At 43.4% G+C, this 72089-nt stretch overlaps 2 protein-coding genes across 3 annotated transcripts; one reads left to right on the forward strand and one right to left on the reverse strand.

Annotated features, from left to right (window-relative positions):
• Positions 1–1491: 1491 nt before the first annotated feature.
• Positions 1492–29878, reverse strand: mettl13 (methyltransferase 13, eEF1A lysine and N-terminal methyltransferase). 2 transcript variants are annotated; one of them, XM_078218077.1, is made up of 9 exons: positions 29540–29878; positions 28093–28250; positions 26310–27060; positions 22644–22843; positions 17653–17842; positions 14795–14974; positions 12176–12388; positions 6782–6913; positions 1492–2606 (listed from the first exon to the last, which is right to left on the reverse strand). In XM_078218077.1, the coding sequence occupies exons 2-9, from the start codon at positions 28240–28242 to the stop codon at positions 2332–2334; spliced, it is 2091 nt and encodes a 696-aa protein (XP_078074203.1). In that variant the 5' UTR covers positions 28243–28250; positions 29540–29878; the 3' UTR covers positions 1492–2331. The 2 variants fall into 2 exon arrangements, with proteins under 2 accessions (XP_078074203.1, XP_078074202.1); XM_078218076.1 differs by having other exon boundaries at positions 17644–17842; positions 29540–29868.
• Positions 29879–30012: 134 nt separating this feature from the next.
• itpa (inosine triphosphatase (nucleoside triphosphate pyrophosphatase)) lies at positions 30013–58679 on the forward strand. The gene is made up of 8 exons (XM_078219331.1): positions 30013–30119; positions 35368–35425; positions 35519–35583; positions 37561–37634; positions 48547–48578; positions 55290–55405; positions 58268–58344; positions 58467–58679. Exons 1-8 carry the CDS (start codon positions 30057–30059, stop codon positions 58597–58599), a joined length of 618 nt encoding a protein of 205 aa, XP_078075457.1. The 5' UTR covers positions 30013–30056; the 3' UTR covers positions 58600–58679.
• Positions 58680–72089: the final 13410 nt, after the last annotated feature.

Raw genomic sequence — 72089 nt, forward strand, 5'->3', positions numbered from 1 at the left:
CGTGATTGATGACATTATAATTAAGTAAACGTGCCCAAATTGTAATTGGAAACTATCCTCATATGTTATACATGATGTCATCCTGATTATTAGCTGTGAATGGACATGGATAATTTTTAAAGAAATGCACATTTTTGATTGGTATATGTTAATTGCATGCCGTTGAGCCTGAAGGTATAATTGTCACCGTATTTCTTTGTTGGGGAAGTCTGTGAGCCCTTAGTGATCAGCAGGCTTGCTTGCTATAGCTTGAATAAAAGATTTTGAACTGTGAGTGTCACCTGGTCAGTTACAATAAGCGAAGTACACTGTTGTCAAATAGTTGTGAAACACCTGCAGCACTGACAGTGAAGTACTTTGAAGAATATGTTGGCAACATTTTTTTTTTAAAAAGAACCATCTGCCCTATTAATCCAAAATCAAGAGTCAGCACTTTACTTCCAATGTTTTCTAGGAAAGCAGTAAGAGTTTTAACAACACCAGGTTAAAGTCCAACAGGTTTATTTGGTAGCAAATACCATTAGCTTTCGGAGCGCTGCTCCTTCGTCAGATGGAGTGGAAATGTGCTCTCAAACAGGGCACAGGAAAGCACCAGGAGGTCTGCCATATTGGCATCCCTAGCTGGGAGTGACATGCAACCGCCAGCTCTCACTGGTAACATTCCTGCCCGCTAATTGCCTGCAGTCTTAGCCAGAGGTAGTTGCCACTCATGCAAGACAAGTTTTACATTCCCCACCTGACAGCATCTGAATGCAGTGTAGGAAGAGGCCAAACCAATCCACTTCAGAATGAGGTTACTTTTTTTAAATGACTCGATTATGATCGTGTATTGGAGAATCCATGAAGACTTCGGAGGGCAAACAATTTTAAGATCAAAGATGAAGAGCTTTGAGGAGAGTCATGTGAAACTAGTCATGAGAGACTATAATTTGATGATTAACATAGAACACAGTATGACTTTGTATGCTCAAAACATAGAAAAGAAACAGAGCATTACATCAGCAACAGTAGGCACCACTGCTCGTCTATCTTATGCCAGCTGACAGTGTAAATAAATCCCTTTCCTTGGGTACTCTACCCTCCAGCTTCCCAAACTATCTCCAAATCCCTGTCCTTGCAAACAACTACATCTCCAGTATCCCTATAACATCCTCACCACTTACAAGGGGCCATTTTTGCACATCTAAATGAGTTCACAATTACACTTGATATGGTCACCCATAACGAAAGTATGCTTTGTATGTGCAATATCTGGAGGAGTGGGTTGTAACTAATTTATTACTAATTGTCAGAAAATAAGACCTTTTATTTTAATAATAAAGAAGTAAAGAAATTCAAATGGGAAAATCTACAATACATCAAACCAGGAAACTTTTGAGAAGTACCTTGCTGCTAAAATGGACCCATGGATTGGATAGAATGAGGATGCCTGGAAGATTAAATTGCAAACATGAATTGATAATCCAATGTTGAGCCCCTGAAAACTGTAAAAAAGTTTTAATATTTTGAAAAATTTTATTTCAAGGGATTGGCATTTCTTATTTGAATATTTTTGATGCTATTTCAAATGATTGGTTTAAATCTAATCATTTTAAAGAATCCAATTTTATTCATGCTCTTTTACTCAAGTGCAATGCATTTCTCACTAAATATTTTCTAGCACTGGTTAGATCTGCCTATGACATCAAATGCAGATGCTGCAACTCTGTGAATCAAACAGTTGCTCATATCAATGGTTATTAGTCCTACGTTAAGGACGCCTGCATTTTTGGGAACAATAAAATCTTACATATTTTTAAAAATAAAGTTTTAAAATATAGTTTTGCAGTATTCCTTGAGACATACACAAGAATCAAATACAGCCGCCTTCTTAACCTGGACATTGTGATTTGTAAAGGTGAGGACGCGGCCATCGACGATGTCTCAGCTCGGTTTGAAGTTCACAATGAATTCTTGCAAAATGCATAAATGAAAAGGTGAGAAAATACCAGCATTTAATGATACGGAGGACTGAGACTTCATGTTCAGACTGTCTCAGTATATATGTAGCACCATGAACAGCCATAAAATCATCAGGTAAGCTATATCATCACACACCAGATTATGAAAATAAATTTTGGAGGAAATGTTTTGCTCTTAAACAGAATTGGAGACAGTACTTCATAGATACTACAGCAATAGGTTAAGGCACACCCACTTTGTTTGGCTGAGAATATGGTGAATATTGAAAACATAAATATCCATGTTCTCAGCAAATGGCAACAAAAGTCACTGCAAGAAATAAACAGAAATTATACCATGAACACATCTAGTCCAGCAGTGTAGGGATCTTCACACAATTGTAACAGTCTTCAACATTTCTGCAAGATTATAGGTTTCGTCCCAATAACTGCTCTGTTTCTTCAGAGTATTTTCCAGTATGTGACCTGCTTCAAGAAGGTCCTTTGATCTAGCTTTAAGTTCCACGGTCAACTGGCAGTACAAAATTTCATTTACCTCACCCTCAATCTTGTGGAGGTAAATAAGAGGGAATATCCCTTTGATCACTCCCATAACCTTCTCTTTCAGTGTACTGTCTCTGCAGACCAGGTTCAGAATGAAGAGTCCTGAAACATTGAAAATGAATGTGCATTAATATGCATATGTGCATTCTCTCTCTTTGACAAAAACATCCCGTGGTTTTATTTTAATTTCTCAAATTCATCATGGTGACAAACTAGGTTCATGCTGGTAGGGAGACACTATTCAAAGTCTAGAACAACTTCATACCTAACTTCCCTGAAAGTACATCGCACAGGCCAGATGCAGAATCAATTTCTCTTTGAAAAAGTTGTTAAACCTGGGCCTTGCAACCCTTCCTGTCTCCAGCCCCAAATAAAATATATTTTCTTCACCTCTTTCAAATTCCTTGTGGAAAGCATCACTCCGGTGGGCAAAGAAATTAGCTTTGAGAAGGATCTTGTGTGAGGCGAGGGGCATGGGATGGAATTCGAGAACAAGGGGTCTAGGTTTCTGAAGGCTTTGCTGCCAATAGTGACAAAGGAGAGTTTGGCGGTGGGAGTGAAGGAGGATGGTAGGTGTGTGGTCGATAAGGTGTAGAGCTGTAGTTAGTTAGAGATTGGGAAGGGCGAGTCCATGAAGAGATGAACCTTGGGGTGAATGGGAGCCATTTCCAGGGTGGAAAACAGAATAAGTGGCAAGATTTTAGGGCAGAGGTCGAAGACAGTGGCTTCAGGCTGACCATCATTTATCTGAGAAAAAACGTACATCTCAATGAGAACGAAGCACTGGGCCAGCACATTGCCAATAGAGAAGCAATGCCGAGGTAGTGGAGAGAGTCATCAGTGTACATGTGGAAGCTGATCCCATGTCTACAGATGGAGGCATAGAACAACAAAATCCCTGCAGTGCAGAAGGAGGCCATTCAGCCCATAGAGTCTGCACCAACTCTCCAAAAGAGTGTCTTATCCAGGGCCACCACCCCTGCCCTATCCCTGTAACCTTGCACATTTACCATGGCCATTCAACTTAACTACACATCTTTGGACACGAAGGGGTAATTTAACATGGCCAATCCACCTAACCTGCACATTTTTACTGTGGGACAAAACCGGACCACCCGAAGGAAACCCACAAAAAAACTGGGAGAACGTGCAAACTCCGCACAGTCACCCAAGGTCGGAAGTGAACCCAGGTCCCTGGCGCTGTGATGCAGCAGTGCTAACCACTGTGCCATCGTGCCTCCCAAGATACCATGTAGTTGGGAAAGTGGACGTGGTAGGGGGGCAAATACTGAGGGAGTGCTGCGCCGATTGAGGTGCTGACTTTCAGTTGAGACATTAAATCTAGGTTGATGTATAAGATCCGGTGCCACTATTCAAAGAAAAGCTAGGATGTCCTGGCTAACATATGTCCATTAAACAATATGAAAGAAACATTATTTGGCTATCTATCTCATTGCTATTTGAGGGATCGTCCTCTGTGCTGTTGAATTTGCACAGAGTAGCAGTGATATATTTCAAAAGCACCTCGTTGGTGAAGAATCATTTTGGGAAATCCCGAAGATGTACAAGGTGCTAATCAAAACACAAGTGGGCCCGCTGAGGTAACGGTGCAGAGCTGGTAGAGAAACCAATTCCTGGAGATGCACTGGCTATGATTGAATAAGTAAGAGCAAACTCAAACAAGGGCCACTAGCAGAAAGCAAAGGCATTTCTGAAGGACGATGTCAAAGGCGGTGGAGAGATATAGAAAGCAACCGAGTAAACACCATAGTCTTCCCCACAAATCAAGGCAAAAAATGACAAGTGTGCCAAATGCCTTCTTCACACAGACGGACAGTCACTGTCTGGAGAGGAAGATTGCAGTCACTGGGATACCTTCGTACATCTGCTGGAGACAACTAGTAAGAAGTTTAACAACACCAGGTTAAAGTCCAACAGGTCCAACGCCGGCATCTCCACATCATGGAGACAACTAGGACAGGCTTGAGAGAAGCTGTCCTGTCCTCCTGTACCTCCGTGGTGTATGCATCACAGAAACCAAGAAAAGGCACAATGATATATAAAACGGTTTTATAGAAAGGAAGAAAATATGGGAAAGACCTTGTATTTTTATGTATTCTTTTATGGAATGCAGATGTCACTGACAAGGTCAGCATTTGTTGCCCATCACTAACTGCCCTTAAACGGAGTGGCTTATTGGGCCATTTCAGCGGACAGTTAAGAGTCAATCACAATACTGAGAGTCTGGAGTCACATGTCGGTCAGACCAGGTAAGGATAGCAGAGTTTCTTGCCTAAAGGATATTTGTGAGCCAGGAGGGGTTTTTTTGTGAGGCAAGGGGTTTTTGTCATGACAATCGATGATAGTTTCACCATCACTATTACAGAGACCAGTTTTCAATTCCAGATTTAATGAATTGAATTTAGATTCCACCAGCTGCCACGATGGGATTGGAACATACATCAATGGGGATGAAGTAGAAAGTGTCGAGAGCTTCAGGCTCTTAGGTGTCCAGGTCACCAACAACCTGTCCTGGTCCCCCCCCCCCCCCCCCCCCCATGCCAACACTATAGTTAAGAAAGCCCACCAACGCCTCTACTGTCTCAGAAGACTAAGGAATTTGGCATGTCAGCTACGATTCTCACCAACTTTTACAGATGCATCATAGAAAGCATTCTTTCTGGTTGTATCACAGCTTGGTATGGCTCCTGCTCTGCCCAAGACCGCAAGGAACTACAAAAGTTCGTGAATGTAGGCCAATCCATCACGGAAACCAGCCTCCCATCCATTGACTCTGTCTACACTTCCCGATGCCTCAGCAAAGCAGCCAGCATAATTAAGGATCCCACACACCCCGGACATTCTCTCTTCCACCTTCTTCCTTTGGGAAAAAGATACAAAAGTCTGAGGTCATGTACCAACCAACTCAAGAACAGCTTCTTCCCTGCTGCTGTCAGACTTTTGAATGGACTTACTTTGCATTAAGTTGATCTTTCTCTACACCCTAGCTATGACTATAACACTCCATTCTGCACTCTCTCGTTTCCTTCTCTATGAACGGTATGTTTTGTCTGTATGGTGCACACCAAACAATACTTTTCACTGTATGTTAATACATGTGACAATAATAAATCAAATCAATGTCCCCAGGATATTAACCGAGGCCTCTGGATATCACCATGCCACCCCCCTTGTATTTTGATGAGCGCCTTGCACATCTTTAGGATGCCCCAAAATGAGTCACAGCCAACAGAGTGAAATGTAGTCACTGTTGCTGTGTGTAAAACGCAGCAGCACAGGACAAGATACAACAAATAGCAATGAGATAAATAACCAGATAATCATAGAATCTCTATAGTGCAGAAGGAGGCCATTCGGCCCATCAAGTCTGCACAATCCCAACCAGGCCCTCTCTCTGTAACCCCATGTATTTACCTAGCTAATCCCCCTGACATTAAGGGGCAATTTAACATGGCCAATAAACCTAACCTGCACATCTTTGGACTGTGGGAGGAAACCGGAGCACCCGGAGGAAACCCACGCAGACACGGGAAAAACGCACACACTCCACAGAGACAGCAACCAGAGGCCGGAATTGAACCCGGGTCCCTGGCTCTATGAGGCAGCAGTGCTAACCACTGTGCCACCTGGAAGATTTTGTACTATTAATAGAAATACGTCATCTACGAAAGCTGAAACAAGGCAGCTCAATGTTTAATGTTTCACCCATGTTGCTTAATGGAGATGTGTTTGTCAGGCATCTAGTTTTTTTTCGATTAGCACCACAGTGTCTTATTTATTCAATATCTCAACTGAAAGGCCACACTTTAGTCAGTGCAGCGCTTCCTTGATACTGCACTAAAGTGTCAATCAAGGCTCAAGTGTTCAGATCCCGCTGTGGGGCTTGAACACATGGCCTTGTACCTCAGAAATAAGCGCACTCCCGCTGGGTCAGAGCTGGTTCCAGAAAGCATAAAACATTTTAACTCCAGTGTGTGAAAAGCGGAGATGCATTGAGACATTCCGAACGGTCATCCACGTGAGCAAAACAGCTTAAACTGCACACAGATTGTACTGCTCCTTTAGCACCAAGCAGCAGAACCATGAACTCGGAAAAGGGAGGTCACATATAAAACTTCATAGAAAGAGGTGCAGGCACTGAGGTTTAGTCTGTACCGCATAACCTGTCTTCTGGCAAAAATGCACACAATGTACCTGTCATACAAGCACGATCGCAACATAGTTTATTAAGTATTCAAAAGATATAGGTCACTCACCTTGGGGTGCCAGAAGATTTCGTACTTTTAGTAGAAATACATCATCTACGAAAGCTGGAGGAGGGCAGCTCATTCCCAGGGTGGTGTCTTTGCTATCCACATCAAACATAATAACATCATAGGAACCATTCCCTGCGGCAATGAAATAAGCACATTTTGATTTTAATCACCTTATGAACTTGTTGACAGGTGGCTGCAGGAATCTGATTAGGGGAAATAGGAAGCACCCAATCTTCCATCAGAAACATCGGAACTTTTGGCTTTAATGCTCTAAGCTCCAGAAGTTTCAAATAGAACTTCTAGGTTGGAGGAGAGGGCAGCAACATTTAAACCAAAGAAACGGAGTGCTGCTGCAGATTATTTTGACTGTGAATTTAAGAAGCACATGATCAGCCAAAAATTGCGGGGGTTAAAATTTTAATGCATTCAGCTGGCTTAACCATTTGCAGTTTGGTTTTTAGTGCACATTTAGAACTGAACTGTGAAGCAGAAGAAGGGATAACAATACTAAGCGCGCACCTTTTCCATCAATGGAAACATGATAACACTAAGCCTGGGAGTGTCCGATTTCCGTCCGGGTTTTGCTGATGCAGTAGACAAGGATAAAGTTATACTTGGCGCAGTGTGCCAGCTGAAGATTTGAATGAGAAGACAAATGGAAGGCTTTGCAGCCCAGAGAGGAGCAACGTTTTTCATCCCATCAGTTGGGAAAATGTGACATATAAAAGGATTCATCCATGGGACATGGGCATCACAGACTGGCCAGCATTTATTGCCCATCCCTAATTGGCCTGGAGGGCAGTTTTGAGTCAGCCACATTGCTGTGGGTCGGGAGTCACACTTAGGCCAGACCGGGTAAGGACAGCAGATCTCCTTCCCTAAAGGACGTTAGTGAACCAGGTGGATTTTTCCAACAATTGACAATGGCTTCATGGTCATCAGTAGATTCTTAGCTCCAGATTTTTTTTATTGAATTCAAATTCCACCATCTGCCGTGGCGGGATTTGAACGCAGAACATTAGCTGAGTTTCTCAATTAATAATCTAGTGCTAATGACACTAGACCATCGCCTGCCCTGATTAGTTTGAACAGAAGGACATTTAGTTCACCAGTGGATTTCGCTGCTCACTGGTAAATGAGACAGCCTTCAGGGACAGCAAAGAACAGACTCAGCTGAAATGCAGGTGAAAATATGACCGACTTTGAATGGTAGGCCCTCTACTTTGCAAATATGTCTCTGATCCAGGATAAAATTAACTATAATCTGCGCATGTCTGGAAAGGAAGTCAGCAAAAAGCAGCAGCAGCAATCAGTGTGCTATCTGCCCACTCTCCCCTAATAAGGATCTTCAAACGAAGGTAAGTGGCATGGGACTGTAAGAAAATGCAAACTGAAAGGAACACACTACAGGTGGAGCAGTACTGCAGGTAATAAAATGGAACCAAGCAGGTTAAAAAATTACTCTGCTACCTGAGATACTCTCCTGCACAAGTTCACAAGGAAGACAGTAAATTAAGATGGTTTTGATAAGCATTGTGCAGTTAATTAAAAACTAAGCAGATGTCAAAGACTGATGAAGTCCAAGATTTTAACCCCTGGGCCGAAAGCTGCGGACCAAATCAAGGAGAATAAGCACGTGTTCAGTAAGAAAATTTCAAACCTTACGCAAAAATTCAGAATGAGTCTTCAATTCTGGGAAGGAGTCAGAGAAAGGACAGAGAGCTAGAGACAAATGATGAATGCAAAAGCAAACATCAGTGTGGAGGAACAAGTTAGGCATTGTAGAATACTCAGAAACCATACAAGGGATTCAGCTGATCTCTCCGGCAACTGAGTCATCGCTATAATCTCGGGAATAATAAAATTCCCACAATAAAAACAAACAAAGCAACTCCACTTCATTATCATGTGTGCTCCACCCAAAGGCACATAGCAGTCTTTCCACATTTGTCGAGCCTGTGCCACTCTTTCCATTTGCCGATAACCCCCTTTTTCAAACCATCCAACATTGATATTCTCGTTCTCCTTGAAATCTTCCCTCCATAACTTCTCTTACATGTCGGTTTCCTCTTAAAATGTGCCCCACCCAGTTTCTCTGCCTTTTCCTAACTACATTCATCAAATGTCTTTGTTTGTTCACTCTCCACATTACTTCGCCATCTGTTACTTTTTCTGTCCAGCTGATCTATTCCATACTCCTCCAAACTCACATTTCCAAGCTATTTAGCGAGTTGGTCTTCTTCAAGGTACAACTTTCACACCCATACAAAACAACATTCCAAATCAAGCTCTTTACAAGTCACTTCTTGAATTGCTCATTCAGCTTTCTGTTTAGCAACAATCTCTACCAGATGCAGCCTTTCCCATTGTTATCTTTGGTCTTATTTATTGCAAATTCCATCTGCAGATATCTGCAGGGTAGCACGGTGGCGCAGTGGTTAGCATTGCTGCCTCACAGTGCCAGGGCCCCGGGTTTGATTCCCGGTCTATGTGGAGTCTGCATGTTCTCCCCCTGTCTGCATGGGTTTCCTTCGGGTGCCCTCCCAAAGATGTGCAGGTTAGGTGGATTGGTCATGCTAAATTGACGTCAGTTTCGGGGGGATTAGCAGGGTAAATATGTGGGGTTATAGGGTGGGATTGCTGTTGGTGCAGGCTCGATGGGCCAAATGGCCTCCTTCTGTACTGTAGGGATTCTATGATATTATTCTTCATTAATACTTGAATTCTTTCACTTATTCTAGTTCTCTTCCTCCTGCATTTAGATGAATTTTAAGTTAAGCATCACTTTTGTTTTGCCAATGTTCATTTTCATTCCAAAGTTCATGTCTGCTGTTACTAGTTTATTTGTTCTTGTAATCCTTTGTGTTAGCCACACATATTTTATCATCTGCCAAACTAACTGATATACTCATTCACCTCCCCCCCCCCCAATGTTAAAGCCAGTTTCTTGGTTTTCAAATGCTTCTTTGATCTTCTTCCATGCTTCTACAGATATTGAAGAGGACTGCTGATAAATAGCACTTTTGTTGAACTCTTCTTCCAATTACACATTGTTCTGTCTCCCTGTTGGCTACTCTCATTGTTGCAATTTACCCCATGTACAGATATCTCATGTCGTCTATCTCTCCAGTCTACTCCAATGTTGTTCAGCGCTCTAAAGAGCTTAATCCAGTCAACCCAATCGAAAGCTTTTTCCAAAATGTACAAAACAAAGATACGGGATGGGATTTTCCAGTCACACCCGGGGCAGGAAACATCGGGAGCGGGCTGAGTTTAGAGAGGCAACCAGAAGTCTATTGACTTTCAGTGGGAATTTCCGGTTCCATCCAAACATCCTGGCCACATTTCCTGTGCAAACTCTAAACTGCATTCACTCATTACTCTTACAATTCCGATTGCTTCTCATGTCCCTCTTCCTCCCTGGAATCCAATTTGGTAATCTCCAATGTAGCTCTGTGCCTTCCCACCCACTGTCTTTATTATAATTCTCAACACAGCCTTAAATGCATAGATAATCACACTAATTGTATGCACTTCATAACATGCCTTTGGCTTCTTCCTCAAGGTGATCATTATTGTCTGCATAAAGTCCTCTGGCCATTTTCCTGAATAAATACCATGGATGAATATTAAGCTGTGCAAAGATAAGTTCCTTTTACTAATCCTGTAATCAATTCCATCTGATTAACTAATGTCCTTTAGGGAAGGAGCTCAACTGTCCTTACCTGGTCTGGCCTATATGTGACTCCAGAGCCACAGCAATGTGGTTGACTCTTAAATGCCCTCAGGGATGGACAATAAATGCTGGCCCAGAAGGAAACTGTCCAGCGATGCCCACACCACATGAACAAATATTTAAAAATCAATTCCATCTATTCCAGCCATGTTTCCAGTTTCTATCTCATTCATTAACTCGCTCGACAGTATTTCTGGCCAATTGAAATGAATGTCAACCTTAATCATTTCAGGTTTTTCATTTTTTTTGCACATTGTTCTTCAAAATGCTTCTTCCTTTTTTTTATTTCATCAGGATTCATTAATAAAACACTTCCGTTATGCTCTCTTGCTGTTGTTTTCAGTTCTTCATGCTAATGCTATGCTTCTTCAGCAAGAACCTCCTTTCTTCTTCTTTCCATTTCCCATTCTACAAATTGAGGAGGAACAGTTGATGAGGAACTTATTCACCCAAAGAGTTGTGAATCTATGGAATTCCCTGCCGAGTGAAGCAGTTGAGGCTACCTCTTTGAATGTTTTTAAGACAAAGATAGGTAGAGTTTTGAACAGTAAAGGAATTAAAGGTAATGGTGAGCGGGCGGGTAAGTGGAGCTGAGTCCACGAAAAGATCAGCCATGATCTTATTGAATGGCGGAGCAGGCTCGAGGGGCCAGATGGCCTACTCCTGCTCCTAGTTTTTATGTTCTTATGGTCTGAGTAATACACATCTCCTTTGCTTGTACACACATACAGTCTACCCTTCCTCCTTCCTAGTCAATCCAATTCTTTGAGTAAATCACTCTGCTCTTTTAACTATTGTTCTCGTGCCTGTTCTGTTTCTCCTCTTAACTTATCGCTGGACAGTTTCCATATTTTTCAGGATGCCTTCAATATTGATATTCCTCCATTTTCTCCTTTCTTCCAAGTTTTGCAGTGTTGTTGTCATAACCCCTGGTTTCTTGATCTTTCTCCTCTTAAAAACTCCATACTATTTTGCCCCTCCTTCCTTGGAAGATTCTTTAATCTGTTTCCATGGTTCATTCGTATCATTTCTCGTTGCACTTAGCCACATGATAAAGAATGGCATGCCATGCTAACCTGAGATGATCAGATCGGATAGTGCTGGACTGTGTTAATAACATACAGATTCTTGCTAGTCAGAAGGCCAAGTGTGAATGCATGCTTTTTCATTCTTTCATGGGATGTGGGCATCACTGGCAAGTCCAGAATTTGTTGCCCATCCCTAACTGCACCCTGAACTGAGTGCCTCGTTTTCAGAGTCAACTACATTGATGTGGATCTGGAGTCCACATTGCAGGCCAGACCAGGTAAGGACGCCAGATTTCCTTCCTGAAAGGACATTAGTGAACCAGACGGGTTTTTACAATCGTAAATGGTTTCATGGCCATCATTATATGAATTCCAGATTTTTATTAAATTCAAATTCCACCATCTGTTGTGGTGGGATTTGAACCTGCATCCCCAGAGCATTACCCTGGGCCGAACGACTAGTCCAGTGACAATACCACTATGCCACCGCTTCCCCTCCATGTGCTTGTTTGTTTTTTCAGACTGACTACTAGTCAAGGCTGGAGAATTACACAGACTCGTTAGCAATGAGGAGGAGGAGCAAGAATAATTTGGGGAGGGGGTGCACGTGCACTTACAAATGTTTCTTACCACTGTCCACGGCTGTACGGATGTAGTTCAAGCCATCTGCCAGAATCACCTTCATTCGACTGTCCTGGGAAAACTCAAACCACGCGGTCGCCACCTCCAACATCATGGGGTCAATTTCAATTGCGTCAACAGTCGATTGGGAGAAATAGTCATGAATAAATGATGGAAGGCTGCCGCCACCGAGGCCAACCACTAGCAGAGAAAAGGGGGTGTCTACGGACGATACAAGAAATGCAAAGCTTGTCACCCATTCAGCTAACACATTTAAATCAATGTAACATTTAACTCAAAATGGAAATTGCATTCCTATGCACATTTCACTCTTCAAAATGCACAGTCTGGGGACTCGGGGGGTGGGGGGGGGGGGGGTGGTTAGCTCAGTTGGCTGGACAGTAACAGTTGGCTGGTTGGTGATGCAGAGTGAAGTCAACAGTGCAGTTTGAATTCCAGTACTGACTGCAGGCCCGCCTTCTCAACCTTGTCTGTCCTGAGATGTGGTAATCCTCTGGTTAAATCACCACCAGACAGCTCTCCCCCTCAAAAGGGGGAGCAGCCTATGGTCATCTGGGACTGTGGCGACTTTACCTTGTGCACAATTTGGGCATCAGCAAAACAGCTTGCATTCAGATGACCCAAAAAGGTACTTACTTCACATACATGATACACTGAGCCCAAGTTAGGGCATCCAAGGAGGAAAGAGGAATCGAGAGATTTAGGGCCTACCAAGGAATTTCCTGGGTGATAGCTGGAAGCTTTGCTGCCAAGTGATCAAGCAAAGTGCACAAAAAGGTCGGAGAACAGAACTGTGGCAGGAGGTGATACAGAACTGGATGAAATGACCAAGAGAGAATGGGACAAGACAAGACAATGGAGGGAGTTAAAGTAGTTTAAAACTTTCGATTCCAGCAAGGTCAGGTGTGGCTGCCAAGTGCCACTTATTACAGTTCAGGGTGCATCCAGTATTGCCTTGGACAAGGCTTATGGAGTATTACGGATGGAAGGTTAACAGCAGTATGTACTCATGTCAACTCAAGAAATTCAACACCGTCCAGATCATAGCAATTTGCTTGATGGGTGACCCATGCCACTAAACTCAATATCCATCACCATAGCCACTGGTGCACTGTAGCTGCACATCATATATACTGCTGCAACTCACCAGGAATACTTCAGCAGTACCTTGTTTCTCTGTGATTGCCACAACTGAAAAGGCCAAAGGCAGCAACATTGTGGGAACATCATCACTTTCGAGTTTTCCTCCAAGTTACACATCATTGCCACTTCTGACACAAGCATCATCACAGGCATCCCGTCATTGATACTTCAAAGGTTCAAGATAGCTTAGCACTGTTACCACCTTCTCAGGGCAACTAGGGATGAATGTTAATCATAGCCTTGGCAGCATCACCAAAATCTGGGAACAAAGCTCTTCCCATATCAATGTCTCAAGATCTCAACTGTTAATGCTTCCAGACATCATTAATTCAGGCCTTTGGATTACTAGTCCCGTCACATAATTACCAGGTCACTGAACACTGGGGGAAAGAGGGGATGTTTCTTTCTGAAAAAGGTGAAAGAATGCTTCATCCAAGCTATAATCCATATCACTGCAGCAGTTCAGCAGCAAATAATATTAAGCAATGCCGTCATAAGCTTTGTCTCCCTCTTCTGATAAAGCCAAATATTCTCTCACTCTTTGCTTCTCTGCAATTTAATGGCAACCTCTCTAAGTCAACGTGTTTCTGAACATCACTTCCCCAAGTGCATAAAAGATAATATTCCAATAAAGAGACCATTTTGTAAAACGAACAACTTAGGCTTGTACTCAATAGAATATTGACATATTAAAGTAACACTCAGCTCCCATCCTCAATATGATGGAAAACATGCATTTCATTTCTTTGACTAACTTTTGTTTTCCCACCTGCCTCCCTCGGTGAAAAATGTGTGAATTAACCAGTTTTCAGATTTATAACTTAGCTGTAAATGGTCAAGATAAAATGTCAGTCTCGCCTCCATTTACTCCCATGCAGTTAGCCTTCACACCTGCGCTCACTGACCACAGTGACTCCCAATCAACTAAATCCTCAATTCTAAAATTCTCATTCTTGTGTTAAAAACTCTCTAGTGTCCTCCTCTCTTCCTATCTCCAAACACCTCCAGCCCTACAACTACCTCAGATCTTTGCACTCTTTGAACTCTAGCCTTTTCCCCTGCCCCACAACCCAGCCAACACATCCACCATGCTCCCTCTCCCTTCACCATTAGCAGCCACTACTTCAAACATATAGGTCCTAATCTCTGGAATTCCCTCCAACCCGAACAGGCGCTGGAGTGTGGCGACTAGTGTATACTCACGGTAAGTTCATTGCAGTGTTAATGTAAGCTCACTTGTGACTAATAAATAAACTTTACTTTACTTAAACTCTGTACTTTTCTCCCGCCTCTTTTAAGGCCATTCTTATCAGTTGTTCTCAATGTCTCCTTGACTCAGTGTCATATTTTTGTGGTCACATTCCTGCAAAGCACCGTGGGTTGATTTACTATCTTTAATAGTGCTTCATAAACGAAAGCTGGTCTCGATTCTACTTTAACCTTGTTCCTTTTATTGCTCCTTACCTGCAACTAAAGCACCCTTTTCACTCAGGAGAGCCAGGCCAGCTACCATGGCTCGATGGTGATCACAGCACAGGTAGCTTTTGTCAACAGCCTGACCAGGTTTGGGATTCGAAGTCTTCTCCGTTTGTGAGCATGACTGTCCCCTCCTCTTATCTTTCTTTTTCCTTTTTTGCGATGTAACTATTTTGGGGAAAGAAAAACAAAATGGTAACACAGTGGTTAGCACTGCTGCCTCACATCTCCAGGGACCCAGTTCAATGCCAGCCTTGGGTGACTGTGTGTGTGGAGTTTGCACATTCTCCCCGTGTCTGTGTGGGTTTCCTCCGAGCGCTCTGGTTTCCTCCCACAGGCCAAAGATCATCATAGAAACCCTACAGTACAGAAAGAGGCCTTTTGGCCCATCGAGTCTGCACCGACCACAATCCCACCCAGGCCCTACCCCCATAATCCCTACATATTTTACCTGCTAATCCCTCTAATCTACACATCTTTGGACTGTGTGAGGAAACCGGAGCACCCGGAGGAAACCCACGCAGACACGAGGAGAATGTGCAAACTCCACACAGACAGTGACCCAAACCGGGAATCGAACCCAGGCCCCTGGCGCTGTGAAGGTTAGGTGGATTGGCCAGGCTAAATTGCCCCTTAGTGTCCAAAGATGTGTAGGTTAGATGGTAAATGTGTGGGGTTCCAGGGATAGAGACTGGGTGAGGTATTCTATCAGAGAGTCGGTGCAGACTCAATGGGCCAAATGGTCTCTTCTGCACTGTAGGGATTCTATGATGAGGAAAAACATTTGTGCTCTGAAAATTAAACTGAAGAGTGAGTGTGAGTGTGAGAGAATACCCCACCTCCATCTCACCACCACACCCAACCCTGGCAGGCAACATTCTCTTCACTTGGACCAATATTCTAGCATTCCTCTACAAACTGGGAGGAGGAAAGAAGAGTTGAAAATTAGGCCGCTCCACCCTGACAATTATTTTAACAGTTTTAGGTATCATTTATAACATTTCTGATCCATCTTCTGCATTACACGTGAAGAATAATCAGCTATTTGGTTATCAGCAGTCAATTGCATTGTATTGCCACGGCAACATTTTTTAAAAAAATCAAATGAGGGAAGTGATTTAATTTCATAACATACCATAAATCTGTCGTGCAATACATACAATATTTACCCAAAAAGCGTAAAGTGGTTTCGCTGGAGGGTGGGGGAAAGGGGGGCTTTAAAATGGCACATATTAATCAGATATTAATGGCTTCTCTTTTCCCATGTTAAATGGGTTAACATAATGTTGGTTGGTCACCGACTTATCAACCATTAGTTTTCCATTTGGCAGGCTGTTTTACAGCCAGATACCCTCTGCCACTAACCTGCCCCATTTACCCAGTATCAGCACAATACAGCTGGCTTGCCTCTTTCGTAGCCACAAATTTTGGAGTGGGACTTAAAACCGAGACGTTCTGGCTCCAAGCCAGGAGAGCTATCCACTGAGCCAGTCCAGCTTCTATTAAACAAATATTAATATTGATCTAAAAATATTTTCATCCTCGCTGCAAGTCACACCTCTGTGTGGGTGAAAGTACCCACTGTCCAAGTACAGATCTCTTCCTGAATGCTGTGGAAGACTGTACATCTTCAAGTTTTTCAGTGTCCAGATCACCAACAACCTGTCCTGGTCCCCCCGCACCAACACTATAGTTAAGAAAGCCCACCAACGCCTCTACTTTCTCAGAAGACTAAGGAAATTTGGCATATCAGCTACGACTCTCACCAGTTTTTACAGATGCACCATAGAAAGCATTCTTTCTGGTTATATCACAGCTTGGTATGGCTCCTGCTCTGCCCAAGACCGCAAGAAACTATAAAAGGTCGTGAATGTAGCCCAATCCATCACACAAACCAGCCTCCCATCCATGACTCTGTCTACGCTTCCCGCTGCCTCGGCAAAGCAGCCAGCATAATTAAGGACCCCACACATCCCAGACATTCCTTCCACCTTCTTCCTTCGGGAAAAAGATAGAAAAGTCTGAGGTCACATACCAACCGACTCAAGAACAGCTTCTTCCCTGCTGCCATCAGACTTTTGAATGGACCTACCTCGCATTAAGTTGATCTTTCTCTACACCCTAGCTATGACTGTAACACTACATTTTGCACTCTCTCCTTTCCTTCTCTATGAACGGTATGTTCTGTCTGTATAGTGCACAAGAAACAATACTTTTCGCTGTATGTTAATACATGTGACAATAATAAATCAAATCAAATCAAAATCTAACTAGCATTTTGACAAATTCAGTTTAAGTTTATGCAATGGGGTCGATCCTAGTGCCCTCCTTAACCCAACAACATGTCTTTCTTTAGTTGCAAGCACTTGAGAAAGTGTTTGGATTTCTTCCTCCACTTCGAGCAAAAAATAAACTTAATTCCTTTTGCATTTACTATATCTGCACATAGAAACTCCTCATAAACCTGAAGTCAAGTTAAGATTACAGAGCAATTAATGGACAGCAGCATCACAAACATAATATCCATCATGTGTTCCATTTGTGGACACAGCAGACCATGTACGTGCAAGTACAATTTTTAAACCCAAATAACTCAAAGTGGACAGTGGTTATTGGCGCACAGCTAGGCCTAGCTCTACTCTCCGGCAATTGAAACACTAAACATAAGAACTCTTTCAGCAAGAGGCTATGAAAATCCCTCAGTTAGGTTCCATCTTTTGATCACTATTTGCTTTCCGTTATTCCATGTTCGAGTACAATTATCAGTTTTTCCAATTGCAGAAGCACTGCACTAGGTTTTTTTAATCTCAAGCTACGGCTAAATGTCCAAACAATACCTGACTGACCTGAGATGGTGTGCAATAGCTTAGCCTCCGACTGCACCACATTGACATTATTGAGGAATACAAGGTGCCGGAAATAGTTGCCATCTTCTCCCTTGACATCTTCAATGACATACTCCCCACTCATATCGCTCGTACCACGACACTGGACGGTGCGAACACCGATATCTCCACCAACTGATAGAAACGGAACCTGCACAATAATAGAATCATTACTGGTCAAGGGAAACATTGACGGTTCAAGCTGTCTATTTACAAAAGGCAAAATGCAGAGACAAAGAAACCTCATGGTTATGCTCAAGGAACCTTTGCTTTGTCAAATATAAACGGTGAAGCAAAGAGCGAGTGTAATCTATCGCTTTGTTAAATTGCACTCAGTAATCATTTCTGACAAGTCAAAAGGACGATTAGAGACAAATTATCTAGAAAGCTCCCAAACCTCCAAACAACAGCAGACTGTAAAAGGAAAGATAGTTCCAGGGATGAGGAACTTCAGTTGCATAGATTGGAGAAGTTGGGACTGTTTTCCTTGAAGAGATGAGATTCATAGAATAGAATCCCTACAGCGCAGAAGGGGGCCATTCAGCCCATCGAGTCCGCACTGACCACAATCCCACCTGTAACGCCACGTATTTACCCTGCTAATCCTCCTGACACTAGGGTCAATTTAGCATGGCCAACCAACCTTACCCACACATCTTTGGAATGTGGGAGGAAATCGGAGCACCTGGAGGAAACCCACGCAGACAGTGACCCGAGGCTGGAACTGAACCTGGGTCCCTGGCGCTGTGAGGCAGCAGTGCTAACCACTGTGCCGCAATCAAAATTATCAGGGATCTGGACAGAATAACCAGAAAAAAACTCTTCCCACTGGTGGAAGCATCAAGAATAAGATTTGATTTGATTTATTATTGTCACATGTATTAACATACAGTGAAAAGTATTGTTTCTTGCGCGCTATACAGCCAAAACATACTGTTCACAGGGAAGGAAACAAGAGAGTGCAGAATGTAGTGTTACAGTCATAGCTAGGGTGTAGAGAAAGATCAACTTAATGCAAGGTAAGTCCATTCAAAAGTCTCACAGCAGCAGGGAAGAAGCCGTTTTTGAGTCGGTTGGTACGTGACCTCAGACTTTTGTATTTTTTTCCCGACGGAAGAAGGTGGAAGAGAGAATGTCTAGGCTGCGTGGGGTCCTTAATTATGCTGGCTGCTTTGCCAAGGCAGCGGGAAGTGTAAACAGAGTCAATGGATGGGAGGCTGGTTTGTGAGATGGATTGGGCTACATTCACGACCTTTTGTAGTTCCTCGGGGTCTTGGACAGAGCAGGGGCCATACCAAGCTGTGATACAACCAGAAAGAATGCTTTCTATGGTGCATCTGTAAAAGTTGGTGAGTCGTAGCTGACATGCCAAATTTCCTTAGTCTTCTGAGAAAGTAGAGGCGTTGGTGGGCTTTCTTAACTATAATGTCAGCATGGGGGGACCAGACCAGGACAGAGGACACTTGATGGATGGTACTTGGCAAAAAAAGCAAAGAAGACTTTTCACACAGTGAATGGTTAGGATCTGCAATGCGATGCCCGAGAGTGTGGGAGAAGCATTCAAGAGGGAACTGGATTATTTTCTGAGAAAGGGAAGAAAGTATTAGGCTACAGGAAGAAGGCACGGGCGTGTTGCCGGGTAAACTGCTCCTTCAGGGAGCCAGCACACGCATGACAGGCCGAGTGGCCTCCTTTGTGCAGTAACAATTCTGTAACTCTGATTACACAATTTAGGGCTCCAGCAGCGTATATTTATATTGCACCTTTAATATAAGGAACTATCCCAAGACATTTCACAGGAGCATTATTAAACCAAGTATGACACCGAGGCACATGAGGAGATATTAGGTCAGCTGACCAAAGGCTTGGTCAAAGCAATGTTTTAAGGAGTGGCTTAAAGGAGGAAAGTGAAGCTCAGTCGATACCATACACACCTCTGAGTCACAAGGACCTGGGTTCAAGTCCCACTCTGGCTCTTGAGCACCAAGCTGACACTCTGGTACATTGGTGAGGTAGAGTTGTGCTGTCTTCTGAATGAAACAGTAAACCGAGGCCCCACCTGCCTCCTTGGGCGGATGTGAAAGAACCCAAGGCTCCATTTTGAAGTAGAATAGGGAAAAGCCCCAGAGTACTCTATTTACTCATGTAAAAGTTGGACTTGTGTAAATGTGGACCCCATGACCTATGATTGAATAACAAAGCATTTTTCATATACCATGTGTAAAATTCAACATTAGTTTCTCAGGAATGAAGCCACACTGTGGTTATTAATTCCATTCCAATTCTCTTCCTGCGCCTAGTAATGCACTAAGGCAGACTTTTGTCTGTTTCCATAGTTAGTAATTCTCAGAACAGGTCACTAGTCTGTTGCCAGAGGCTTATAACTTGAGGGGTGCCACTCCACATCAAGCATGGCTGACCAGGAGTCTCTCCCACCCTTACTGCCAGCCACTAAACCTGTTCAGCCGCATTTTGAAACCGCCTTCCTTGGCCATCAAGTCCTGGGGTGGGACTTGAACTGGGAGCTTCTGGCTCAGAGACAGGGATGCTATCCACTGTCTCACAAGGCTTCCTGTGATTATTAATTACTTACTGCTATGATTCACTAATTTGAAGGTACACACAGGAATCTCTAGGTTTTCCTTCCATCAATTCTACCAACAATCTCCCAACCATTTGACAAGTCTAATGTGTACCACATGATTCACCACAATTCCTTCACCAAAACATAACAAGTAGGCTGATCAATTAAAAATGAAAGTTGTATCATGCATGAAGACTTGAATTTGATTTTGAAGGATTTCAACGTGATGTATTGTCGTTAATTCGTGATGGTATATATTTGTGTTGAGTAAGATGAAATGTACATCATTACAAATGATGTACAGAACTAAATATCAGAAAATTAATATGAATTCTTTAGTGTTGTTGGTTTTTACTTTGTTTCATTGCGACGGTCATTTTTGGACCCAAATCAAGCACATAGGATCACGACAGTGAAGAAGGCCATTTGGCTCATTGAGCCTGCACCAACAACAATCTCACCCTGGCCCTATTCCCGTAACCACACTAGTCCCCCTGACACTAAGGGGCAATTTTATATGGCCTATCAACCTAACCCGCACATCTTTGGACTGTGGGAGAAAACTGGAGCACCCCGAGGAAACTCATGCAGACATGGGGAGAACATGCAAACTCCACACAGGCAGTCAACCGAGGCAAGAATTGAACCTGGGTCCCTGGCGCTGTGGTAAGCAGCAGTGCTAACCACTGTGCCACCAAGCCACCCATATGTCAATCACATGTTAATCCCTCAAAAAAAATTACCTGTGTAAATGTGGACTCGCTGACATTTAGCTTAAACAATTAGTCTCAAAAATCCAACTTTTACATTAATATACACTCGATCAACATCACCAAAAGACATTGCTCTTTGTGGGAGTTTGTCGAGTGCAAATTAGCTGCCACGTTTCTGACACCAGTGACCACACTTCAACAAGTACTTAATTGGCTGTAAAGCACTTTGGGACATGCGCAGGTTATGAAAAGCACTTCATAAATGCAAGTCTTTTTTTCTCAGGCGAAAGAGAGGTGTAGGGTGGAACGATTAAAACCCCAACTGCACAAAAGGCCAGAATTAGAGGAGCAGAGATATCTGGGAGGGTTGTGGGGCAGGAGGACATAACGGCGATAAGGAAGGGCAAAGCTTGAAGAGAGATTTGAAAACAAGAATAGGAATTTTAAGCTGTTCAAGATGAAAATCAAGATGCTGCTTGCAGGGGAGCCAATGTAAATCAGCGACCACACAATTGTTAGTGAAACAAGGATTTACTGTCAGTTAAGAAATAGGCAGATAAAAGCAAATTACTGTGGATGCTGGAATCTGAAACCAAAAGAGAAAATGCTAGAAAATCTCAGCAGGTCTGGCAGCATCTGCAAGGAGAGAAAAGGGCTGACATTTTGAGTCCAGATGACCCCTTGTCAAAGATAAAAGGTATAGAATCATAGAATCCCTACAGTACAGAAAGGGGCCAGTCGGCCCATCGAGTCCACACCGACCACAATCCCACCCAAGGCCCTACCCCCATATCTATCCACCAATCCCTCTAACCTGCACATCTCAGGACACTAAGGGCAATTTTAGCATGGCCAATCAACCTAACCCGCACATCTTTGGACTGTGGGAGGAAACTGGAGCACCCGGAGAAAACCCACGCAGACACGAGGAGAATGCGCAAACTCCACACAGACAGTGACCCAAGCCGGAATCGAACCCAGGTCCCTGGAGCTCTGAAGCAGCAGTGCTAACCACTGTGCTACCGTGCCGTATAGAAAGTGGGAAATATTTATACCGCAGGGTGAGGGAATGAAAGATGAGTCATTACAGATGAAGGTGTGAGGGGAGGGGGGAGATGGGTGGGAGAGAGGCAAAATTGAGAAAAGGGGGAGAAAAGATAAGAAATAGGCAAGAATTTGGATGATCCCAAGATTATAGTAAGTACAATGTGGGATATCATGGTTAAAATAGTCAGGTCTGGAGGTGCTGAGAATTTTGCCAGGTTGGAAGGAGTGCAGTCGAGGAAGAGATGGAGATTCAATATGGAAAATGATGGGGAATTGCCACTTTCAAACTCCTAGCTGTCCTCAAGTTGCACAAGGGAAAGAAACTGGTGATGTTTTTCTCCAAAGTCAGAAATGATATATACCATGATTGGTTTCGCCATGACAGGATGAATGTGACCAGGCAAACCAGTAAAGGTGAACATATGAATAGCTGACCACACTTGGAATAATCCATTTTAGTTCAACCTGCTCCTTCTCCCCTCAAGTGAAAGACTAAAGACAGGTTCGGCAGTTAATAAGGCAAAGAGAATCCATTTTTTAATCAAAAAGAGATAGTTGAAGTATGATAATGCACAAACACACACACAAATAAATATGTAAATATTTACCTGTTGATTCGCTGGAAGTCCAGAAGGAGCGAACTCCAACACCTTCCCCGATAGCTCTGACTGAATGGCTTCCATACTCTCGTAGAGCTGGTCACGGTGTAACGCCACCACCAGCAAACGCTTGAATCCTGCAGTTTTTCCAAGCTGCTTCCGGCCTTCATCAGTTCCAAACAGCCATTCCGTCTCCCTGCCCTGTGGAACTGCCGTCAAACTGCATCAGATTACTGTTCAAGGCGTTCTGTGCTACCTCCCCTTGTTTTGTATCGATCTCCCTGCTTCCAGCACACACCCTTCTCCAGCCACAAGGGAGACACCCAATAAGGGCATTCTAGGACAAGAGGTCATAGTCTTAGGATAAGAGGTAGCAAATTTAAAATAGAGTTGAGGAGAAACTACTTCTCCCTCAGGGTTGTGAATCTGTGGAACTCGCTACCCCAAAGTGCGGTGGAAGCTGGGACAGTGAGTAAATTTGAGGAGTTAGACAGATCTTTAATTGGTAATGGGTTGAAGGGTTATGGGGAGAAGGCAAGAAACTGAGGAACATATCAGCCATGATCGAATGGCGGAGCGGACACGATGGGCCAAATGGCCTAATTCTGCTCCTATATCTTATGAACGCATGAAGTGACTGACCTATCAACAACACCCACCAGAGCCACCACTGGATTGCTACCTGAAGATGTTCAAGTCGGCTCACTTGGTGTTTCAGGAGATGCCCTCTTCTCCCCATGTCAGTGTGAAGGTGTGCAGCCTCGGATCTCAAGCTTGTGACCAATTCCCTAACTGCAGGGTTGAGCTGTCATAGTTTCTGGTGTTCTTAATTGTCCCCCTTCTGCGTCGAGAAATGGAGTCTCACCGCAGAAACATAAATCTGGTCATTAAAAGGACCTTTAAACCCATGAAATGCCAGCCCTAGCTTTCTACACGATTTATTGTCATGGTGCAAACGTAGAGGCCAAGGACGAGATTCTATTTTTGCGAGATAGAATGGAACAAATTCGCCAGCAATTTGTTTTGATTAACAACTCACAGTGTCTCTCTCCCTCACCACAAACTGAAGTAATTTTGTTTTGAAACACACTAAAACAGTGACGACATTTTACATCTGGCAGCAGGTCAGAGGGATCTGCTGGCAGGCAGCAGCAATGAAGGCATCCAGCAGGTAAACAACCAATCACATGGAAATCCTTTCATTTTAACCAGGAAGTTAAAAGTACTCAAAATCCTTCACTTCTATATGTTCAGATAGTGAAATTTCTTCGATGCTAGATACAGCACTTCCTATGCAAGACATAGCACTTGCGGCAAATGGGATCAGAGGTTACGGGGAGAAAGCAGGATTAGGCTATTGAGTTGTACGATCAGCAATGATAGTGATGAATGGCAGAACAAGCTCGATGGGCCAAATGGCCTCCCCCTGCTCTTATCTACTATGTTTCTATGAAATAAAAGCCTTTATTTTAATGCAGTCAAAGGTAAACAGGTTTTTAACAAAAAAAAGCTTTTTAAAAATATGAGTATTCAGCATCATTGTGGAGAAATATGACATTCCAAAAATTTAAAATTAGGACCAATAAGGGTGGTTAGTAGTAATTATCATGTTAAGTGGAGGTCTTGTGGCACAGTGGATAGTGTCCTTATCTCTGGGTCAGAAGTTTCAGGTTCGAGTCCCAATTAGGACTTGATGGCCACGGAAGGTGCATTGATAATGTGGTCAAAAAGGGTGAGTATCAGCCCGTAAATCCTTCCAGTGTGTCTAATGGCAAGTGGCAAGAGCAGGAGAGTTTCCTGGTCAGCTATACCCCGGAAGGCAACAGCAAACGACTGCAGTACTTTGCCAAGCATAATCATGGATCAATCCAATGGGAACCCGCGGTCGCCATCACCCTCCTTAGGCATAGCACCTGGAGGAGGAGGAGGAGTATACTGTAAAAAAAAAGTTACACCTCATTCAACAAGGTGTAGCTTTATCAAGGGCTTTGATAGGGAGACCAACAGCATTAGAGTGGAAATTCTCACCAATTCATGGTTGCAAGGGAGATTGCAGTCTGTGGAACTGCTACAGCGTGAGGAAAGCGCCGGAGACACAGGATAAAAGAGGAGAGGTACCTGGACATTGTGTTTCAGGAGGCAGTCACACCCCTTAGATTATCTACCTTGAATTCGGCCAGTGATCAGAGACAGAAGTGTGTGATTGCGAGTGAGGCAGGTAGAGGGATCCAAGGTATAGCACTGCAGGGGCCTCAGCCCCTGACCTTGTCCAGCAGGTTTGAGATTCTTGCTCCGTGTGGACGAAAGCAGGGACTGTAGGGAGGATGAGCAAACTGACCATGGCACCATGGTTCAGGGAGCCGTTCAAGTAGGGGAGAGAGAAAAGAGAAATGTAGTCGTAGTTGGGGACAGTATAGTCAGGGGAATAGACACTGTTCTCTGTAGCCAGGATTGAGAGTCTCAAAGGCTGTGTTGCCTGCCCAGTGCCAGGGTTCGGGACATCTGCTCTGGCCTGGAAAGGAACCTGCGGTGGGAGAGGGAGGATCCTGTGGCCGTGATCCATGCCGGTACCAACGACATAGGCAGAACGAGGAAGGAGGTTCTGTGTAGGCAGTTTGAGGAGTTAGACACTAAATTATAGAAAAGAACCTCCAAGGTTATAATCTCTGGATTATTACCCGAGCCATGTGCAAATTGGCAACGGGTATGTAAAATTAGAGAGGTGAATATGTGACTCAAAGACTGGTGTGGGAGAAGTGGGTATCAGTTCGGAGGACACTGGCATCAGTACTGGGGAAAGTGGGGGCTGTACCACTGGGATGGCCGACACCTGAACCATGCTGGGACCAGTATTCTTGTGGACCGTATAACTAGGGACGTAGAGTAGGCTTTAAACTAAAGAGTGTGGGTGAGGTTTCAGTTGCTTGGAAAATTGGTACGTCAAAGTTAAAGATAGGAGTGCAGGTTAGTGATCAGTCTGAGTGTCAATAGAAAACTACCAGTAGGGACAGATCATCTGGACATTATATTACAGCAAGGACTCATATAAGAATCCTAACGAGAAGGAGGGAGGTTCCAAGAATGGAAGGTTTAAAAAAATCAGGAGTACATGAGGGAGTGGTGGCACAGGATAGTGAGGGGGGGGGGGACTTGACTGTCCCAGTGTGACAGGCCAGGATAGGAAATATTCAACACAAAACAAATCCAGAGTTGTAAACAACTGGGAAAAAAATTAAAGTTCTTTATCTGAATGCACGAAGCATTTGCAACAAGATAGACGAGTTGCTAACACAGATTGCAATGTATGAGTATGATGTACTAGCTATTACAGAAATGTGATTGCAGCCATGATCGTATTGAATGACGGGGCAGGCTTGAAGGGCCTGGTGGCCTGCTAGTGCTTCTATTTCTTGTGTTCTTGTGCATAGTTATCCTACAGAAGAGAGTGGCATCACTGACAGTAATTTACTGGATTATCACCTTATTCTGCAAGTGTCTAAGCTCCTAAAGTTACTGTCAGTTTCAGTGGAGAGTAACGCTTCTGAAAGCTGACGGTGAAACCATCATTATCCACCCCAATATTTTCTCACCCAACAACCTTTTTAAGCACGACCCTATCGACTTGATACCAATATAGAATTACAACATCCAGCAGCACATCAGGATTAAGCTCACCTATGAAAATTGCAAAGTGGTTGGTGCGAGAAACTTTCACAGAGGGCAGATCGACAATGCAAAAGGTGTAGCGAGGTTTCCCAGACACACTATCGCTAAGAGTGAGGGACACGTTCTCGCCGCTGCTGGAGTTCTTGGTCAAGTGGTTTCGAAGTAGTGCATACTGCTGCCTTCCCTTCACCGCCTCCAACAGCTGCTCCACGCTGGCCAACCGCAGAGGCTTGTCCTGCTCCTCCATGCACATCTCCAGGATCCTGTGGCCAGCCCCGGGAATCTTCTTGAACTTGGTGAAGATGAAGATGAAGACCGGCATCGTGAACTGCCTGTCAGCTGTGATCTGTTCCTCAACTGCGTGTATCCTTACTGGCCAGCCCTGCTGCGAGAAATAGCTCACAGCTTTCTTTGCAATGTGCTCCTGAGCCAGTGAGATGCACACAAAGCGGCCTCCAAGTGGCAGGACACGCGCCACCTCCGCAAACATCCGGTCAACGCTGTGCAGCGTCCCGTCACTTTCGTCCGTCATTACGGCATCCAAAGTCCCTTTGTCCAGCACAACCTGAAACTGGGAGTCCCCAAACTCCATCTGCATCATATCCATTTGCATGAAGACCATTGTCGGTCGGTGAGTGGCATTGCGTTCCTTCATCTTGTCTATCACCACTTGACTTATGTCAATGTTGGTGATCCCCTGGTAACCCACATCGTACATCTGCTCACTTAGCTCCGAGTTACCACAGCCAACAACCAGAACCTAAAGTTGGAAGGAGGAGGAATCTGAATTATTTGATTAAAGAATTTTTCAATTAAAAAGTTTAAAGCTTATTTATTAGTGTCACAAATAGGCTGACGTGAACACTGCAATGAAGTTACTGTGAAAATCCCCGGGTAGCCACATTCCAGTGCCTGTTCGGGTACACTGAGGGAGAATTTAGCATGGCTAATGCACCTAAGCAGCACGTCTTTCGGATTGTGGGAGGAAACCGGAACACCGGGAGGAAACCCACGCAGACACACGGAGAACGTGCAGACACCGCACAGGCAGTGACCCAAGCCAGGAATCAAACTCGGGTCCCTGGCACTCTGAGGCAAAAGTGCTAACCACTGTGTCACCGTGCCACCCACACTTTGGTTGTGATTATTTATAAAAACAGAAAGAATGACAGCACTGGAGGATGGAAAGTAACATGGTCACCAACAGCCTTGAACATGCCTCAGGCCCAAGCAGGACATGATTAGGCTCCACTCGATAACCCACCTCTTATCTAAGCAAAAGCACCTTTTATAGCACGGGCTCAAATTCTTCCACTCCGCACCTCACTCCCCCAGCTGTCCCTGTGTTGTGAAACCCCCATCTTATTGTCCAATTATCCACCGTTTTGTTCTGTAAGCCCAAACCCTATTGCAGTTAGATAAAGATTTCTAAAATCCATTGAAAATCGACATTTGGGTCACCTAATTACAAGCGACTTTAAAAATAAAACCCTTAACATGTTTCCTATATATTTCATCCTCAAATTTGGATGGCAGCTCTAAGTTTACTTTCAATGAGCGCCTCTGAAGTCGCAAAGATACCCCAAAGCACTTCACAGCCAAGGAGGTACTCCTGATGAGTGGTCACTGACGGAACAGGCTCAAGGGACTACCTTACCTACCCCTAGTTCTTATGTAACACTAAAATTGTGTCCGTCAATTTACATATAGCAAGATCTCATAAGCTGCAATGAAATAAAGAAATTAATGTTTATCAGACACAACTAATAAAAGGTTAAAGCTATGACTGTACCTTATCTTTAGGTTTGATATACTTGTGCAGCACGGCACAATGATCCATATAGGTTCCATACCATTCAAAGGCACTTTGACGTTTTTTGAAGAACGTCTCCCAATATTCAGCAGAACTGAACTCTTTTGAGCTCTTTGGCAGTAAGTTCATTTTCAAACCTAGGTAAACATTAAAAATGGCATGTTAATATTTTATAAGTGGCAGCATTCAGAACTTTAAAAGGATCAGGCCTTCACATTTCAGTAAAACAGTAGCACAAGGCAAAACAAACTAAATTTTCAAAGCTGCCAAAAGCAAGGTTATAAATGAAGGCTTTTGCAGGAAGGTGCGGAGCCATTTAAAAATTTGACGTAGAAATTGCAAATAAGTGCAAGATTTATTTTGGGATCAAGAGAAGTGAGATTTTGGTATTGGGGTGGTTAAACTAAATACCACATTGCACCAAGAGCACCCAAAGCAACTAGACTTTTGCTGCTGGGTTTATTTGATCTCAGACTCCCAACAAAAACACCACTAAGACTTGCCAGCTCTGAGTGACAAATTCAGCCCACCTCCATTGAAAAATTCGCATGAAAGGTGTTCCACATGGAACACTACAAAAGTTTAAAGAATTGTTGCAATAGAACAGGGTTTTTACTCATAGCTGTTAATTACTGGAAAATTCCTCTCCAAACTCCCTAATATTTATCATGTTGTTCCTGATTCACCTCACCTTCTGATTCACACAGCACCTTCCAAACACACAATCACTACCACCGAGAAGAACAAGGGCAGCAGACTCCACCACCTTGAAGGTCCCCTCCAAGCCACTCACCACTCTGACTTGGAAATATATCACTGTTCCTTCAGTGTCATTGGGTCAACATCCTGGAACTCCTTCGCTAACAATACTGTGGGTGTACCTACACCATATGGACTGCAATGGCTCAAGGCAGCAGCTCACCACCACCTTCTCGAGGGCAATTAGGGATGGGCAATTAACGCTAGTCTAGCCCATGATAGTCACATTGCCCTAATGAATAAAAAAATAGTTAAATAGGTGTTCTTTTGCTGGGAGTAAGGAACCAGAGAAAGAGTAAGCATCATTAATTAGTCTTATCCTTTGAATGTTTGACTTTTAAAAGGGAAGCTAGCACATCTGGAACCTAAAAGGCAGGACAACTATAGCTGATCATGGCACTGCTATTTTTTAAATCCCAAGGCTTCACTCTTTCTTCATGCGGCTATTTCACTTTGTATATACCAGTTACTCTTAATTTTCAAAGGCTGCACACGGGCAATAGTCTCATTTATATGGATTGGGGGGTACTCATTCAATTGATTTGAATTGAGTTGTCACCTCTATGTAAATGTCTTTAAAAATAAGCAAACACCCAAAAAGGCTGAAGTGAAAGCTATGCACAATTGAAATACTATTTAACAAACGCACCTTAATCATAGTACCTACCTTAGTGGAAAGGGTCCAAACAGGTAGACCCTGTCCAAACAGGGTCCTGCAGGTAGATTCTGTCTCACGGTTAGCCCCGGGTCTGGCAAAATGCGACGGTCAGTTCATTCTAATGAAGAGCATGGCGTGGATACCTGAACTTCTGATCTGCAGATATTGACCGGCTTACTCTGTATTTTTCAATATTGTCTTTTTTTCCCTCGCGAAATGCTTTTCTTGATGGATTTCAATGTGCGGGTGGAGAAATGTGAATGGATATTCTGGGGGATACAGAAGCCCGAGTGAGCTTTGAGCATCTTGCCCATCACATTTGCAATGACCATTCCTCCCAGCACTTCCGGGTGAAGAAACTGATTGAACCGCCGCCTGCTCCCCATTGGCTGATTTCCTGTACCAACGTTCCATTGGAACGACGCGATCGTGCTGTTACAATTTCTGGGCCAATCACAGGCGCTGCCCGTACCTTCACCCGGAAGCGTTGGCTCTTTCTCGCTCCACGCTCTCCAGAGAAGTTGCAATGGCTGTGAACCCGGCTCGCAATCTGGTGTTTGTCACGGGTAATGCGCGGAAACTGGAGGAGGTAGGTCAGGGTAAAACACTGTTTCCACCCACTCTCCTTTGCTGATGTGTTCCCAGCTGCACTGCAGTGTCTTCCTGGGCTGAGAACATGCAGGAAATGTTCCCTCTGAGGTTTTACGAGTTTCATTCATCTAAATAGGTTCTATTCTGAGCAGGATGGTGCCATTACTTTCAGGCAGCAACGTATATCAGAGTAGCAAGAGTGCAAATTGTGTTTAACTTTCAAATTGCTGTTCATGCATTTGGTGCAAAAGAATTGTCACAGTGCAGAAAGAAGGAGGTCATTCGGCCCATCCTGTCTGCTGGCTCTCTGAATGAACATTGCACCTAGTGCTATTCTCCCACTTTCTCTCTCTAGCCTGCACAGTCTTCTTTTTCAGATAATTCCCTTTTGATTGCTTTGGTTGAACCTGCCTCCACAACACCCTTAGACCGGGGGATAGTGTTGGGGGTGGGGCCTGTGAAAGATGCTCTGTCAGAGAGTTGCTGCAGACTTGAAGGGCCAAATGGCCTCCTTCAGCACTTATCAGTTATTTTAAGGATTCCAATAGAAATCCTAATCACTCACTGCCCAAAAACAATTATGTTTTTGTTTCTTTTGTCATTTACTTTAAATCTGTGCCCTCATTTGTCCTTTCAGGAGCGTGAATGGTTTCCTTCTATTGTGATGATACTATGCCTTTAAGAATTATATTTATATGATGTTTCTTGTAAGGGGTATGTTTAAAGTTCAACTCTGTTTTGCAGGGTGACAGATTTACAGGTTTTCCTAGACACTTAGTAGCTGGGAGAACAAGATAAGTACTCATTTTAGACATAGTGTTAGTTTAAGCAGAGCTAATGTTTGCTTAGGTTCCCCCTGGGGTTTCAGGGTAAAGTTTTGATTAGGCTGATTGATGGAGAGAAAGAGAGAGTCATGTGATTAATGGGAAGAGCCAAGCTTGCAGGAAAAGAGTTTCAGTTTCATTTTTTAAATGTAAGCAATTACTGCCGAGGCTGCCCAAAGAAAGCAGTGTCTTTCTCTCCAGAGATGCTCTGAAAAGTTCCAAATATGCCTGTATTTGAACATAGAACATAGAACAGTACAGCATAGCACAGGCCCTTCGGCCCACGATGTTGTGCCGAGCTTTATCTGAAACCAAGATCAAGCTATCCCACTCCCTATCATCCTGGTGTGCTCCATGTGCCTATCCAATAACCGCTTAAATGTTCCTAAAGTGTCTGAGTCCACTATCACTGCAGGCAGTCCATTCCACACCCCAACCACTCTCTGCGTAAAGAATCTACCTCTGATATCCTTCCTGTATCTCCCACCACGAACCCTATAGTTATGCCCCCTTGTAATAGCTCCATCCACCCGAGGAACTAGTCTTTGAACGTTCACTCTATCTATCCCCTTCATCATTTTATAAACCTCTATTAAGTCTCCCCTCAGCCTCCTCCGCTCCAGAGAGAACAGCCCTAGCTCCCTCAACCTTTCCTCATAAGACCTCCCCTCCAAACCAGGCAGCATCCTGGTAAATCTCATTTGGTGACTCATTTTAAAGTGGAATCGTGGCTAGGAATTGCTTGAAGTCAAAAGTTTACTACAAGCTACTGAGACTCTTTTCCCCCTCTCTGACAGCTCCATGACTATTAACAAGGTTACTAGTGTTTTGCTAACTAATTTTAAAAAGAGATTTAAGTCTATAAGATAAATTTTGCTTGATTGGAACTCGTAGTGATAGATTAAGTATTGTATGTTTCAGTTTTGTTCAATTGTTAAAAGTTTAGCTAATTCATTTATTATAGTTAAACCGTGCTGTTAAATAAAGTTTGTTTTGATAAAAGCTCCCTGGTTTGTCAGAAATATGCTTGGAGTGAAAAATCCTATCCTCACAATGCCAAAATAGAGAAAAATATTGAGGTCCAGTCTGGCTTTAAAATATACCTTTGGTGTTTCTGATCTGTTACTCTGACCAGCTCGCACATGATTTTGAATGCTACTTTCAAATCTCTTCAACTTTCTCCAATAACTTCTCCAGTCTGTCTTCATAACTGAAGTTCCTCATTCCTGAAATGAGTCTCGTGAATCTTTTCTGCATGCTGTCCAATGTCTGTACATCTTTCTGAAAGTGCGGTGCCCAGACTGGATGCAATACTCCACCTGAATCTCAACTGTTGTCTTATACAAGTTCAACACAACCTCCTTGCTCTTCACTCTGCTTCCCTATTAATCAAGCCAAGCCTATGGTATTGTATGTGTTTTTAACCATGTTCTCAACCTGCCATCTTCAATGACTTGTGCGCATATATACCCAGGTCCCCATGCTCCTACACCCCTGTAGAGTTTCCCTTTATTTTATATTGCCTTTCCATCTTCTTTCTATCAAAATGAATCAATTTATATTTCTCCACATTGACCTTCATCTGTCACTAGTCCATTCATTCCTGCCCAGCGACTCTGCGCTGTCGTGTGTCGTGAAGGCCGCCTTGGAGAACGCTTACCTGAAGATCCAAGGCTGAATGCCCGTGACTGCTGAAGTGCTCCCCCACAGGAAGAGAACAGTCTTGCCTGGTGATTGTCGAGCGGTGTTCATTCATCCGTTGTCGTAGCGTCTGCATGGTTTCCCCAATGTACCATGCCTCGGGACATCCTTTCTTGCAGCGTATCAGGTAGACAACGTTGGCCGAGTTGCAAGAGTATGTACCGTGTACCTGGTAGATGGTGTTCTCACGTGAGATGATGGCATCCGTGTCGATGATCCGGCACGTCTTGCAGAGGTTGCTGTGGCAGGGTTGTGTGGTGTCGTGGTCACTGTTCTCCTGAAGGCTGGGTAGTTTGCTGCGGACAATGGTCTGTTTGAGGTTGCGTGGTTGTTTGAAGGCAAGAAGTGGGGGTGTGGGGATGGCCTTGGCGAGATGTTCGTTTTCATCAATGACATGTTGAAGGCTCCGGAGGAGATGCCGTAGCTTCTCCGCTCCGGGGAAGTACTGGACGACGAAGGGTACCCTGTCCACCGTGTCCTGTGTTTGTCTTCTGAGGAGGTTGGTGCGGTTTTTCGCTGTGGCGCGTCGGAACTGTTGATCGATGAGTCGAGCACCATATCCTGTTCTTATGAGGGCATCTTTCAGCGTCTGGAGGTGTCTGTTGCGATCCTCCTCATCCGAGCAGATCCTGTGTATTCGGAGGGCTTGTCCGTAGGGGATGGCTTCTTTTACGTGTTTAGGGTGGAAGCTGGAGAAGTGGAGCATCATGAGGTTATCCGTGGGTTTGCGTTACAGTGAGGTGCTGAGGTGACCGTCTTAATGGAGATGCGTGTGTCCAAGAATGCAACCGATTCCAGAGAGTAGTCCATGGTGAGTCTGATGGTGGGATGGAACTTGTTGATGTCATCATAGAGTTGTTTCAGTGATTGCTCACCATGACTCCAAAGGAAGAAAATGTCATCGATCTATCTAGTGTATAGCATCGGTTGAAGGTCTGTGCGGTGAAGAAGTCTTGTTCGAACCTGTGCATGAAGATGTTGGCATATTGAGGTGCGAATTTTGTCCCCATGGCTGTTCCGTGTGTCTGGATGAAGAACTGGTTGTTGAAGGTGAAGATATTGTGGTCCAGGATGAAGCGGATGAGTTGTAAAATTGCATCTGGAAACTTGCAGTTGACGGCATTGAGTACTGAGGCCGTTGCAGCAATGCCATCCTCGTGGGGGATGCTGGTGTAGAGTGCTGAGACATCCATTGTGACGAGGAGTGCTCCTGGTTCAACTGCTCCATGTGTGTTGAGTTTCTGTAGGAAGTCCGTAGTGTCGCGACAAAAGCTGGGGGTTCTTTGTACAATGGGTTTCAAGATGCCCTCGACATAGCCGGAGAGGTTCTCGCACAGGGTTCCATTTCCTGAAACGATGGGACGGCCGGGTGTGTTTGCCTTGTGTATTTTTGGGAGGCAGTAGAGATCTCCAACGCGGGGAGTACGTGGGATGAGAGCACGGAGGGTGCTCTGACGGTCCGGATCAAAGGTCTTGTTCAGAGTGTTGAGTTGACGGGTATGTTCTTTAGTCGGATCTGTGGGTAACTGTCTGTAGTGTTCCTCGATGTTCAGTTGTCGGTACACTTCTTTGCAGTAATCCGTTCTGTTCAGTATGACGATGGCCCCTCCTTTGTCTGCTTTCAACAGCACATCCAGCCTCGTGGCTAAATGCAGACTGGGTGACTGCTTTGTGGAACACTTTCGCTCCATCTGCAAGCACGACCCCAACCTTACGGTTGCTTGTCATTTCAGCATCTTGCTCTCATGTCCACTTGTCCATCCTTGCCCTACTATGGGGAGGTGATAGCCTAGTGGTATTATCGCTAGGCTATTAATCCAGAAACTCAACTAATATTCTGGGGGACTGGGTTCGAATCCCACCAAGGCAGATGGTGGAATTTGAATTCAATCAAAAATATCTGGAATGAAGAATCTACTGATGACTATGAAACCATTGTCAATTATCAGGAAAAACCCATCTGGTTCACTAATGTCTTTTAGGGAAGGAAATCTGCTGTTCTTACCTGGTCTGGCCTACATGTGACTCCAGAGCCACAGCAATGTAGTTGACTCTCAACTGTCCTCCAAGGACAACTAGGGACGGGCAATAAATGCTGGCCAGCCAGCGATGCCCATGTCCCTCAAATGGATTTTTAAAAATGCTCCTGTCATGCCCAACGCAACCTCTCATCTTCCAATCAGGAATGTTACAGCCTTCTGGACTCAACGTTGAGCTCAATAACGTTAGACTGTGAACTTTCCCCTCCATTTGTTTTCTGTCATCTGATTCCCCTGACTTGTCTCGACACAGCCCACCTCTTCCTTACAAGACCACTGTCCCTGGTTGTTCAGTTTTGCTCCCACTGAGCACTGACCTCTGTTCTCCTATTAACAAATTCTGCTATCCTACCTTTGCCACTATTAACACTCTTCGGTCCTTAATGGCACCTAACAGCCCCTTTGGCAAAGATGTCATGGACATGAGACAATCTCTCCTGAATGCCAAGCTATCACTGACTTTCCATTCTACCCCCCACTTCCTCCAAGTATATAATTCAATACGTTTCTCTTCTGTGGACTCAAAACGTTAACTGTGTTTCTGTGCTGCCAGACCTGCTGAGTTTATCCAGAATTTTCTGGTATTTTGGCTAAATAATATCTTCTCCTTTTTGCTTTTTCAACAAATAAAAAGCCTTTAGTTCTAACCTGGGACCAATCTTGCTTTTTCTTTGCAAAACAGGTTGTTCAAATTCTGGGTGACAAGTTTCCTTTCACACTCATTTCCAAAAAGATTGACTGTAAGTATGGTGCATTTTCATTTTGTTCTGCTCGTAAAATTTGAAAATCCGATGCCAGGACTTCCTGTACGTTAATTATTAATTCTTCTCCAGTACCAGAGTACCAGGGTGAGTCTGATGAAATCTCAATAAAGAAATGTCAGGAAGCAGCCATACAAGTAAGTGTCAATGACCAACAACACCTTTCTTGTTTGGTCTCAATATGTTTGCTGGTGAGAATGAATGGCACCCCTTTCTCAAACAATCACTCCCTCCACCACCGATGCATAATGGCAGCAGTGTGTACCATCTTCGAGATGTACTGAAGCAACTCACCAAGGCTCCTTAGACAGCACCTTCCAAACACAAAACCACTGCCATCTAGAAGGACAAGGACAGCTGACACGTGGGAACACCACCATCTGGAAATTGCCCTCCAAGTCACTCACCATCCTGACTTGGAAATATATTGCCATTCCTTCACTGTTGCTGGCTCAAATTCCTGGAACTCCCTCCCTAACAGCTACGTTGGTGTATCTACACCATGGACTGCAGCGGTTCAAGAAGACATCTCACCACCACCTTCTCGAGGGCAATTGAACTTGAGCATTAAATGCTGGCATAGCCAGCAACACTCTCATTCCATAAATAATATTTTAAAACAATGTACAAAGAAACTCAGTATTTTGCTCTCATGCCCGCTTTCTCTTTGCCCTATGACAATACTCCAGTCATTTCCAATGCAAACTGGAAAAACAGTCTCTCATCTTCCAATTAGGCACGTTACAGCCTTCTGGACTCAACATTGAACCTTCAGTGCTGTTTATCAGTTCCCGCTCTTTGAATTTTGCTTATCTAATGCTTTTAGATAAGACAACCTGTAATTAAATAGCACCTTTCAGAACCTCAGGACATCCCAGTGTTTTATAGCCAGTTAGTACTATTAAACTGTAATTATTTGAAATGTCGGCAACATTTCCAATTTCATAGTATCCAGTGCACATAATAAGAGGTCTCATGATCTGTGAGTCATGCTATAATTTAATTAGATATTGGATAGGGAAAACATTCTCTGAGATAATAGGTCCAGTTATGAGAGTGACCAGAGGCACTGCAGCCAAGTGAACGTTAACTGCCAACTCATGAATTTACAAGTCAAAAGTATATTCGGACAAAACCTACAAAATATTTCAAGTGTCCTTCCTAGGATATTGAGCCAAAGGTGGTGACTATATTCTGGGATCTTTATTGTATCGAAACAAGTTGTAGATGTTTTTCTGTGAATGAGGCTAGTACTGTGATGGGAAGAAAGAAACCAAAATATGAACACACAATGCTTCACTTGTGTCGCAACCAGATCATGCCAACCATCCCCGTCACCTTGTCCTGCGTAATTTCTGATACAACTTTGCAAATTGGTTAGTGATCTCTTTATAGATAATTTGCAAATATTTCTGAAATTGCTCATTCTTTGGAAACATTCAATTAACTGTGTGAATTTGTCACCAATTTTTGTTTCATTGGCTATGCTAAATTGTCCCTTAGTTTAGGGGGAATAGCAGGTTAAATACATGGGTTTACGGGGATAGGGTCGGAGTAAGATGCTCCGTCGAAGGGTTGGTTCAGATTCGATTGGCCAAACTGCTTTCTTCTGCACTGTAGGGATTCTTTGTTTCCTTACCAAAGTCACTTGACGTTTCTGAGATGACTATTTCTGGGGTATGAGCAACCCTCCAGTACCTTGTTCTGAAGGTGAACGTCAGTGGGCTATTCAGCCATGGGCTGCATTGCAGCCAAACCCAATCTCATCCGCACCACATCCACATGCAATTATTTTCCAACAGGATTAGCCTTTAGCAGCAGGAACAGATTTTCTTCTCACTGGCAAGTTGATGGCTTGGCTATGATTATTTAACTAACTGTCTTTCAGATCAGTGCTACCCTGAGCATTGCCTTTGCTTGCTAGCTTCGGAGACAGTTCATGATATTGCCATTAACTAATATTTAACATGCAAGATGTGGGCCTGAACTGAGCAACCAAATGTGAGCATTTGGCTGTGGATTCTAACTTAAACATTAAATTTGTTTAAAAATCAAATTTAAGTATAGATCTGTTTTATTGGGGACCTTTAACAGATTCAGTTTTCTTTTTTTAGATTCAGGGTCCTGTTATAGTGGAAGACACATGTTTATGTTTCAATGCCCTTGGCGGACTGCCTGGTCCATATATGTAAGTAGCATATTGCTATATTAACAGTCACTGCTCCTCCCTGTTTACTTTTCAGGGTGACATTTATTACTTTGTGCTGAGCCGTACAGATCACAGATTCCGGATTTAATGTCTAGTCTGTGCTGAGGCATTTGCCCTTGTTGGAGGTAGTGACAAGAGCAGTCGTTACAGTTGGTTTCAGTACCCCCTGGGCTATATCACCTAATGTTCCAGCTCAACATACATTGATTTTTCCAGGGAGGTGTGTTTCTTTAAAAAAAAATGGGTATTCGGCGAGGGCAGGGTTGAGCTCTGCTGTACTGACCTCCATAGCTGATTAGCTTGCCAATAGTTGGATATGAAGGTGCCAGACTGCTGGTACCTGTGGAACAATGCCGCAGTGTGAATCCATGCCTTTGGAGAGCAAGGGCCACTGTACTAGATTACCATATTTAATAGCAAATTGATTGCGAGGTAGGAGATGGAATAAGGGTTTATTTTTCTTTAATAGGATGTGGGCATCACTGTCAAGGCCATTACATGAAATTATTATAATTGCCCCGAACTAAATAGCTTGGCCATTTCAGTGAGTAATTAAGGGTCAACCACGTTGCTGTGGATGCAGGGTCACATGTAGGCCAGACCAGGTAAGGATGGCAGATTTCCTTCCCTAAAGGGCATTAAAGGTTGGCATGATGGCATAGTGGTTAGCACTGCTGCCTCACAATGCCAGGGACCAGGGTTCAATTCCAACCTTGGGTGTCTGTCTGTGTGGAGTTTGCACATTCTCCTCTTGTCTGCATGGGTTTCCTCCCACAATCAAAAGATGTGCAGGTTAGATGGATTGGCCGTGCTAAATTGCTCCTTAATGTCCCAAGATGTGTAAGTTAGGTGGATTAGTCATGGTAAATGTGCTGCATTTCGGGGATTGGGCGGGGAAGAGATACTCTTTCCGGAAGTTGGTGCAGATTCAATGGGCCGCATGGCCTCCTCTGCACTGTAGCGATGCGAGTGAATGAGATCGGTTATCCCTGACCATCAATGATAGTTTTACAGTCACCATCAGTGATCTAGAGTAGTTTTGTTTCCCAGATTTATTGATTGATTTTCACATTCCACTAGCTGCCTTGGCAGGGTTTGAACCCACGTTCCCAGAACATTAACCTGGGCCTCTGGATTATTGGTCTCGTGGCATTACCATTGTGACACCACCTCCCCTTAAATGATGGATGTATACTCTCTCTGGCAGGTTGCAACTAGCGGTGTGTCCCCCAGGGATTTTTGGGACCACAGCTTTTCACTGTGTACTTCTAAATGACTCGGATGAAGAATAGAGAGCCACGTATCCAAGTTTCCTGGTGCCACCACATTAGATGGCACAATATAAATGATGAGAATTGAAAGTTGCAAAGTGGCATTGATGAATTGAGTGAGTAAAACTGGCAGATGGAGTTCAAAACGGGGAAATGAGAGTTGGACTTAAGATAGTTCAGTGTATTCTCTGAATGGTGAGAAGCTCAGAACTGTGGAGCCACAGAGAGATTTGGGAATCTACAACGACATATTTGTCTGGCATTTTGAACATAATGAATTTGTCCCAAGGTGCTTCCCAGCAGCATAATGAAACCAGCTGTGACACCAAACCATAATGGAGAGATTGGGCCAGATGATCGGAAGCTTGGTCAAAGGGGCATGTTTTAAGAAATGTCTTAAAAGGAGGAAAGTGAGGGAGTGAATGCTAGAGCTTGGGACTAGCTTGGAGCACTTACAATTGGGATTGTCCAAGATGTCAGAATTAAAGCAGCGCAGACACCACACTACGGTTGTGGCATTGGCCAAGGTTACAGAGATAGGGAAGGGCATGGCCATGAGGAGATATTAAAACCAGGGCGAGTGTTTTAAAAATTAAGACCTTGCTAGACAAGGAACCAATGTAGGTCAGGAGTACATGGGTCAAAGGGGAACAGAACTTGGTATAAGAACAGAAATCACTGATGTCTAGTGTTCAGGTACAAACGCAGTTTAAAGCTGAAGGGATGAAATACAAAGAGGTAGAAGTCATGTTTCAGCTCTGGTTAAACCCCGTCTAGAGTACCACATTCAGTTCTGGCACCAGATCTCAAGAAGGATATTTTGGTCTTGGAGCGAGTGCAGCACAGGTTAGTCAAAGATACTGAGGCAAAAAGGATTTAAATCTTAAGGACAGGGTGTACTGACTAGACCTACAATTCCCTTATCTATAGAAGATTAGGGGATGTATAATTCAAATGATATTAAAGATGTGATAAGATAGATGGGGCAAGCTATATCCTCTGGTGGAGGAGTCTAGAATAAGAGGTCAAAACCCTTGAAATTAAAGCTAGATCATTCGGGGATAATGTCAGTAAGCAGTTCATACAAAGGGGGAGTGGAAATCTGGTTATCTCTACTCCAAACATTTTTGAAGCTAGACCAATTGAAAGTTTTGAAACTTCGATGGATGGATGTTGAGAGGCGAAGGTATTAAAGGAGTATGGAAGCAAGGTGGTTCGATAGAATTAAATGACAGGAAGCGATCCACCCCACACCATCATGATGTTTTGTGCATCACAATGTAAACTCCCCATCCTACCTGGAATCCATGGAATCTCCTGGGAGAGGTGAGAAATTAGGTTAAAAGCCAAGGCCAAATGGCATGGGGGAGAACTCTGGAAAATTCTTTTCCGAACACATTGAAGTTTAAAGTTTATTTATTGGTGTCACAAGTAGGTTTACATTAACACTGCGATGAAGTTACTGTGAAAATCCCCTAGTCGCCTACACTCCGGTGCCTGTTCAGGTACACTGAGGGAGAATTCAGCATGGCCAATGTACCGAACCAGCACATTTTTCGGACTGTGGGAGGAAACTGGAGCACCCAGCGGAAACCCACGCAGACACTGGGAGAATGTGCAGACTCTGTACACAGTGACCTAAGCCTTGAATCGAACCTAGGTCCCTGGCCCTGTGAGGCAGCAGTTCTAACCACTGTGCTGCTCTTAAGTGATCAAATCTAGCCCACGAGATTACTCTGGCCTTGGTTGATGTTATGCATTATTTTTAATAGAGTTTGACTGCTACCTCATGCGAAAAAAGATTAAAGAAACCGATGGAGTTTGAAAGCATGAAGGATTGTTTGTGATTTTTCTTCCTTATTGGCCGGTTCTAAGAACACACAAAATGGGGGCTGTAAACCATATGGCACCATGTGCCTGTTTCACAACTCAATACGATCGTGGCTGATCTTCTGCCTCGACTCCACTTTCCCACCCAGTCCCTTTGATTGTCTGACAGACCAAGAATCCGTCTTTTGTGGCCCTGCATAGACTCGACGATGGAGCATCCATAACCCTCTAAGTAGAGAATTCCAAAGACCCAAAACCCTCTGAAAGAATTTCTCTTCACCTGTGTCTTTAAATGATGGACACCATGTTCAACTATGTGCCTTGTTCGAGATTCCCCAACTTCTCCATGGCGACCCTATCAACCCCCCTCAGCATCTTGTCCGTTTCAATGAGATTACCTTCTACCCTTCATAGGTTGTACTGTTATAATTTGAGCTTCGCACCAGTGCGTATACTGAAACACACATAAAATTAGCTGCCATTAGCAAGCCCAAGCTTCTTATAGAAACAAAACTTGTCCTGCAAACGCCACAAGTGGGATAGCATTGCCTCAGGAGTGAAGCCTTTGCACACTGAGGTGTGCACCAGAAATATGACAGCATTCCCATCCTTTGGACCTTTCCAAAATGGTGAAAAATTGCCAGTCTGGCAATCCATATCTCTAAGGGTAAAATCTATCAAATTATTTGTTTAAAGGTGTACAGAAGTGAGAATAACTCAGCAGATTTTTAAAAAAACATTCATAGCAAAAGTGACTCATTTTTATAAAGTTTTTTTATTTTATTTCCACAACCTTCAGACACCCCAAAGTTTTGTACAACTGATGAAGACTAGCACTCGCCATTGTAATGTCAAGAAGCACAGTATCCAACAGCAAGCTCTGACATACAGCAGTGTGATCATGACCAGTTACTCCTTCAGTGATGTTGGTTGAACAATAAGTGTTGGCCAAGATACCCAAAGAACTCCCTTGCACCTTGGATACTGCCATGGGACCTTTAAAGCCCACCTGTGGTGATAGTCAGCACAGTGGTTAGCACTGCTGCCTCGCAGCGCCAGGGACCCAGTTTCAATTCCAGCCTTGGGTAACTATCTGTGTGGAGTTTGCATGTTCTCCCCGTGTCTGCATGGGTTTCCTCTGGGTGCTGCGGTTTCTCCCACAGTCCAAAGATGTGCAGGTTAGGTTGATTGCCCCTGAGTGTCAGGGGGATTAGCAGGGTAAATACGTGCGGTTAAGGCCTGGGTGGGATTGTTGTCGATGCAGGCTCACTGGGCTGAATGGCTTTCTTCTGCACTGTAAGGATTCTATGATTTTAAAATGTTGTCTAAAAGACAGCAGTGTTCCCTCAGTGTCAGCCCAGATCTTGTGCTCAAGTCTCTGAAGTCAGGCTTGAACCCACGAACCTCTGACTTGGTGGTGGGGATGAACCACTACAAACACCTTTTTCAAGCACTGTGCTGAACATTTCATGCCTCGAGTATAACCTGTATGTGTGACGGAGCATCATGAACTGGACTGGAAGACTGGGAAATCCTATTGGGCAGGAAGTATATAGGAGAATCATGCCAACGGTGATTGAGTCTCTGACTTATACCCAAGTACTGAGATTAGCAGCCAGAGGGCAGGAGGTGAGCCCATCCCTGTTCACTTGGTGGTAACAGGCTGGAGATAGGCTTGTCAGAAACATTAAACTATTTGTTTACTAGGGTTTTCTTTGAGGCTATTTGTACAACTAGGAATTTTTTAAATTCATTCATGGGACATGGGCATTGCTGGCTGGCCAGCATTTGTTGCCCTTGGAGAGTAGTTGAGAGTCAACCACATTGCTGTGGATCTGGAGTCACATGTAGGCCAGACCGGGTAAGGACGGCAGAATACTTCCCTAAAGGACATTAGTGACCCAGGTGGATCGCTGTCAAGTTATTTTTGGGAGAAGTTTGTAAAAAATAAATTACATTGTCCACCCTCCTCGTTTTTATTAATCAGTCAATTGACTTCTGCTTCAACATGAGAAAAAAATCATTGTGCAGTACTGTGCACATTTCGGGTTCAGTAATTGACAATGGGTCCCGTGACCAGAAAATAAGAAATGCACTGCATTGTACATCTAGCCGACACGCAGACACATTCGGGGTCACTGGTAACTGTCACCTAAAGATTTAGGTTCAGTCAATTGAATGCAGCTTATTATCATTCATAACTCTTGCTGTGCTGGAGGTGGTCGAATCTGAACAAGGCGTCAGATGCTGTTACTGAAGTTCTTCACTAAATGTGCTCAGTACTGCACATCACCATCAGGTGGCAGCAAACACACATGCTATACCACACAATATTTCTATAGCCACATTTAACAGGAACTTTGTAAGAATTTATTGCCGACTGTAACCGTAAGCCAAAAATATTACATTGTAATATACGCAGGAGGAATACCCGTGTAGGTTGCAAGTGAGTTTAAAGTGAACTGCATATTCTGCTAATACCAGGCTGGAGCGAGGAGAAATGGAGATCAGTATATATTTTAGATATGTGAAAATGTGACTTAATCATAAAGACACTAAAAATAGTTATATTCTGTTGGCAAGGCCTGGGTAATAAATAGCAGTGTAGAACATAGTTGTGTACTGGAGCACCTTCAGTAACAAGGATGGGTTGGCTTAAGAGGATTAAAGTAACAGTGGTATTTAGGGATTTGTCTGAACATGTTTTTCATGTTTAAATCTTAGAATCCCTCCAGTGCAGGAGGAGGCCACTTGACCCACGAGTCTGTACTGACTCTCCCAACAGAGCAACTCTATCTCAGTAACCGCATATATTTACTCCGCTAATCCCCCTAAATCTTTGGATTGTGGGGGGAAACCAGAGCACCCGGAGGAATCCCACAATTGTCCATTTATCCACGTTTTCAGCATCTCCAGGTTACAGTCGGAGTTCCGAGACGAGATTCTGGGAACTTGCCTTGGCATTGAGTCACTTTGGAAGATTTTGAAGAGCATCCTGAAAGTTATGCTGGTCACTGCTGCCAACATCCTGATCTTCCAAGTCAAGCTTACGTCCTTTGGCTGCTTTTAGGTTGGAAATTGTTCTAACAGCCCAGTCCAAGTATTGTATGAGGCCAGAGCGAGGAAGACCAACTGCTGTGTGTTTTTGCTTCAGCAGTGACTCTAGAACCTTTTTTATTGGTTCAGAATTCTCTTCGAGAATTTATTGATTTGAAAATATCCAACTCACTGAACTTTATCCTTTCACAGCACACGGTTGAGAGATTCTTTTTGAGTGAGGCTGAATCCTCCCAAATTCAACCAAGTGGTTTTCTGCAAACAATATATGGAACCCCCAAACTGAGGCTACCAAACTATCAAAGCCACTGGTGTGCAGTACAGATCGGGTGTCATTAGTCTTGGGTCAACTCAAGTTTTATTCTTGTGGACTGCCATCCTTATCTAGAGCCAACTGAAGAAAAAGAAAGAGCCCCTCGCTGATGAACAGGATTCCTTTCTCACTGCTCAAGTGACTGAGGAGAAACTTCTTTATCGAAGGAGAATTTTTTTTTATTCATCCCTGAGACATGGACATGGCCGGCCAGCATTCATTGCCCATCCCTAGTTGTCTGAGGGCAATTGAGAGTCAACCACATTGCTGTGGTTCTGGAGTCACATGTCAGCCAGACTGGGTAAGGACAGCAGATTTCCTTCCCTAAAGGGACATTAGTGCACCAGATGGGTTTTTCCAACAATCGACAATAGTTTCATGGTTATCAGTAGATTCTTAATTCCCGATTTTTTATTTTTTATTTTTTAATTGACTTCAAATTCCACCATCTGCCGTGGCGAGATTCAAACACAGGTCCCCAGAACAGTAGCTGAGTTTCTGTATTAATAGTCTAGTGATAATACCACTAGGCCATCACCTCCCCTCAATGCTGAAACTCGTGTCTCATGAAACTCATAGTTGAGGTGACTGGCATAGATGCATTTAAGAGGAGGCTAACTAAGTAAAGGAGAGGGAAAGCCAAAGTTGGATATGCTTCTCGTGAAATGAGCTCAGGTGGAGGAGGCTGGTGTGAAACATAAACAACGGTGTGGATCTGCTGGGCTTTGGTCTGTTTCTGTACTGTAAAAGTTCCATGCAAAATCTCCTAAATGGTCACCATTCTGCATATCATCAAAGATATTTTTTCCTGGATCTCGGGATGCGAGCTATACTGGCAAGGTCACATTTATTGCCCAACCTTAGTTGTCCTGAGGAGGTGGTGTTTGGATCTACTTGCAGCATTAGCATCTTTCTACTAGTCCTCCCGCAATGAGGTTGGGTAGGGAATGCTAGAAATTTGACCCAATCTAGCCCTGCTGATTGGTGGGAGTCATGGATTGGAGTTGGTGTGGTGCGTGCATCCTGTAAATCAAATGGTCAAGTTTTCTTAATCTGTTGCCACTGCACCCATCCAGAGAGCTGTTTCATCGCACTCCTGACTTCAACCACATAGTAAGAAGTTTAACAACACCAGGTTAAAGTCCAACAGGTTTATTTGGTAGCAAAAGCCACACAAGCTTTCGGAGCTGCAAGCCCCTTCTTCAGGTGAGTGGGAATTCTGTTCACAAACAGAGCATATAGGGGAGGTATTATCACTAGACTATTAATACAGAAACTCAGCTCCTGTTCTGGGGTCCTGTGTTCGAATCTTGATTATATGCTCTGTTTGTGAACAGAATTCCCACTCACCTGAAGAAGGGGCTTGCAGCTCCGAAAGCTTGTGTGGCTTTTGCTACCAAATAAACCTGTTGGACTTTAACCTGGTGTTGTTAAACTTCTTACTGTGTTTACCCCAGTCCAACGCCGGCATCTCCACATCATTCAACCACATAGACAGGTTTTTAGAGGTCAAAGATAAACCAGTCGGCTGAGAAGTCTATAGCCTTTGTCCTTACAGTCGCATTATTGATGTGACTAAGTGGTGATGAGTCATGGAGACTAGTTGTAAACCATTGAGAAATATATAATAACCTCCAGTATTTCCCTCCAGGGAAATACTGGAGGTTTAGTATGGAGCGGCTCTATTGTTGGTGTAGGCTGTTCCACTTTGGTTTTGCATTAGATCTTGAACCAAACCTTGATGGTGGTGAGCGTTGGCAGAAGTGCGAACATGCAAACTAGAAGCAGGAATGTAGGCCATTCAGCCCATCAAGCCTGCCCCACCATTTAATAATATCATGCTTGATTTGATTGTGGCCACAACCCTATTGTTCTGACCGGAATTCTCCAGCCGTTCACTCCCCACTGCCAGCGAGAACGGAAAATTTGGCACTTGGCCATATCTCCATTCACCGCAGCGGGACCAGAGAATCCCAGCAGCAGGTGAGGTCAGAGAATGCGGCCCTCTGTCTTCCTCACCCCCATAACTTTTGACTCCCTTGTCAGTCAAGAATTTATCAAACTCAACCTTAAAATTATTGTGGCTCTGCCTTCATTGCTCTAGGAAGAAATTTCCACAGACTAATGACGCACAGAGAGAGAAAAAATTCTCCTCATCTCTGTCTAAAAAGGGAGACCCGTTATTTTTAAAACATGCTTCCTATTTCTAGATTCCCTCACACGGGGAAATATCCTCTCCGCATCTACGCTGTCAAGTCCCCTCAAGATCTTGTATGTTTCAATAAGATCACCTCTCAATTTTCTAAACTCCGTTGGATAAAGGCCCAACCCGTCCCTCCCTGAACAGTTTCTAATGCAGTTATATCCTTTCTTAAGTAAGGAAACCAAAACTGTACTCAATGCTCGAGATGTGATCTCACCAACGTCCTGTACAACTATTGCAGAACTTCCGTACTTTTATATTCCATTCCCCTTGCAATAAGCCCCAACATTTTTTATTTGGCTTTCGAATCACTTGCTGTACCTGCATACCAATATCTTATGGTTCATGTACCAGGACACCCAGATCCCTCTGAACCTCGGAGTTCTGCAATCTCTCTCCATTTAAATATTATGCTGCCTTTTTTATTCTTCCTGCCAAAATGGGCAAGTTCACATTTTCTTGCATTATGCTCCCATTTGTTTGAATTTTTGCCCACTCATTTAAACTATCTGTATCCCTCTTGGAGACTCCATATGTCCTCTTCACAACTTATTTTCCTACCTATTTTTATATCATAAAATTAATAATCATACATTCTGTCATAACAACCGTAACAAATTTCACCTGTCATTGATGTAAATTGTAAATAGTTGAGACCCTAGCTCTGATCACTATGGCACTCCATTACATAGAGCTTGCCAAACCAAAATTGACCCATTTTTCCCAACTCTCTCCTTTCTGTTAGCTAACTAATTCTTCTTCTTGCTAATATGTTAACTCCTGCACCATGAATTCTAATTTTATGTAGCAACCTATTGAAGTGACAACTTTGGAAATCCAAGTGCAGCAAATCTACAGGTTCCCTTTTATTCACATTACTTGTTACTTCCTCAAAGAGCTCTAATAAATTCGTCAACACAATCTCCCTTTCACAAAACCTGCCTGATTGCTTGAAGATTTTCTAAAGCCTGCTGCTATACCTCCTTAGTAATAGATTCCATCATTTTCCTCTGACAGACGTTAAGCGAACTGGCTTATTGTTTCCCACTTTCTGTTTCCTTCCTTTTTCCTGAATGGATGAGCTGTGTTCACTTTTTCCAATCAGATTTGACCTTTCCAGAACCTAGGGAATTTTGGAAAATCTTTGCTGTTTCGTATCTCCACCTGAACTGATTCCATTTGATCTTTCGAACCAAGTTTATGTCTCACTATTGCACTAATGTCATCCAAAATTAGCAGAGACACCCTACCTCCTCTTCCTAGTTTCCTATCATTCTGACATATCAAGTACTCTTAAATATTCAGGTCCCAATGGTCACCTTGTAGCCACATCTCTGTAATGGCTATCGTGCCAAATATATTCTATTTGTGCTGACAATTCAATCCAAATAGTTACAAATGTTACACGTGTTCAGATTCAGAGCCTTTAATTCTGTCTTTTTAATATTTTTGCAAACTCTGGTCTTGTCCACTGTCATACTCTTAAGTTCGTACATATGTTCCTTCCTGCCGCATTCTAGTTATCATTGCCCTTATTGTTATCTTGTTCTATTGACTTCCCCTTTCCTCTTAATTAACTAAACTTCCTTCGTATGACCCATTACCCCCACTATTTAGTTTAAAGCATTCTCTACCACCCTAGTTATGCAACTCGCCAGAACACTGGGTCCAGCATGGTTCTGGTGTAGACCGTCCCAGTGTTACAGCTTCCACTTTCCTCAGTTCCAGTGCCCCATGAATTGAAACCCATTCTTCCCACACAATCTTTAGTAGCCATGCATTCAACTCCTTAATCTTATTTGCTGTACACCAATTTACTTGGATGGATTCTGGTCTTGCCTAATCTCCGTATATGTGGCCTTTCTAGCACAGATTACTGTGGGGGCGGGGGAGGTTGAAGATCTCTCTAATCTCAGGCCACTGTGACCAATGGCACGACCTGACCGAGATCTGTTAACTCAGAACTGGGGTGGAAGAAGCAACAAAAATAAAGCTGGAAATACTCCGCCATTAAGGCAGCATTGGTGGAAAACAGATCCTGGCACATCTTCTGATTCCTGTGGGATTTTTTGATCATTGCTGATTTGTACCTCTGTTCAATTTACCCCCATTAGCACCGTGTCACCCTTTCCTAACAGAAATTCCGACTTCGTGTAGCTGCAGGCACCTGTGACATACTTGGGATTTCTAAATAATTTCTTTTCTATTTCCTTCTAGAAAATGGTTCCTGGAAAAGTTACATCCTGAAGGTTAGTAATTTTAGGGCATTAAAAGCAATTGTTTGAAGCCTTAACTTTCTGTAAATGATACAAGGATATAGTAATGGGTTAGAGAGGCAATATAAGATGATGACAAATCAAAGGTATTGATTTTGGTCATTAGTGTGTTTGATAGTCCCTCCCCTTAACCAATGAGATGAGCGATTTGAGAAGTTAGAAGGACTAAGGTGAATTCAATGTCAGATCGGTTACAAAGATTAAAATAGAGGGGGAAAGGAATATTGGATTGAGGGGGAAAAAAAATGCAAAGGCCCAGATCTTCCAGTTAGTGTTAGAGATTGTAATGTGCCTGCTTACCATCTTACACTGGCATCTATAGCTGAGGCCTAACATTGATGCTTGTGGCATTCCACATCCTGTTCATCCAAAAATGACCCATTTATCACTATTTTCAGTCCGCAATAGAATCCATGGAACCCTACAGTGCAAAAGAAAGCATTTGGTCCAGCAAGACTGCACCAACTTTCCAAAAGAGCATCTTATCCAGGTCCATTTCCCCACCTTATCCCTGTAATCCACCTAACCTACACATCTTTGGACACTAAGGGGCAATTTAGCATGATTAATCCACCTCATCTGCACAACTTTGGACTGTGGAAGGAAACCAGAGCACCCAGAGGAAACCCACGCAGACACCGGGAGAATGCAAACTCCACACAATCACCCAAGGCCGGAATTGAACCGGGTTCCTGGTGGTGTGAGGCAGCAGTGCTAACCACTGCCACCATGCCAATATGCTACCCCAATTCCATTACCGTTTGTGATCTAAATTTGGTGGTCAGATTGAAAATACGTTTCTCCCAATGTGCATGCATGTATGTCGCATTTCATTCCAAGTTTTTTTTTGGGGTTGATTGGTTGAGGTTTGCTGTGGACTGTGTTGCATTTAGGATGAGCATTCCAGCATAAGGCAATAGGAGGATAACGTCATAGAAATGGCAAAGTATCAAGTAGACACTCAGATAATTGACCTTGGGGGATCTCATTGGGGGATTTACATATAAAATACCCAATTATTTATGAGAACTAAAATATAATGTATGTTGTCTAGAGTGATATTTTTAGAGTATAAGAGAGCCTGTGTACTCCTGTACCTGGCAGTCTTTGGCTAAACTGTATTGAGGGATAGCGGTTTGTTTTTTGAATTTCTCTTTTCTCTCTTTCCTGTATATTTTTTCCAGACAAATTGCCAGCACACTTTCCCTTCCTACCAGAAGGGAGATAGTATGTTCCGTAATGGCCAGCCATGTCACTCTGCAACAGCTTGCAAGAGGTGTGATTCAAGTCAAGTATGCCAGCTGCTCTGAATACTCCTTGATAGATTGGCACAGTTCCCACTTACTGATGAGGGATTAATTGAAGTGGATTTGAATGACTGGCTGTTGCTACAAGAAGCCATGGCTTCCTTCTGGTCTCAAGCTTAGAGGATACAACTCTTTCATGGTTTTGTTTTAATGCAATCAACCATAAGCTTGTTTGAGGTTTGTTAGGGGCAGGAGTACAAAGAACAGTACAGCACAGGAAACAGGCCCTCCGGCCCTCCAAGCCTGTGCCGCTCCTTGGTCCAACTAGACCAATCGTTTGTATCCCTCCATTCCCAGGCTGCTCATGTGACTATCCAGGTAAGTCTTAAATGATGTCAGCGTGCCTGCCTCCACCACCCTACTTGGCAGCGCATTCCAGGCCCCCACCACCCTCTGTGTAAAAAAACATCCCTCTGATATCCAAGTTATACTTCGCCCCTCTCACCTTGAGCCCGTGACCCCTCGTGATCGTCACCTCCGACCTGGGATAAAGCTTCCCACTGTTCACCCTATCTATACCCTTCATAATCTTGTACACCTCTATTAGATCTCCCCTCATTCTCCGTCTTTCCAGGGAGAACAACCCCAGTTTACCCAATCTCTCCTCATAGCTAAGACCCTCCATACCAGGCAACATCCTGGTAAACCTTCTCTGCACTCTCTCTGAGTAGGCCACTCAGCCCTCAAGCCTGTTCCACTACTCAACTGGGTCATGGCTGGCCTATATCTTAAATCCATTTATCCATTTTGGTTCCATAATCCCTCCATCAAACTCAGTTTTGACCCGTTCAATTGGTGAAGATCTAACAGTTCGTTAGATGGTCAAAGTTGTACATCAGAAAAGTGTATGCCCTACAGCTTAGCCCCACCCCACCACACCACCACCCCTTGGTTAGATTGCATGTTGTTATAATGAATAATACAGACTCAGAAATCCACCTTGTTCAATCCCTGGTAGCTACTGTTTTCACTGAGCTAATGTTGACTGAACATCTCTGGCTCAGAGAGCAGCAAGAAAAATGAAACCAGCTGAGATTCCTGATCTTGAATACTCTCCATTGTGCTCATGTGAGCAGAATCGAATTTTACAACAATGCCCCCGCTGCTGCTGATCATTGTCCAGGATTGTAAATATAGAGTGGCAAGGTGCAAGTTGAACTGCCATCGTCAGCCACTGCAATTTGGGACAAAACTCAAGAAAGAAAACTTGTCACATGATGTGTTGATGTGGCAGAAAAATAAATCGATCTTTGAATTTCAGGTTTTATTAGTTTGTTCAGAAATATTACTGGCAGGCCAGTTGGTTTAGTAACAGTGTACAGAGATGGGGAAGAGAGACTATTGATGGGCATGTAAGAACCTGGAGCTTGGCTACAAGTTGCCAGCCCCGCCCTCTGGAGCGAGCACTGCGCATGAATCTGGTGAACTGGTGCGGCAACAATAATCTCTCCCTCAATGTCAACAAAACAAAGGAGATTGTCATCAACTTCAGGGAGCAGAAAGGAGAACATGCCTCTGTCTACATCAGTGGGGATGAAGTAGAAAGGGTCGAGAGCTTCAAGTTTTTAGGTGTCCAGATAACCAACAACCTGTCCTGATCACCAACAACCTGTCCTGATCACCCCATGCCGACACTATAGTTAAGAAAGCCCACCAATGCCTCTACTTTCTCATAAGACTAAGGAAATTTGGCATGTCAGCTACGGCTCTCTCCAAGTTTTACAGATGCACCACAGAAAGCATTCTTTCTGGTTGTATCACAGCTTGGTATGGCTCCTGCTCTATCCAAGACCGCAAGGAACTACAAAAAGTCATGAATGTAGCCCAATCCATCACGCAAACCAGCCTCCCATCCATTGACTCTGTCTACACTTCCCGCTGCCTCAGCAAAGCAGCCAGCATAATTAAGGACTCCACACACCCCGGACATTCTCTCTTCCACCTTCTTCCTTTGGGAAAAAGATACAAAAGTCTGAGGTCACATACCAACCGACTCAAGAACAGCTTCTTCCCTGCTGCTGTCAGACTTTTGAATGGACTTACCTTGCATTAACTTGATCTTTACATCCTAGCTATGACTGTAACACTGCATTCTGCACTCTCTCATTTCCTTCTCTATGAATGGTATGTTTTGTCTGTACAGCTTGCAAGAAACAATACTTTTCACTGTTTGCTAATACATGTGACAATAAATCGAATCAAAGAAGACAAATGAATCACATAGCAACAGAGGAGGCCATTCGGGCCATCTTGCCTGTTGTCAGGAAGATGAGTTTGATTCGTAGTATTGCTTGTCTTCATTGTGCCATCTGGGCAAGCTACTACTAAATGAAATAATTCACCCATGGTGGGGAGGATTTGGGTGGGGGGGATTAGTGTATGTGAAGTGAGAAAATGGTGGTTGGGGGATGCAAAGCAAGTTGTGCCTTGGAGTAGTGAGTGAGTCCACTGTGACAACAAATTGATGACACTGCTAATCCAGCATGCTGCTTTATGGAACCAATAGGAGAGGGTTTCTTTGGCTGTGGTGTTGAGGAATATGCAAATTGCTTTGCATGATATCGTTCCTTGATTGAGACTGAAATGGTTGGGGCATGCTGAAGAGGTTTGCAGAGAATACAAAAATTGGTTGTGTGACGGATAGTGAGAAAGCTGTAGTCTGCAGAAAGATAGCAACGGACTGGTCAGGGGGGGCAGAAAAGTGGCAAAAAGAATTCAATCTGCAGAAATATGAAACAATGCATTTAAATGTCCAGGGTGCGTGGAGTCCTTAATTATGCTGGCTGCTTTGCTGAGGCAGCGGGGAGTGTAGACAGAGTCAATGGATGGGAGGCTGGTTTGCGTGATGGATTAGGCTACACTCATGACCTTTTGTAGTTTCTTGCGGTCTTGGGCAGAGCAGGAGCCATACCAAGCTGTGATACAACCAGAAAGAATGCTTTTCCCCACAATGCACGAGTGGGGGAATGCAGTCTAAATATTAAAGCCAGAGCTTTCAGGAGCAAAATTAGCAACCACTTGTACATGCAAAGATTGGTGGAAGTTTGGAACTCTTTTCTGCAAATGGCAATTGATGCTCGATCAATTATTAATTTTAGCTTTGAGATTAGGATTTCTGTTATCCAAAGGTATTAAATGACGTGGGCAAAGGCAGGGATGTGGAGTTAGGTCACAGATCATGATTGATCTCCGAATAGTGGAACTGGCTCAGGAATGTCAAGAGCATACACAAGAACTGGTAGGATCCTGAGAATTCAAGGAAGCAAGAAGCATTGGAGTGCACATCCATAGATTCTTGAGGGTAGCAGAACAGGTAGATAAAATGGTCCAAGAGGCAAATGTGATGAGTCCTATGGCTCAGCTAATGAAGTAAAGTGGGAGTGAACAGGTTTTGCTAGAACTGTACTAAAAGCTAGTTAGGCCACAGCTAGTGCACTGTGCACAATTCTGGTCTCCGCATTACAGAAAAATGCAATTGCACTGGAGAGGATAGGAGTACAGAATTTTAGCTATGGCGAAGGATTGGACACGGAGGAGGCTGAGGGGAGATTTAATTTGGGTGTATAAGAAAGAATATGAGGGGTCCTGAAGAACAACATTAGCAGAGAGATCAATAACCAGGTTTGAAGCGATTGGTATAAGTAGGGGGATTGAGCATGGTTGAGGTTAGGAACTAGTTACCTGAAAGGGTGATTCAGATCAAAACCCTTGTCACAGTTTAAAAAAATATATAGTTGGATATGAACATGAGGTGTTACATACTACAGTGTTACAGAACAAAATCAAGCTGGGAAGTGGGATTATTCAGGATAGTTCTTTTTGGGCTGGGACAGGCACAATGGACCGAATGTCCCCCCTCTGTGCTGTGGATTTCTATGATCCTCTAAATTTAACTGACTCTAATAGTGCACAGAGATACGGAATGGAGACTATTGATGGGCATACAAGAACCTGGAGCTTGGGTGCAGGTTGACAGTCCACTCTCTGGAGTGAGTACTGTACATGAGAGCTCGAGGAGACAAATAAGTAGAACCATACAGCACAGAGGAGGCCATTTGGACCACGATACTTGTGAAAGAGCTGCAAATTAGTTCCATTCCCACACACTTCCCCAATATTTCTGAAAACATTTCTTTTATGTATGTGCGTGTGTGTATAATTAATGTACATAATGTTTTTATTTATTCTTTCATGGGATGTGGTCATCATGGGCAAGGGCAGCATTTGTTGCCCATCCCTAATTGCCCTTGAACTGAGTGGCTGGCTGGACCATTTCAGAGGGCAGTTGAAAGGCGACTGCATTGTTGCGGGTCTAGAATCACATTGTGGATTTTTTTTTTCCCCTAAAGGACATTAGTGAACCAGATGGAATACTAGGACAAACAATGATAGTTCCATGGTCGCTATTACAGAAGCTAACTTAATATTCCATTTATTAATTGCCGTGGTGGGATTTGAACCCATATCCCCAGAGCATTAGCCTGGGCCTCTGGATTGCCAGCCTAATAACATTACCATTATGCCACCATCTCCTCATTCATTCATATGAATGAATACATCCATTTCCCTTTTGAAAATTGTTAAAGAATCTGCTTCTGCTGCCCGTTTAGGCAGTGCATTTGTGACCATCATAACTCGCTGCGCACATTTTTGTATTCATTCATGGGATGTGGGCATCACTGGCTGGACCGGTATTTTTAGCCCTTCCCTGATTGCCCTTGAACTGAGTGACTTGCTGGGCTATTTCAGAGGACATTTAAGAGTCAACCTCCATTGCCATGGATCTGGCCAGATGATCATCAGTGGGGGAAAAAAATTAGTTTCATGGTCATCACTAGACTTTTAATTCCAGGTCTAATTGGATTCACACTTCACCGTCTGCCATGGTGGGATTCGAACCTCGGTCTTCAGGGCATTACCCCACCCCACCCTGCCCAATTCCCCAGTCTCTGATTTATTCATCCAGTGAGAATTCCACTACGCCTCTGCCTCCCCTAAATAAAACTTCTTAATGCCACATGAATTTTTTTGCCCATTATTTTTCATCTGTGTCTTCTGGGTGCACCGAACCTTCTGCAAATGCAAACAGTTTCTCCATATCTCATTTATCAAAACCCCTCATAATTTTGAATATTAAATATTTAATTAAATATTAAAAATTGGAAGAAGGAAAATAAAGGGCAACACCTTTCATTCAGTCAGACAGCAATGTTAACCCGAGTCGTAAATGAATTTGTAGCAGGGGATTTTCTACCCTCCAACTGTATGGAGAATGCATATTATTAGTGTTAACTGATCAGAACACCTAATCTTTACTGAGGTAATACAAAAATACAACTGTTGTTCATTTGCACCACCCTTGTATTTCTCTTCCCAGGTTTGTACAAGATGTTGGCAGGCTTTGAAGACAAATCAGCATATGCACTCTGTACCTTTGCGTACAGCACAGGAAACCCAAAAGACCCAGTGAAGCTATTTCGAGGGAAAACGCCGGTATGTATTTACAAAGGAACGGTGCAGTAGTGTGGGAATGTCCCCATTTCTCGTCTCGCAACAACAACCACGTGCAAAGTCAGGATGCTTTATCAGTCAGTGTTGAGTGAACAAAAACAAAACTTGATTTTTTTAATATAGCACATTACATGGCCACGGGACGTCCCAAAATGGTTTGCAGCCAATAAAGTACTTCTGAAATGTCATCAATGTTGTAATGTAGGAAATGTGGCAACCAATTTGTGCACAGGAAGCTCCCACCAACAGCAATGTATAATGACTAGTTAATCTGACTTTGTGGTGTTGATTGAAGGTTAGATATTGGCCAGGACACTGGGGATAACTCCCTTGCTCTTCTTCGCAATAGTGCCATGGGATCTTTTACATTCACTGGAGAATGCAGATGGAGCTTCAGTTTAGCATCTCAGCAGCCAAAAACAACAACTTCATCAGCGCAGCACTCCCTCAGTACTGTGCTGGAGTGTCAGCTTTGATTTTTGTGCTCAAGTCCTGGAGTGGGGCTTGAACCCAGAACCATTTGACTCAGAAGCGAGTGCTACCAACTCAACATGGCTGACAGCTATTCATAAAACTGTGGATTTTTCTCCCATGTTGTACTTTTCTGTAGTTGGGCAAAATTGGGGTACATTTTCTTTTTAGCTGTGCAAATTGGCTGGGTTTCCTACAACATTGACTGGACTTCAAAAGGATTTCATTAGCTGTAAATTGCTTTAGGACATCCCAAGTTCATGAAAGGCACTTAAATAAATGCAAACCTTTTGTGTTTCTTGGCAGCTGGGCACAAGAGGAACATAAGAACATGAATAGACGTTTTGCCCCTGAACTTATCCACTATTCAATTAGATCAGTACTAATCTGTGATGTAACTCCACATACCCACCGTTGCACTATATCCCTTAATACCTGTGGATAACAAAAATTTCAGTCTCAGATTCAAAATTAATCATTTTATTAATTGAACAGCCCCCTTCTCCAAGGTGTCATCTGGAGCTCTCTCCTCCAAAACACTGCTGAGTCTTGGTAACTTGAAAATTTCAAAAATGCGATGGTTTGTTTTTTGTTAAGGGTATTAAGCAATGGAAACAATGTGGATAAATGGGAGCAGAATACAGATCAGAAATGATTTAACTGATAGCTACGACAGGCTCAAGGGCTCAAAAGTCAAAAAATGTATTTATTAGTTGCAAGTAGGCTTACATCTACACTGCAATGAAGTTACTGTGAAAATCCCCTAGTCGCCACACTCTGGCGCCTGTTTAGGTACACTGAAGGAGAATTTAGCATGGCCAATGCACCTAACCAGCACGTCTTTCACTCTGTGGGAGGAAACCGGAGCACCTGGAGAAAACCCACGCAGACACGGGGAGAACATGCAAACTCTGCTCAGACAGTGACCCAAGCCGGGAATCGAACCCAGGTCCTTGGCGCTGAGAGACAGCAGTGCTAACCACTGTGCCACCATGCCGCCCACAGCTGAATGGCCTATTCCTGTTTCTAAGTTGCAATGAAGGGCTGTGCCCAAGTCTCTCGCTACTTGAGCGCTACAGCTCATTGAGCTGGAGAATGATGGGTCACATTAGTTTGTGTGGATATCCTGAGGCAAATCTGGGCAAAGACCATTCAGCCCTTTAGTTCATCCATTCAAAAATAACCCGACAGTGTCTCCAATGTGGCAGACTATTTCTGTTGAATAATTTGAGGCCCTGCCTGCACCAGCCTACCTGAAGTCCATTTCTTGTGCTAACCCCTCTTGTCTGTGAAACTATCCAAAGAGTGAAAGCAGTTAGGATGATCTTGGGTAAATACCATTCATAGAGCGATAGTCAAAATGACCCATAAGCTGAGTTGGCTCCTGGAGTATGTTGTTGACCATTCTTTGCTGCATTAGGGAATCAGGGTATACTATAATTTTCCTTGTCATTTCTTAGCTATGAAGGGGAGGGGTGATAGCAGAAGGTTTTTTTGCTTCTGATGACTATTAAATGAAATGAGCTGGAAGAGTGCGCGTGTGTGTCTTGGCTGTGGATAGGGTCCAATTCAGATGTGCATATTCACAACTAATTAATAGGTGAGGTGAATTACTGGCTTCAGGTGAGAGGGAGTGGGAAGTGGGTGGGAGGTTTAAAATTGTGAGAGAATCATTTACTGTTTTTGCCCTTTCACCTAACAATGCCCTTCTCTTCTTGGGAACAGATTTACAAATAAAAGTTTAGCAGATGTCATCTCTGGGGCAAGAAAGGAATAAATTGATGAGATAGTGGCCATAGTTTGGGTGCCTGGATGAGCGCAGCTCGAACAACACTCCTGAAGCTCGACACCAGCCAGGGCAAAGCAGCCCGCTTGATGGGCAGGCCATCCACCCCTTCAGCATTCACTCCCTCTGCCACTGATACGCAGTCACAACAGTGTGTACCATCTACAAGATGCACTGCAGCAACTCACCAAAGCTCCTTAGCCAGCACTTACTAAACCCATAACCTCTACCACCTAGAAGGACAAACACAGTCGATACATGGGAACGCCACCACTTGCCAGTTTCCCTATGAGCCAAACGCCATCCTCACTTGCAACTGCATTGCTGTTCCTTCACTGGAATCCTGGAACTCGCTCCCTAACACATGGACTACACCAGTTCAAGAAGAAGGCTCACTAACACCTTCTGGAGGTTGATTAGGGATGGGCTATAAATGCTGGCCTAGCTGCCAAGACCCATGAATGAAATGATGATGGATGCAAGGCTCTGGGTGGCAATAATGTGCACTGGAGAATTGTCAATGGCATGGATTGAAAATGAGTTGTTTTTTTTCTAATCTACATGACTCGATCTTTTCCATCGTGTAGGGCAAGATAGTCGATCCTCGGGGACCCAGAAACTTTGGTTGGGATCCTTGTTTTCAGCCTGACGGCTTTGATCAAACGTAAGTGTTGAAATATTTTTCACGTTGCTGAGACACCAACACTTTTAAAAATGTGTACGTGGATATTTTTACCCGATTTTCTTTGCCGATACTATAATATGTCTTTCATTGACTCTCTCTAGTTATGCAGAAATGCCAAAAGCGGTAAAGAATTTGATCTCCCACCGTTACAAAGCACTTCGTGAATTGGCAGATTATTTTATTGAGAAGAATGATTCTACGAAAAAAGCCAGGCTAGAAGAAGAAAGCAATTAATGTCTGCATGTAAAAAATCTTTTGTAAAAAAAAAATGCATTAAAATGATTTGTATCAGAAAATAAATATTTTAAAATGTGGTACTATTTTGGAAAAGTTGTTGGGTAATAATGGACGAGCAAAGCAGTTCCATCTTCGTACACTCATCTGTGTTAAATAGTCTTGGCTAAGCCTGATAAGGTGGGATGTTCTGAAGACAAGTAAAGTTGGACCACCCAGGTGCACATCCTTGCAGAGAAATCCAGGCATTTTATTTTGCCACATCACTTTGTCAACTTGCTAAAACCATTCTTTAGCACGGTGGCACAGTGGTTAGCACTGCTGCCTCACAGCGCCATGGACCTGGATTCAGCCTTGGGTGACTCTGTGGAATTTGCACATTCTCCCCATATCTGCCTGGGTTTCCACTGGGTGCTCTGGTTTCCTCCCATGCAGGTTAGGTTTATTGGCCATGCTGAATTGCCCTTTAGTGTCAGAGGGACTAGCAGGGTAGATGCGGGGATGGGGCTTAGGTGGGGTTGTTGTCAGTGCAGGCTTGATGGCTCGAATGGCCTCCTGCACTGTTGGGATCCTATGATTCTTTTCTATGAGATGCCCCGAATGGTTAACATTACCTTCTCCGAGATGCTCCATTCGGGACGAATGAAAATTGCCCTCTTGGTAACACTTGAGCATGTGTCATTCAAGATCAGCATTCTAATTAGTCTTCCATTTTGTTATGAGCTTATTTTTGGAATATTTCAACATACTGCATTTTGCAACGTAGAGTGGATGGGCAAGTATACTTTTTTGGGTTCTGTATTGCTAATTCATAAACAAGGTGGTTATGATTCTTTGCTCATGAGGAACCATAATCCTGTGAAAATCTTTGTATTTTAAATCTTGTGTTTCCTGGTGGACACCTGCAACGAGGTTCTTTTAAAGACTGCTGGTTAGGCTGCATTTCAACCTCTTCAGGACAACACCATTTTCCAGGGAGCCTGAAATAGGTGTCGGGCTCAAAGCCTGTTCAGGGTGCACCTTGGCCACCTATTTTCTTGCTTATACATGGGGGGGGGGGTTCCGGCTGATAATGAGCAGTCCATTCCTGCCTGTCATATTGATTTTAGGTGCCTATTTAGTGCCTGAAAATAGTCATGGCACTTAAATTTCTACCCCATTTCTTTTTGTTGTATTAAGAGCAGTGCAGCTGTAGTTAGAGTTCAGGAACATAAACAAGCATTCAAATAATTAATTCCTGTGTAACGTGCAACCAATCTTTTACCCATTTTTATAAAAGAGCCCTTTTCTTTTAAACAATATATTTAATAGCTTGTTTGCCCTAAATTCTTACCTACCACACGGTGGTGACGTCCTGCATGCTGGCAAAACACTTTTATAACACAGATGGGATCTCGTAAATTGAGAACTTTTGAAATGTATATTATTGCACTCATTATGAAAGAATGCTTGTTCCTGTTTGGGGTTGTGGACCTTGCGTTATTGTGACATAAGCTGATACCTAGACTGAAGTGTAATTATTACTGGAACTTAAATCATGGCATTTTCTTTTCAACATTCTCTTCCAAACACCCTGCCAGTCATGCTTGTAAAATCTTTTAACTTCTTATAAATAAGGTTGAATTCAAAACATGTTTCACAATCCTTCAAGCATTTTCTGGGGGAAAAATAATTTTGGAATTTGTAAGAACGTAAGAAATAGGAGCAGGAGTAGGCTATCTAGCCCCTCAAGCCTGCTCCGCCATTCAATAAGATCATGGTTGATCTGATAGTGGGTTCAGTTCCACTTACCCGCCTGCTCCCCATAACCCTTAATTCCCTCAATGGTTAAAAATCTATCTGTGACTTAAACACATTTAACGAGGTAGCCTCTACTACTTCATTGGGCAGAGAATTCCAAAGATTCACTACCCTCTGGGAGAAGAAGTTCCTCCTCAACTCTTCTAAATTGACTCCCCCGTATTTTGAGGCTATGCCCCCCCAGTTCTTGTTTCCATTGTAAGTGGAAATAACCTCGCTGCTTCTACCCTGTCGAGCCCCTTCATTATCTTATATGTCTCTATAAGATCTCCCCTCAACCTTCTGAACTCCAATGAGTACAGGCCCAGTCTACTCAATCTCACCTCATAAGCTAACCCCCTCATCTCTGGAATCAACCTGGTGAACCTTCTCTGTATCCCCTCCAAAGCTAATATATCCTTTCTTAAATAAGGGGACCAAAATTGTACACAGTACTCTAGGTGCGGCCTCACCAGTACCCTGTACGGTTGCAGCATGACCTCCCTGCTTTTATACTCCATCCCTCTCGCGATAAAGGCCAACATTCCATTTGCCTTCTTGATTACCTGCTGCACCTGCAAACTGAGTTTTTGTGATTCATGCACAAGGACCCCCAGGTCCCTCTGCACAGTAGCATGTTGTAATTTTTCACCATTTAAATAATAGTCCATTTTACTATTATTCCTTCCAAAGTGGATAACCTCACACTTACCAACGCTATACTCCATCTGCCAGATCCTTGCCCACTCACTTAGCCTATCCAAATCTCTCTGCAGACTCTCTGTGTCCTCCACGCAATTTGCTTTCCCACTCATCTTTGTGTCATCCGCAAACTTTGTTACCCTACACTCGGTCCCCTCCTCCAGATCGTCTATGTATATGGTAAATAGTTGAGGCCCCAGCACCGATCCCTGTGGCACGCCACTTGTCACTGATTGCCAACTGCAAAAGCACCCATTTATTCCGACTCTCTGCTTTCTGTTAGATAGCCAATCCTCAATCCATGCTAACACTTTACCCCCAACTCCGTGTACCTTTATCTTATGCAGCAACCTTTTGTGAGGCACCTTATCGAATGCCTTCTGTAAATCTAAATACACCACATCCACCGGTTCCCCTCTGTCAACTGCACTCGTTATATCCTCAAAAAATTCCAGTAAATTAGTCAAACATGACTTTCCCTTCATGAATCCATGCTTGATTGAACCATTATTTTCCAGGTGTCCTGCTATTTCTTCCTTAATGATAGATTCCAGCATTTTCCCAACTACGGATGTTAAGCTAACCGGCCTGTAGTTACCTGCCTTTTTGTCTACCTCCTTTTTTAAACAGTGACATTACATTAGCTGTTTTCCAATCAGCTGGTACCTCCCCAGAATCCAGTGAATTTTGATAGATTACAACTAATGCATTTGCTATTACCTCTGCCATTTCTTTCAGTACCCTGGGATTAATTAGCCTACCCAGCACTACCTCTTTAGTAATAGTAATCGTTTTAAGGTTCTCACCCCCTACAGTCCCATGACCGTCAATTATTGGTAAGCTATTTGTGTCCTCCACTGTGAAGACCGACACAAAAAAGCTTGTTTAAGGCCTTGGCCATTTCCTCGTTTCCTATTTTTAAATCCCCCTTCTCATCTTCTAATGGACCAACATTTACTTTAGCCACTCTTTTCCGTTTTATATATTTGTAAAAACTTTTACTATCAGTTTTTATATTTTGTGCTAGTTTACTTTCATAATCTATCTTTCCTTTCTTTATTGCTTTCTTAGTAGTTCTTTGTTGTTTTTTAAAGCTTTCCCAATCTTCTAGTTCCCCACTAATTTTAGCCACTCTATTTGCATTGGTTTTTAATTTGATACTCTCCTTTATTTCCTCAATTATCCATGGCTGGTTATCCCTTTTCTTACATTCCTTCTTTTTCACTGGAATATATTTTTGCTGAGTACTGAGAAAAATCTCCTTAAAAATCCTCCACTGTTCCTCAACTGTCCCTCCAATTAGTCTGTGTTCCCAGTCTACTTTAGCCAACTCCGCCCTCATCCTATTGTAATCCCCCTTGTTCAAGCAGAGGCCAGTGGTTTGGGACCCTACTTTCTCACCCTCCATCTGAATTAGAAATTCAACCATATTGTGATCACTCTTTCCAAGAGGATCCCTCACAAGGAGATCATTAATTTTACCTGTCTCATTACACAGGACCAGATCCAAGATAGCTTGCTCCCTCGTAGGTTCTGTAACATACTGTTCAAGGAAACTATCACGACAGCATTCTAAGAACTCTTCCTCAAGTCCACCGTGTCTGACTTGAGTCGACCAATCAATATGGAGGTTAAAATCCCCCATGGTTATTGCTGTTCCATTTTTACATGCATCTGTTATTTGTTTGTTTATAGCCCGCCCCACCTTGAAGTTATTATTTGGGGGCCTATAGACTACGCCCACCAGTGACTTTTTCCCCTTACTATTTTTTATCTCCACCCACATTGATTCCACATTATGTTCCTTAGAGCCTATATCGTCTCTCACTACCGCCCTGATGTTATCCTTAATTAACAGAGCTACTCCACCTCCTTTTCCTTCCTGTCTATCCTTCCGAATTGTCTGATACCCCTGGATATTTAGTTCTCAGTCCTGGTCACCCTGCAACCACATTTCTGTAATGGCCACTAGACCATACTCATATGTACTGATTTGTGCCGTCAACTCATTCACTTTGTTTCGAATGCTACGTGCATTCAGGTAAAGTGTCTTTATGTTAGTCTTTCTTAGCTGGACCCGATTTGTTAGTGCATTCCTTTGTTTGCACGCTCTGTCCCTTCCAGTCACAGACTGGTTATTCTTCCCCAGACCATCTCCTTGCACTGTGTTGACCTCCTCCCTTCTCATGCTTGTCACCTTTTTTACTCTGCCTTAGGTTAGATTCCTGCCACCTTCTATAGAATCATAGGATCCCTACAGTACAGAAACAGGCCATTCGGCCCATCGAGTCTGCACTGACCACAATCCCATCCAGGTCCCACCACCTTATCCCTACATATTTTACCCACTAATTCCTCTAACCTACGCATCTCAGGACACTAAGGGGAAATTTTAGCATAGCCAATCAACCTCGCCCGCACATCTTTGGACTGTGGGAGGAAACCGGAGCACCCGGAGGAAACCCACGTAGACACAAGGAGAATGTGCAAACTCCACACAGACAGTGACCCAAGCCGGGAATCGAACCCAGGTCCCTGGAGCTGTGAAGCAGCAGTGCTAACCACTGTAGTACTGTGCCGCCCATGTGTGGAGTGGAATGAATTTGCGGCACTCTAGGGGGATTCACGCTGGAGGGGGAGCCTGAACCTGCTGGAGAGGCTGGAATCATGTTCTATTAGCTGGTCTGGAAACTTTACTAACCTCTCCTGAGCCCTCGGCTCCTTTAACTAGTTGAAAGTCCTCATCATTAACCTGCACTCCTACCCTCTCCTTTACCTTTGATTTTCTAATTCTCCATACATCTGAAACCCCCCCTATTTAGTTTAAAGCCCTATCTACAGCCCTAGTTATACGAGTCGCCAGGACTCTGGTCCCAGCGTGATTCAGATGAATACCATCCCATCTGAACAGGTCCCCTCTTCCCCAATACTGGTGCCAATGTCCCATGAATTCAAACCCATTCCTCCGACACCAATCTTTGAGCCACGCATTTACCTCCTTAATCTTATTGACCCTGTGGCAATTAGCTCGTGGCTCAGGTAGTAATCTAGAGATTATTACCTTTTTGGTTCTGCTTTTTAATTGAGCTCGTAGCTTTTCATATTCCCTTAGCAGAACCTCTGTTTCTGTTCTACCTATGTCATTGGTACCTATGTGGACCACGCCAACTGGATTTTTATCCTCCCACTCCAAGTTCCTCTGCAGCCCAGATGAGATATCCTGAACCCGAGCACCAGGCAGGCAACACAACCTTCGGGATTCTCGATCCTGGTCACAGAGAACAGTGTCAATGCCCCTAACTATACTATCCCCAATTACCACTACATTTCTTTTTTCTCCCCCCACTTGAACGGCTCCCTGTACCACGGTGCTGTGGTCAGTTTGCTCATCCTCCCTGCAGTCCCCGTTCCCGTCCACACAGGGAGCAAGAATCTCGAACCTGTTGGCCAGGTTCAGGGACTGAGGCTCCTGGAACTCTACCTCCTGGAGCCCGCTACCTGCCTCACTCGCAGCCACACCCTCTTGTCCGTGACCACTGGCTGAATTCAAGTTAGTTAGTCTAAGGGGTGTGACTGCCTCCTGAAACACAGCGTCCAGGTAACTCTCCCCCTCCCTGATGTGTCGCAGAGTCCGAAGCTCAGAATCCAGCTCATCAACCCTGAGCCAGAGTTCCTCAAGCAACCAACACTTACTGCAGACATGCTCACTGGGAACCACAATGGGGTCCACCAGCTCCCACATCACACAGGAACAACACATCACCTGACCCTCCATCCTTATTTTATTTGCTTTGTTTTTAAGTTTTTAAAAACTAAGAACTAAACCTACCCTGCCTCGCCCGTTTCTGCCTAAGCCCGTTGAGCCAAAGCCCTTCAGCCCTCACTCTGCTACCTGCTCACTCCGCTGCCCGCTAACGATGCTGCCCGCTGGATAGTGCGGCCTACTTTTAAAACCTCCCGCGCGCTTATAAAAAAAATTTTAAATTCCTTCCCAGGTCACCCCGCGGCCGACCTACTTCTGCTTTTCACTTAAATGAAGAAAAAAAAAGAAACCCCGTGAAAAAGTAAGGAAAATAAAAGTCAATCCCTTACCCTTTTTACTCCAGCCACAAATCGCTCCTCTCTGCCTTGCTCTTGTTTGACCTTTTATTTGCCCTTTCCCTCCAGTGAAGACAGACACTCTCGCTGGATCCTCCAGTGCCCAGCCCCAATGGCCAGGCATTGTGTGAACACCAGCAGGGTATTTTATTATTAAAAGTCATCACAGCTGAGTCTCACCCTGTTTCAATTCTATTTCAAGGAGTAAGAAGTTGCATTTACAGAGCACCTTTAATGTTTTACCGAAGTGCTTTACAGCCAACAGAGTCATGCTTCCATTAGAGACTGGAAATGTTTGTGGAGTTAGATTTTTCCCTCTTCTGTGCCAAATGTCAGGGATACCAAAGACCGTTGTGTAATTGCCAGTACTGCCTTAGTTGTGACCAGTTCAGTACTCAGACGAGGGGCAGAATTTTACAATCATCCACTGGTGGGTTTGCAGCTGGGGGTCCTGCTGCGCTAACCCTCCACTCCCAGCTTTTCCCCCAGTTTACAGAGGTGGAGTTTACAGTTGAGGCCTAGGCCTGCTCTTGCCCAGTTGAGGCCCTTAAGTGGCCAATTGGGCAGGAAAATAGGGGAGCACTTCCATCACTGACCCTCTATCCAGTTTGGGTACCCCCTGCCCCCACCCTAGGCCGGCTCCCCCAACACCAGGTTCTCCTGCCCCACCTGGCTTTGCCATCACAATCCCCAAACCATCCTCCCCCTTTTCCCTTATCCACTGGCTGACTATTTCCATTATCCACTGCCTGACTATTTCCATTGCTGCCAGAAAACCCTGCACCTACCTGATCCTGATCCTGTGGGTACTTAGAACGAACAGCCCACCTGTCTAAGGGGTGACCTTGCTCTCGGTAGCGTTGTTGGGCTTATGGAGTTGTCAGCCAATTGGATGGCTGGTAGCTTGCTGAAATGAGACTTCCATCTGAGTGATGCAGCTGGCATCCCTGCCAACTAAACAAGTGGCATGACGGAAAACACTACCCATCTGAAACATACATCCTCTGGAATGAACATGGAATTAGGAGCAGAAGTAGGTAAATTCAGCCTTTTGACCCTGCTCTGCCATATGATCAGATTATGGTTGATCTGTCCTTGGTCTCAAATCCACCACCCCACCTGTTCCCATATCCCCTCATCCCTTTTTTTTATTTAAAATGTATCTTTCTCCTTCTTGAAACCATTCAACGATTCAGACTTCACTGCGTGACGGAGCAGTGAGTTCCATAAATTCACCACTCCTGGCGCCTTCCTGATTCAGTTAGCTCCACGCACTCCCATGCCGCACACTTTCAATGGAGCCACTGAATGAAAGAGTTACTCTCATTCCATTTAATTATTTTGCCTTGATTTTTAAAAAATGTTTCTTTGGTTAAACTTCACCATAAATCACCGGTTGCAGATCGTGGAATATTGATGCTAATGTAAATGATCAAAGCTTTCACGAGCACACCTTGGTGACTAGTGCCATTGTACTGAAACCTTGCCAGGTCAAAAGAATTGATTCAAAACGTAACAGAAGTTAATTAAGCAATTCACAGATTTTGATTGTGTTGATTTTTTTGGCAACAGAAATGATGTCCGTACTTTCTTAACCAAACAGGAAAGAAGAAAGTTAACCTAACCATGTTTTATCGCCAAAATGTTTTTCGAAAACACTGGGCGGGACTTTACAACCACGTTCGGGCGAGGCTCGTATAATCCCGCCCGAGGCCAACGGAGAATTCTGCGAGCCCCGGAATCAGGGCGGGCGAGGCAATAAAATTCCAGCCTCTATTTTTGTGGAAAGTTTCCATGGCGTCATCTACGGATTATCTAAATAGTACATAAGGCATTTAACAAAATTCCCATGTTAGTGCTGCATCCCGAATTTACAACAAATGCACCTGGTGTAACAATGGGAAGGCTTCATATGATATAAGAGTGCTTGAGTCTGACCATCTGTGTTACTTCATAATCCTATTGCTTTTCCAGTAAAGATTTAGCAGAACCACAGGTGCCTCTGCAACTTTACCTTGCTGCCCTTCATGCCCTGACATCCCAGGTCTGGGTAATCCATTCAGATGCTAAAAGAGATTAGCAGAGAGGCTCGCTTGGGATGCATTAGTGTGCTCAAGCAATAGCTAAACATCCGCTGCCTGATTTGAAAAATAGCCAACCTTGGACTAACTGGCAGCACTCGACATTCTTGAATAAACTTGTTTTGGGAGCATTGAAAATGTGTAAATGGAATTAAACAGATTTTTATTCCAAATTGATCAAACGCGCCCTGTGAAAATTACCAATACATTTAATAGCAAGTGGAAAGCCTTAATTTTGACTATCCCTGTTTTCTTCCACCATGCTGGCTTTAAAATATATTTCACTAATGTTGGAAGCACCACTAGATGAGAGGGAAGGGTAAGTTAGTGGTGCTGTTCTACCATGGGTAACTGGCAATTGATACTTTTTTAAATTCATTCATGGGACATGGGTGTCGCTGGCTGGTCAGCATTTATTGCCCATCCCTAGTTGCCCTTGGAGGGCAGTTGAGAGTCAACCACATTGCTGTGGCTCTGGGGTCACATGTAGGCCTGATCAGGTAAGGACAGACAATTTTCTTCCCTAAAGGACATTAGTGAACCAGATGCATTTTCCGACGATCATGGACATCAGTGGAATCTTAATTCCAGATTTCTTTTTATTGAATTCATATTCCACCATCTGCCGTGGCAGGATCTGAACCCCGGTCCCCAGAACATTAGCTGAGTTTCTGGATTAAAACTCTAGTGATAATACCACTAGGCCATCGCCTCTCCTTACTTGTTTTAGCTCTGTTAGAAAACCAAAATGATATATAATTTTATATGCACGAGTCTTGTGAGTTGTTAGTGTTTGGGCCAATCGGTTGCCCCCTCACCTTTGGGGGGCTAAATAAGTATATCTTAAGAACATAAGAACATAAGAAATAGGAGCAGGAGTAGGCCATCTTGCCCCTCGAGCCTGCCCCGCCATTCAATAAGATCATGGCTGATCTGATAGTGGTTTAGTTCCATTTACCCGCAGGCTCCCCATAACCCTTAATTCCCTTATTGATCAGAAATCTATCTACCTGTGACTTAAACATATTTAACGAGGTAGCCTCCACTGCTTCAATGGGCAGAGAATTCCAGAGATTCACTACCCTCTGAGAGAAGAAGTTCCTCCTCAACTCTGTCCTAAACTGACTCCCCCTTATTTTGAGGCTGTGTCTTCTAGTTCTTGTTTCCTTTCTAAGTGGAAAGAATCTCTCTGCTTCTACCCTGTTGAGCCCCTTCATTATCTTATATGTCTCTATAAGATCTCCCCTCAGCCTTCTAAGCTCCAACGAGTACAAGCCCAATCTACTCAATCTCTCCTCATAAGCTAACCCCCTCATCTCCGGTATCAACCTGGTGAACCTTCTCTGTACTCCCTCCAAGGCCAATACATCCTTCCACAAATAAGGGGACCAAAATTGCACACAGTACTCCAGTTGCGGCCTCACCAGTACCTTGTACAATTGCAGCAAGATCTCCCTGCTTTTATACTCCATCCCCATGTATCTTCCATGTATTGAAGGCATAGGTTTAATTATATTAGAAACATTGCTGAATCATAAATCCATCTGATTTTCATCTGAAATTGGCAATTTTTAACTGCTTTAATCACTGAAATATAATTGAATGAATTGTTCATTTTCCTCAGTAAACGTTCTGCTTTATGATGAAGAGCTATAGGTTAATTATTGGATACTTATGAAAAGTCAGCTTTTTCCTTGCACCATTAATATCTATCCTCATGAATGTTTGTTCAGATGGTTGTTAACCATGATGATTGATAGCAATATTATCACCTATGTTTTGCTTTTAATTCTCAGGCAATTTTTTAATCAGTAGAGTATTCGAAAAAGAAAGCCTGTTTGACTTGACCTAATCAGTCTTTATGCAGATACTAACTGATCATCAGGCCATGGAGGCGATACATCACCCTACCTGTAACCATTCCACTCATCCATTGAGGTGAATAAATGGAGGCGCTTGTCCCTAAATAATCTTTAAAAATCAGTTGTGTGGAAAATCAGAGATGGAAAAGGGACACTGTGATAAGTATCAAGAAAGAAAACAATATTGTGTCTTTTGCAGACCTTACAACCAATTAAGCACTTTTGAAGTATTGTCACAATTGTAATCTGTTAAAGAGGAGGTACATCCCTCGATTTACAATTTGGATTTTTTTTCTTAATGTGCAGTGGTAGCCATACTGGCGAATGGGTGCACTATCTCCGACACTACTTTGTTCTACATCCATCGCCAACATGTGTCCCTCGGTCAAATGTAGCATAATCAAATCCAGAGTCGAGCTCTATGTTCTGCCTGACAATATGCCGGATCCCACCTCTCAACCATCCATGCCGCACTGGTTTAAATTCCCCTACTACCCCAACAAGCTACCCACTTTTAAGTGAGGCTCTGACCTTTATGGTTTCCTTTTACGAATTAGATAGAATACACAAAATTTAAAGATGCTGGGGGGAATAAAATAAGATGCTAGAAATGCACAAGAATTAATTTCACTTTGTCAATGTTTTAGAGTGCGACCTTTCCCAAAGGGACTCACCTGTTTTTCATTCCCAGTTCTGATAAAGGCTACCATTAAAGTTAACCTCTTTTTTTCCCCCTTAACGTAAAATCTTACAACATGGTAGAAGGTGTTGTACATTACACCTGCGCCAGTGCTTTTATTAGTCCCACACTCCTGCTCTTTCACTATAGACCTGCAATTTTCTCCTTTTCAAATATTTCTCCAATTCCCCTTTGAAAGTTACTATTGAATCTGCTTCCAGGCAATGCATTCCAGACCATGGCCACTTGCTGTGTTTACAAGAAAAAAAATCTCTATCACCTTCTCAGTTCTTTTAACAATTATCTTAAATCAGTGTCCCAATCAGTTGCTGAACTGCTTACTAATGGAACCATTTCTCCCTATTTACTCTATCAAAACCCTTCATAATTTTAATCTTCAGCTTTTGTGATGTTAGTGCACCTTTAAGAAATGTTTTTTTTTAAATCATGTTCTCTGCAGTTGTAAGCAGACCTTTTCAATTTTTTTTCTCATTTTGCTAGGCCATCTGCTAAAATCCCTTTTACTGCTACTTCAATGGCTTAAATCCGGTCTTGTTCATTTTTACTCTGGGATCTTTGACAACCTTGCATTGTGAGGGGGAAGATTGATTGACAAGTCAAAGTCAGGTGCTTCCTCCCCAGAAAAAATCTAAGGATTTGTTTTCAGTTTTAGTTCAGAAGAAAGTGGACATCAGGTGGAAAGTAGTGTTTCTCTCTCTCTCCTTGGTATTATAGAGCCTGCTGGCTAGCTGGAAGCCAGGTTCCTGGCCTTCCTGGAGTGAAAAATCTGTGATTGGTGGTTGACTTGCCTGGAGTCTCTCTCTCCCTGGTGTTCTGGGAAGCTGTTCTGGGTGTATATCCAGAGGGCTGGTAGGAGTTGCAAGGCTGAGAAGTCAGGGTCTCAATTCTCAAACTAAAGTGCTCAGTTTCAGCATCACGTGAGCATTTGTATTTATCATCTTAAACCTGTGGCAACTGTTTTGTTTATGGGTTTTGTTTGATTGGAACATTTCCTATATTCATTAAGGTTTATACAATATCATGATTGCTTTTTTTTTGTAATTGATAAAAGTGATTGCTAATTTTCTTTCTATACATGTTAACTGTATACTTAAATAAACTTTGTTTGATAAAAGCTCCCTAGTGGATCATTTGAATTATACCTGAAGTGAAATATCTGATGTTCATCCTTTCTAAATTCAAGGTGCAAAACTTATGATTCAGGCGGACTTCATAGAACACTTCAGAGTTTCTGACCTGAATTATAACACTTTGTACTTCCACATTGCATTTTTAAAAATGAGTTCTTTGCAACAGATGTGCATTAAAAAAATTTATCAAGGTGTAAATTTGGGAATTGTTTCTGAGAATGATGAATGTTTACAGTACAGAAAGAGACCACTGGGCCACCACATCTGTACCAGGGCAATCACTAACCAATAGCTCAGTGCTCCACACCTTATTCCCCTAAGATCATATGATTCAAATATTTATCCATTTTTTCCTTAAAAGACACCATGCTCTCTGTCTGAATCATCCTTTGTGATAAAGCGTTCCACGCTTCACCATTCTTCTGTGTAAAGAAATTTCTCCTAACTCCTCTCATTCTCATAATATTAATTCATGACTTGCGAAGTGGAAATAATCTTTCCCCATTCACTCTACCAAAACCTTCCGTAATTTTTAGAATCTCTAATAAATCTCCTCTTAGCCTTCCCTGCTCCAGTGGAAATAGTCCCAAAATTGTAGTGTTTTCTCACAACTGGAGAATATGCTGCATACGCATCCCCCACCCCCCACTGCATTAACCTCCTGTATATAATGGGAAATGCCCAGATGTACACAGTACCCTAACAGTGCTCAAACCACTGAACCAAATCTTGCTGGAGTGGAGCATCTCACAGTATACACATCACCTGAAAAATGTGTGTGCAATAACTCACTGAGGACAATGATGCATCTGAAACCTCAGCGAATGGTGCAATCGGTAGTCTATCCGCTTACCCAGTTAGACTTAAAGATGAATGAAGAAACAGAAAAGCAATGAAGAAGGAAGATGAGTTAGGGTCAAAGCAGGTACATAAAGAAATAAAAAGAGATTGACTACATGGAGGAAATAATCAGAGAAACCCTACAGTGCAGAAGAGGCCATTTGGCCCATCGAGACTGCACTGACTCTCCAACAGAGTATGTTATCTAAACCATCTTTTCCACTTTATCCTCATTAATCCACACATTTGCTATGGCTAATTTTCATCTAAGTACACATTTTGGGGCACTAAGGGCAAT

Source organism: Mustelus asterias, chromosome 8, assembly GCF_964213995.1.
Source record: "Mustelus asterias chromosome 8, sMusAst1.hap1.1, whole genome shotgun sequence".
Taxonomy (NCBI): domain Eukaryota; kingdom Metazoa; phylum Chordata; class Chondrichthyes; order Carcharhiniformes; family Triakidae; genus Mustelus; species Mustelus asterias.

What these genes read in the sequence shown, in the direction of transcription:
- mettl13 (XM_078218076.1), bottom strand. Translation starts at nt 28,242, where the DNA reads ATGAACTTACTGCCAAAGAGCTCAAAAGAGTTCAGTTCTGCTGAATAT. An exon ending in GACTTCCAGCGAATCAACAG is followed by an intron (nt 17,843 to 22,643) that starts GTAAATATTTAC and finishes ATTATTGTGCAG; the next exon opens with GTTCCGTTTCTATCAGTTGG. An exon ending in AAATCTTCTGGCACCCCAAG is followed by an intron (nt 2,607 to 6,781) that starts GTGAGTGACCTA and finishes TCAATGTTTCAG; the next exon opens with GACTCTTCATTCTGAACCTG.
- itpa (XM_078219331.1), top strand. Translation starts at nt 30,057, where the DNA reads ATGGCTGTGAACCCGGCTCGCAATCTGGTGTTTGTCACGGGTAATGCG. An exon ending in ATGCGCGGAAACTGGAGGAG is followed by an intron (nt 30,120 to 35,367) that starts GTAGGTCAGGGT and finishes TTTGCAAAACAG; the next exon opens with GTTGTTCAAATTCTGGGTGA. An exon ending in CATTTCCAAAAAGATTGACT is followed by an intron (nt 35,426 to 35,518) that starts GTAAGTATGGTG and finishes ATTCTTCTCCAG; the next exon opens with TACCAGAGTACCAGGGTGAG.